This window comes from Nicotiana tomentosiformis, chromosome 2 (assembly GCF_000390325.3).
Source record: "Nicotiana tomentosiformis chromosome 2, ASM39032v3, whole genome shotgun sequence".
Classification (NCBI taxonomy): Eukaryota; Viridiplantae; Streptophyta; class Magnoliopsida; order Solanales; family Solanaceae; genus Nicotiana; species Nicotiana tomentosiformis.
This window is the reverse complement of record NC_090813.1, coordinates 33,856,309-33,928,397: the sequence shown is the minus strand read 5'-3', so window position 1 is coordinate 33,928,397 and position 72,089 is coordinate 33,856,309. Positions and strand designations below refer to the sequence as shown.

General features: G+C 40.9%; 3 protein-coding genes across 3 annotated transcripts; all 3 read right to left on the bottom strand.

Annotated features, from left to right (window-relative positions):
• Positions 1 to 34,197: 34,197 nt before the first annotated feature.
• Positions 34,198 to 34,980, bottom strand: LOC138904600 (uncharacterized). The gene is made up of 2 exons (XM_070193107.1): positions 34,663 to 34,980; positions 34,198 to 34,431 (listed from the first exon to the last, which is right to left on the bottom strand). The coding sequence occupies exons 1-2, from the start codon at positions 34,978 to 34,980 to the stop codon at positions 34,198 to 34,200; spliced, it is 552 nt and encodes a 183-aa protein (XP_070049208.1).
• Positions 34,981 to 60,405: 25,425 nt separating this feature from the next.
• On the bottom strand, positions 60,406 to 61,327 carry LOC138904599 (uncharacterized). Its single transcript, XM_070193106.1, has 2 exons — positions 61,008 to 61,327; positions 60,406 to 60,922 (listed from the first exon to the last, which is right to left on the bottom strand). Exons 1-2 carry the CDS (start codon positions 61,325 to 61,327, stop codon positions 60,406 to 60,408), a joined length of 837 nt encoding a protein of 278 aa, XP_070049207.1.
• A 1,688-nt stretch (positions 61,328 to 63,015) lies between these two features.
• Positions 63,016 to 64,672, bottom strand: LOC138904598 (uncharacterized). The gene is made up of 2 exons (XM_070193105.1): positions 63,224 to 64,672; positions 63,016 to 63,156 (listed from the first exon to the last, which is right to left on the bottom strand). Exons 1-2 carry the CDS (start codon positions 64,670 to 64,672, stop codon positions 63,016 to 63,018), a joined length of 1,590 nt encoding a protein of 529 aa, XP_070049206.1.
• Between the last annotated feature and the right edge of the window lie 7,417 nt (positions 64,673 to 72,089).

Sequence of the window (72,089 nt, the reverse complement as noted above, 5' to 3'; positions counted from 1 at the left end):
CATGGTGGTAGATTCCAGGAGCAGCGGAGGCCCCCATGCCCTAGGTGTGGAAAGATGCACCTAGGAATATGCTACATGGACTTACCCATATGCTACGGATGCGGTTCAGGGGTCACATACAGAGGGATTGTCATTTGTCCCGCCAGGGTGCGGGCAGGGGCGCAGCACAGCCAGCCAGTTCTGTAGCTACTACATCCACATCCCCTCCTCCAGCTCGAGGCACTCCAAAACCCGTAGGGCGTGGTGCAACTAGGGGTCGAGCACAGAGTTCGGAAGGATCTGAACGTTTCTATGCTATGAGGGGTCGTCAGAATTAGGAGGCTTCTCCAGATGTTGATACAAGTATATTGACTGTCCAATCTCATGATGTGTATGCTCTTATTGATATCGGTTCCACTTTGTCATATGTTACTCCTTATCTTGCTATGGAATTTGGGAAAGAACCGAAATAGCTTCATGAGTCGTTCTTTGTATCTACTCCGATTGTTGAGTCTATTTTGGCCACGCGGGTTTATAGGGATTGTGTTGTCACGTTGCGTGGTCGGGACACCATGTCCGATCTCATTGAATTGGAGATGGTAAATGTTGATGTAATAATGGGAATGGACTGGCTTTATTCATGTTTTGCCAAGCCTGACTGCCAAACCAGGACTGTTAGGTTTGAATTTCTAAATGACCCAGTCATTGAGTGGAAGGGGGATGATGTGGTGCCAAAGGGTAGGTTTATTTCTTACCTTAAGGCCGTGAAGATGATCAACAAGGGATATATTTACCATTTGGTCCGGGTGACTGACACTGATGCTGAGGCACCTACATCTTTAGTCTGTGCCTGTTGTGAATGAATTTCTGGGAGTCTTTCCGGATGAGCTCCCTGGGATCCCACCAGATAGGGAGATTGATTTTGGGATTGATGTGATGCCAGACACACAAACTATATCTATTCTGTCTTACAGAATGGCACTAACAGAATTGAACGAGCTAAAGGAACAATTGAGAGATTTGTTAGAGAAAGGTTTCATCCGGCCGGGTGTGTCACCTTGGGGTGCACCGGTCCTTTTTGTAAGGAAAAAAGATGGGTCACTGAGAATGTGTATTGACTATCGGCAGCTCAACAAGGTCACAATAAAAAATAAATACCCACTACCAAGGATAGATGACTTGTTTGATCAATTGCAAGGTGCTAGGTACTTCTCCAAAATTGATTTACAATCCGGGTATCACCAATTAAAAATCAGAGAGTAGGATGTTCCGAAAATAACTTTTAGAACTCGATATGGGCACTTTGAATTTTTGGTGATGTCTCTTAGGCTAACAAATGCCCCGACAGCCTTCATGGATCTTATGAACTGAGTTTTCAAGTCGTTCCTCGATTCCCATAAGCTTGTGGCGGATGCTCTTCGCCGGAAATCTATGGGTAGTTTAGCCCATTTGGAGGCATATCAAAGGCCATTGGCCAAGGAAGTTCACCGATTGGCATGAATGATGGTACACTAAGGTACCAAGGACGACTATGTGTTCCAAACGTGGATGGTCTTTGAGAAAGAATTATGATCGAATCTCACACTTCTAGGTATTCCGTGCACCCGGGTTCTACAAAAATGTATCATGATCTTAAGGAAGTCTATTGGTGGAATTATATGAAGAGGAATGTAGCGGACTTTATGGAAAAGTGTCCAAATTGTCAGTAAGTGAAGGGCGAACACCAAAGGCTCGGTGGGTTGGCGTAGAACATAGAAATTCCAATATGGAAGTGGAAAATGATTAATGTGGACTTTGTGGTAGGATTACATCATACTCATCGTAAGTTTGACTCGATTTGGGTGATTGTGGATCGACTCACGAAATCAGGACACTTCTTGCCGGTTAAGGCTATCGATATGGAGGAACAATATGCTCAGTAGTATATCAAAGAAATAGTCAGGTTGCATGGCACTCCAGTTTCTATCATTTCTGATCGGGGGGCACAGTTTTTGCCTAATTTTTGGATGAAATTTCAGCAAGGTCTGGGTACTCAGGTGAATCTTAGTACAGCCTTTCACCTGCAGACTGACGGGCAGGCAGAGCAGACTATTCAGACGCTTGAGGATATGTTGTGTGCTTATGATATAGACTTCAAAGGTAGCTGGGATGATCATTTGTCACTCATAGAATTTGCCTACAACAATAGTTATCATGCTTGCATTTACATGGCACCGTTCAAGGCTTTATATGGAAGGAGATGTAGATCTCCCATTGGGTGGTTCGATATTGGAGAAGTAGAGTTTATAGTGCCAGACCTCATGCATCAGGCCATGGAAACAATTAAGATCATTAAGGAGAGGTTGAAGACTGCTCAGAGTCATCAGAAGTCTTATTCGGATGTTCGTCGTAGGGATTTGGTGTTCAAAGAAGATGATTGGGTATTATTGAATGTTTCCCCCATGAAAGCTGTAATGCGATTTGGTAAGAAAGGGAAATTGAGCCCGAGTATGTTGGATCGTACAGAATCATTTAGAGGATTGTTGAGGTAGCGTACAAGCTTGAGCTACCAAATGAGATGTCATTAGTGCACCCGGCATTTCAGACAAATGAGATGTTGAAGAAAGTAGTTGGAGACCCGACACTCATTGTTCCGGTTGAGACTGTTGAGGTTAATGAAGAATTGACTTATGTAGAGATTCCAGTTTTTATTATTGATCGGCAGGTCCAAAAGTTGAGAAATAAAGAAATTTCCTCCGTGAAAGTGTTATGGTGAAGGTAGCAGTCTGAAGAGGCCACCTAGGAGGTTGAGGAAAAAATGAACAAGAAGTACCCTTATTTGTTTGAATAACTATGTAATCATTCTATGAAATTGTTCCCGAAAAGAGAAAGAACAAAAAAAAAACAAAAAGAGAAAATGCAAAAAAGATAATAATGGAAGGATTGATGGATTCAAAAAGAGATAATGATCCCTAACATGAGCATCGAGGGAGAAAAAGAATGAAATGCACAAGAAAGATTAATGTTAAGTCTCTCTAGCCCCCTAGAAAAAGAGAATGCCTCTAAGAATTGGTAATTGAGAGCCAAAAAAAGAAAATATGGAGTGCTTAAGGAAATGTGTAACCACTTAACCATATGGTATCCTAGCCCAATCCAAAATCCTTCATTATAACCCGAAATAAGTCCTACTTGATTCTGAACCGAGTAAGCTTACATTAGTGGTGATGTACACCAGGGGCAAGCCTATGGTACTTGAAGTCGCACTTGTGACATTCTGTTGTGAGAGAAGAGTAAACCTTTCATTGATCTAAAGATTGAGTGCTAACCTTTATAGTGAACTTGGTAAATGGAAGGTAGAGGAAGAAAAATTTGGATTCCACCATGATCTACATGATAGAACAAGAGTCCTCGATGAGTAAAGTCAATTCTTGAAGCTCAAATATCACATTAGAACTATAGGTGCATGATATGTGAATGGTCAACTTGATGACCATGCACGAGTATTGTGTGTAATTGCTGGTCCCAACTGAGTATGGATGGCTTACCATTGAATCGCTAAAATGACCTTTCACTCTGAGGACGTGGGAACTAATCTATTTGCTAGTGGATAAGCAAAGACTTAAGTTTGGGGGAGTTGATAAGTGTGGAATTTGACAACTTTTTAGTAACTTCTTGCTTTAGCTTTAGTCTGAAAGTGTTGATTTATGTTCCCAAAACTTATCAAAGTGTGCAAATTGCAGAAATGTTGGAGATTTAAAATCTAATAAAGAAATCCAACTCAAAAAGGAGTGTTCCGGCTCACAAGGAAAGAAGGGGCGCAACAGACCAGAAGTGCGGAAAGTAGAATTCTCTATGCGGCCGTAGATCTTATATAGAATCCCAGAAGTGATTGTAGAGAAGTGTGGCCGCAGAACATGGTTGTACTGACAATAAATCAAAAAGTTCATAGAGTGCGCAAAATGACCAAGAATGAAGAATTGCCAGAAGTGCGGACCACACATGATTTGTGCGGCTGTAGAAGCTGAAGTGCAGCCACAAATCAAATTATGCGGCTGCAGAATCTCTCAACCTGCAAACTTAAGCAATGTGCGGACCACACATGGAATTGTACAGCAGTAGAACCTCCCGAAGGGCATTTTTGTCAGCAAATTTTGGGCCACTACAAATTGACGGGAATCACTTTTTAAGGTCATGTTTTGATGTTTTCCTAGCTGTAGCCATTGTAGTTTACCATTTTGGTCATTTGTGATCATTTATGGACAAAAACATAGTTTATCATTTCAATTTTATATTATGGCTTTAATTAGTGTTTCTTCTTTGTTTTTTTCATTTTCTACTACGAGTAGCTCGATTCTTACTAGGGTTGTGACCCAACCCTAGTGTGTAAACCTTATGGATATTTAATTTAATCCTTGTTTATCATTGGATGTTTGTTATTTAGCCTTGTTCATGCTTTAGTTTTATAATTAATGGTTGCAAACATTGATTAATGCCTTTTTGACTTGCTCTTTACTTGAAAAAGAGGGACCTAGTTTAGGAAAACACGGCTAACAAGAAATTGGGCCAGTTAAGGATTTGACTGGCCTAATTAAAGGGTTTGAATTAGAGATAGGGAAAGCCCGACTTCAGCTCATATCAACTATTTAGCCTGATACCCATTTGAGCTTGAGAAAGCTAAATTGGGGAAAATCACTCTATGTCTGGAAGGTATTGAGCGAGTAACTTAGAGTTGAGAGCTATGATACACCCCAATTACTAAAACAAGTGTTAACATAATTAACCCATTAGGCGAACACCTAGGGGAAAGTTACATCCCTAGGCCTTTTACCTATTTGAAAACAACCAAAAACAATTAGACAATTTCTAGTTTCATTTCTCTAGTTGATCATTGATAGTATAGTTTATAGAAGTAATTAGCAAAACCAACTTGATTGGAAGTGTATTTAAGTTGTTTCATCTCCACGCATCAAGTATAGACTCTAACACCCATTGATAGCTCCCTGAGGAAATCGACCCGTCTCATAATTGCGTACTATTTTTCCAACGACCTCTTCCACTCATTGTTGAGTGTGGATCGGGAGTGGATCATATATAGTCATGTACTTCGCGCGTTTGTTGTTATTGCGCATATGGTTATTGAATTTAGAGCATCATGGCATGAGGTATTCCATATGGACCGGTGTTCAGATTGGGTCATGCATCGCATTAAAGTAGGTTGGAATATGATCCTTTTTCTTATTTCATGTATATTGTTCCTCCTTTGTGTGACGGGTTCATATAATTGCGCCTTGTAGTGGTATTGTTTCAGCTTGCGGGATGGTTCCCTTATTTGTTTTTCTTTCCATTATTGGGTACATTCGAGCTATTGCCTATTTGGTGCACGAGTTGCACTAAATGTGGATCAAAGCGGTGCTGGTGTGGCATGTCGGTCAAGCAGCTTATGCTGGATGATATGAGGTTATTGGAACTTGAATAGGTGCTACCGGATTTGATTATGGTATGTTGGGAATAATAACGTCACTAGCCAGCTTAGAATTTGGCTATGGTTCTTGTCCGGTGAGACAACTCAGAGTTTGAGCCCTTGTCATTCTATTCTCTCACATATGGTGAGGACACAAGCTGGACTTGCTGATGACTTGCCCCCAGAGCCGGTGTTGATAGTGGTCGAGGCAGGGGTAGAGGCCGCAGAGGAGCACGTGCTATAGCTAGAGCGCCTATCAGAGCAGCAATTGAGGAGCTGCGAGTAGCTCCTGTTGGGGGACAAGCACCGGAGGTGCCTGTTGTTGCCCCCGGACTTCAGGAGACCTTAGCACAATTCCTAAGCATGTTTGGTAGATTGGCTCGGGCGGGGTTGATTCTGGTTGCACCCGCTACTTCACAGACCAGGGGAGGAGCTAAAACTCCCGCGGCCCATACCTTAGACCAGCGAGCTCACATTGGTTAGGTTCCAGGTGTAGTGCCGGTACAGCTATGTTTTCCAGTCCAGCCCGTGATTAGGACAGCAACATCTGAGGAAGAACATCTTAGACTTGCAAGGTTCAAGAAGTATTAGCTTCCTACCTTGAGTGGTTTGGCTTCAGAGGATGCACATGGTTTCCTAGAGGAGTGTCAGCATTTTCTCTACACTATGGGTATTGTGGAGATAAGTGGGGTTGTTTTTACTACGTTCCAGCTTAAGGGAGAGGCATATCTGTAGTGGCGAACGTACGCGTTTGGTAGCATGGACGAGGCAACTTCACTCACATGGGATCGATATTCAGAGTTCTTCTTGAGGGAATATGTTCCTCAGATTCTTCGGGATGCCTGGCGTATGGAGTTTGAGCAGCTGCACCATGGCACTATGTTCGTGTCACAGTATGCCGTCAAATTCAGTGATTTTTCCCGACATGCACCTGCTTTGGTTTCTACAGTTAGAGAGCAAGTCCGTAGGTTCATTAAGGGGCTCAACCATGATATCCGGTTTAGCATGGCTCGGGAGTTGGAGTCGGATATTCCATTTCAGTAGGTGATAGAGATCGCTCACCGAGTAAAGGGCATGCGGGACTAGGAGGGAGAGGACATATGGGTTTAGGAGAGAGAGGACAGGGAGGCTAAGAGGCCTTGCAGATCGGGAGGATCTACTAGTCCGTATTTTGGAGGCAAGGTACGCCGTGGTAGAGGTTTTGTTGGTCAGTCTGTTAAGTTTTCACATCAGGCTTTGTGCGGTGCTTCAGATATCCATGGGTCTCAGAGTGCCCGTGCTGGAGAACTTCCACAGCCATACCACCAGAGAGGCTGCTTTGAGTGTGGAGATACTAGCCACATGGTGAGAGATTGTCCTTGACTCCGAACATATGTGTCACGGTGGGGTATCCAGGCTATGCGTGCTACTCTAGTTGCTGATATCCCTACACCGCAAGCTTGGGGTGCAGGTCAGGTGGGCACCCAAGAGTAGGGGCTCGGTTCATTGATGTACTTTCTACGGTAGGGATGAGGCCGCTGCACCGGATGATATCGTACAAGTATGGTTTTGATTTGTTATAGAGGAGCATCATTCATATTTTGTTTTGGTTCTGCTTATCGGGGTGAGCCCTCCTATGCTTCTTCACATATGGGTGAGTTTTGTGATTTTGTACTATGCTTATGTGTTTACCCCTGTTGGGAGATTCTATAGTGGTAGCCCGTGTCTATCGTTTTGTTTTATTAATTAATTAGAGCTATAAGACTAGGAATGACTTTCAGTTACCCATTACTGTAGGTTTTGATATGGTTTCTAGGTGGTTGGTTACAATTTGTGAATTAGATACTTTACCGGTGTGGGAGTTCAGCATGTGTTGTGACCTTGCTAGCAGAAATTAAATTAATGGAAGGTTTCGATTGGTATGATGTGTAATCTACTTGTGATTCAGAGTTGAGGATGGGATCCTCGCATTTCCATGAGGTTTGTTATGTTTGGGCCGGGCTGCGTGCCACAGTGAAGTTATATTAGGATGAGATCCTTGTGAGTTATTCGTATACTTTGATTCTCCCTTGTGGAATTAATTCGTAGTATGCTACCGATAGGGAGTTGTGCTTGTCTGTCTTGTTTGATAGTTCTTTCATGTGTTGCCTCGTATATTCAGTCATATTCATGCAGTGCTTATTGGGGTTTAGCTTGCGAGGTGTGTGCCCAAGTGGTGTTAGGTGTGACTTGTTTATTTGAGTGAATAATCATGGCATCTTTGTGCTTCTTTTATCCTTGTCGGCGTTGTGGAAGTTTGGAACAGGGTTCTAAGCAGATATGAGGTTAATTGTTGGTGCTGGGTTTGAGTATTGATGGCTATTGTGATTAGAAATTTTGTTATGGACATATGTGTAGTGTGTTAAGTCATGTGTTTGTATTTGGTGAGTGTATATATAGGTTATTGCAGCTGGTTGAGGCTGATACCGTGTGTTGATGTAGGAATCATGTCTTGTGGAAATAAACGGATGGTGAGAAATTTGGTTATACGGCCTATTGGTATTGGTGGAAGGAAAAACCTTCAGTTGAGGTGGTGTGATCGGGCTTATGTAGATTTGGGTTAACGTGGGGTCACCCGCGGGTGTATGTATGGATTGTACACTCAGTGATTGAGGACTTCGGAACGATTCTTGGTATGGTCAAGGACGAACGTTTGTTTAAGAGGGGGGAGAAGGTAACGATCCGACCGGTTATTTTGAGAATTAGCATCCCATTCGCCGGCTTAAGGTCTCTAGAAGCTTCGTATTATGTATTATGACTAGCATGTGTGGTGGAGTTTGGATTTTGGATGATTCGGGATCAATTAGGAAGAAGGATTCTTGTTTTAGAAGCGTAAACAGTAAGAGTTGACTGGAGTTTGACTTTTTTATAGACGACTCCGAAATGGCATTTTGGGCTTAGCTGTGCGTCCGGATTTGGATTTGGAGGGCCGTAGGATAATTTGAAGCATTTTGGCAAACATTGGAAAGTTGAAGTTTTGGAAGGTTAAGAGGTTTGACCGAGAGTTGACTCTGCTGTCTCTTTCATTGTGAGCTCATTCGTTCGTTTCTTTGTGTACTGAAGTTCTTGAGTTGATTTATTTGTCGTATTCCTATGTTATTGTTGTTGTTGTTGCTGTTGTACCGAGTATTGTTGAGCCGAGGGCTATGCATGGTTGTGGTATTGAAATTATTTTGAGGAAATGTTGTGGCATATGTGCACATGTTGTAAAGTTATTTTATTATGTTGTTATGTTTTGGCACACGTGGTATTGTTGAGAGGATTGCCGGGGTGTTCGCACATGTGTTGTCCGTGCTATTGTTACTATTTATATTTGCACATGCGGCGTGATAAGGAGGGCTATATATGTGGGTTTGCGCATGTGGCGAGACAAGGTGAGAATATTATTATGTGTTTGTGGCAAGATAGTGTAGGTATTTACTTTATTATTGCGCACGTGGCAAGATAAGGTGGGCTATGTCGGGGAATGATTTGTGATGAGTTGTGATGGCCTGGAGGCATTATTATTGTTGTTATTTGTGTAGTGGTGTGCATACCCTGTGTGAGTTAGACCGTGTACATTTTGTGGTGATCGTTTCTTATGTGCCATTCATTGTCTCTACTCTTGTTTGTTTACTTCAATTGTGGTAGAACACTTATACAACCATACACGTAAATAAATCACCCATATTGGTTTAAGAAGATGAATCCTGATGTTATTGACCATTTACATGTACTCCCGTGTACTTGTCTTCTGTATGAGAGTTATCCTGTTGGCACGTGAGTTATCTGTGCAGTCTGATGGTAGGCTATAATCCCGTATTTTAGTCGCTTATCGCACTCTAATTTACTACACTTCAACTGAGTTTGAGCTTTAATCGCATGTGTTTTGCACTAATTGCGTGTTTTATGCCTAGTAGGAGTGATTTCAAGCTATGTAGATATTATGGAATGAAATCGAGCTATTTGGAGCTTTGAAGTCTGAGAAAAAGCCTAGGGTATTAAGCCGGGATCGCGTTCGGGAGTCGAGAACCACATCCAAATTTCAAAACACAAGGAAAATAATTCACTCTGACAAAAACACACAACCACGGCATGTGGGGTGCTGCGGCTGCCCGAATTCTGCCCCAGTCAATTTTGCACGCTTTCTGACCAATCCCACTACAGCCCCGACTGGTGCGTAGCCCCATGCGCCGTGCCTGTGCAATATTTACAGAGCTGGAATCATATTTCGCGCAGCAAAAGGTTTTTTTGTCTGGGCACGACCCTACTAAGTATAAATACATGTAAAAATATTATTATTAGGACTTTTGACACCTCTTAGACCTAAGGAAGCCGAGGAGGAGGTGGAGAAGCAAAAGCACAAGTATTTCATCATTCAATCCTCACTCAAGACAAGAGTTTGGATCGTTTTATGTTTTCCTTTGATTTAAACATTGTTGTGATGAATTGCTCCATATTTATGGAGTAGTTCTCTTTATGGGTTGATAGATTTGGTGTATTGATGTGGATATTAACTCTAGTTTTTATGTATAGCATCGTTTTGGATGTTTTAATCGTTGCATCTATATTCACTTGTTCATGTAATCGAGAGAGGTATAACTTGTGATATTCTTGCATTCTATCTTGTTGGTTGAATTCATTAATTCTTCTTAGTAATCGAAAGAGGCTAATTGAATTGTTGATTAAACCTAGTTAGGAGGATAATCGAGAGAGGTCCTCCTAAAGACCAATTCACTACTATCTCGTGCATATCTTCACCGATCTTAAATTAGTTTATCTTGTGAGGTTGAGACTTAATCGAGAGAGGAGTTTATACTAAACAATTGAATTAATTAACTAGTGAATTCGAGAGACTCACTTGAACATTAAAAGTGAATTATCTAGAGTTAAATCCCAACATTTGTCTTGCACCTATCTTATCAACCCTATCATCTCTCAATTGATAACCTTCTTTGCTCACTACTTGCGTCGATTGTCATTAGCCAAAAGTTTAGATTCTTAGTTAACTTTAGTTTTAATTACAGAAATCTCAATTGTTAATCATCTTGGATAGCAATCTAGCTATAAACTACAAAAATACTATTTAACTCCAATCCTTGTGGATACGATATTATATTTTACTATATTCATTTATGGAGCATATTTAAGTGTGTATTTTGCGCTCGTCAAATTTAGATGTCGTTGTCGGGGATTGATAATCAATAGTGCTGGAAATAGTTTGTAGTGCTAATTCAGGAATTTTATTTTTATTTTATTTTTCTCTTTTTACGGTTGGTGTTCTTTGACTATGCGCAGGCTACAGGTTAGATTGGTGCACGACTCGATTGTCTGGGAAAGAAGTGCAACCATACGAGCCAGAAATAGCGAGACAATTGCGATAGTTGAGGAAGGAAAGAAATCTCCCTGAGAATATAGAGAAGGTTGTGAAATCCTCAACCAAAGAAAACATGGTCGGAGATGATGATAATGTAGATTTGGTTGCGATGGAGGCAGCCCAATGAAGAGAAAAAGCTGCAAGGGATGTTGAAGATGCTGAAATTGCATATGAAGAAGAGAGGACTCGGAGAATGGCACAGAATCAGCCCTTGGGTGCAAACCAAATCGGAAACATAGCTCGCGACCAAGTGTTATCAAGTGTGAGACCACTCCCAGTTGCAGCTAATAATTTCGAGTTGAAGCAAGGGTTACTTCAAACCCTTCAAATTGTTGTGTCTTCAGAGGAAAGCAGAACGAAGATCCAAACAATCATCTAATGGACTTCGAGGAGATCATGAACACGTTTCAATATAATGGTGTGTCACAAGATGCAGTTTACCTAAGGCCATTCCCCTTCACTCTCAAAGATGATGCAAATCTTTGGCTTCAAAGCTTGCCCCATGGATATATTAGAATACGGGAGGAGATGACCAGAAAATTTCTTGCTAAATATTTCTTCTCAGCTAAGACAGGCAAGTTTAGAAGAGAAATCCATAACTTCTGCCAGAACGAGACTGAAACTGTGTTTGAAGCTTGGGAGAGGTTTAAGGAGATTGTGCGAAAGTGTCAACATAGCAGAGTTGAACTCTGGATGCAACTCCAGGATTTTTGGGATGGATAGACACAGACCTCACGTAGAACATTGAGCAATGCAGTTGGAGGTTCGTTGATGAAAAAGACTCCAGAGGAGATAGTCACAATTCTAGATGAGTTATCCGAAGATGCAAATTAGTGGCTCTCGGAGATTGCTGAAAGAAGAAGATCAACTGGTGTTCACTAGGCTGATACTAAGACATATGTGCACGTACAACTTGATGCCATGGCAAAAGAAATAAGGAATCTTACCTTAGCCTCGATACATAAAGAGCCTCATGCAGCCTGTGATATATGTCGAAGAGGACACCCTACTCATGAGTGTCAAGCTACCATGGAGGAAGTGAATGTTGTGGGTAATTATAATTTCAATGGAATGTGTCAGAAGCACCCCGATGTTTCATGGAGTTCACCTTGGGGTACAGCAAATGCATGGCAACAAAAAAACTCCAGATTTTAGGAGAGGGTGCAAATTCAGTCTCAACAGCCAATTTAGACTGGGCTAGAAGATTTGATGAAGTCTTTATGTCACGCCCCAAAATCGAGGAGCGCAACCAGCGCTCAACCGAGTGAACCCAGTCGAACAAGCCTACGTTACATCAACCTCTCATCATAACTCATGCATGATTTATCAAAATATAATTAGATCATGACTTTCATATTGAATACATTTGGCTCAATGGCCCATAGAATTTTTATTTATTATTATTATTTTTTTTATTTTTCACTCGTGATGGGTACATAGCTTCATAAATATCCGTGAACATAAATACATGACGAAACTCAAAACTTAAGTACATGACCCACAGTGTACATGGAGCTTCTATGACAATAGATATCTAAGTACATAATACCAACTAGACTCGAGTGCCTACTGGAATTATAGCAGGCTCACCATAATCCGATGCACAGAAGATCCCTACCAAAGGTCCATATCATCCTGTAGAAGTATACCTGCATCCATTAAAAGATTCAGTGCCCCCAGAAAAAGGGACGTCAGTACTGTCGAATAGTACTATTATGTATAGCTAAGCACCCTCTCAATTGAACAATTAATATTACAAGGAGGAATAATCACAAAATCAATGAAAGTCTCGAACAATACCAAAACATCAAGTAGGTTGAAATATCAAGCCTTATTATACTTGCATCATTCTGAACTTCTTTTAGGGTCAACTGAGCCATATGATCTATACGCGGAACACATAATATAAATTAATTGAAGCAACATGTACAAACAAGGCCAATGAAAATGGCTCATAATGTCTGCGTTGACAATGCGTCTTACTTGACCGCCCATATCCCTCTCTTATCTTACCCCTATGCATTTCATAGACCGTCCCTAATGTTCACATATCATATTATACACCTATGCATTTCATAGGCCGTTCATAGGATTCCATACACAATACACCTATATATTTCATAGACCGTTCATAGGATTCACATATACCATACGATACACCTGGGCGTTTTATAGACCGTTCACAGAGTTTACTTACACAATACACCTGTGCGTTTCATAGACCGTTCATAGTGTTTACTAACACAATACACATGTGCGTTTCATAGACCGTTCACAGTGTTTACTTACACAATACACATGTGCGTTTCATAGACCGTTCACAGCGTTTACTTACACAATACACCTGTGCGTTTCATAGACCGTTCACAGTGTTTACTTACATAATACACATGTGCATTTCATAGACCGTTCATAGTGTTTACTTACATAATACTGCATAGTACACCGCATAACAGTTATGCGGTCTCATAGTCGACCGCAAAATTACTTCCAATAGACCCAAATAACTGCGTCACTCTGCGACCATTATGCGGTCCGTAGAGTGATTATGCGGTCAACTATGCGACTGCAGAAATGCACAGTTCCGCCAAAATTACTTTCCCGTGCATTGTTTAACCCAAAAGGCACCATGAAACATTATTTTCTTTGCAAATTTTATCGGACTTTACACTTAAGTTCTTCAAAATTTTTTGGGGTGTTACACTTTCATTATTAAGAAAGATGAGAGATTAGATGCTCATGGTACAACTATTAAAGAACTTGGAACATATTTGTGTAACTTGGAGAGACAAGTGCAACAAATTGCAAATATATTGTCTGGAAGAATCCCGGGTACTCTGCCAGCTGATACTGAAAAGAATCCCAAAGAAACGGTAAATGTTGTGACCATTAGAAGCACACAAGTATTGAAAGATCCCACTGCAGTCCAAAAAGAGGTGATACCTGAAAAAGAAAGTGGGGAGGAGATGAAAATTGAAGATGATAAGAAGAAGAAAGGTAAGAAGGGAGTAGAGAAAAAGAAGAAGGAAGAAACTTCAAGAATGGAGGACTCTAATGAAGAGACCAAGCACATGCCTGCTCTACCTTTTCCCTAAAAGCTCTATAGAGAAAAGTTGGACAAGCAGTTTGAGAGCTTTTTAGATATGCTACCCGTCTAGCAACCTACATTACAACCAATTAAAGTCCTACTTGATCATTGACTGAATGAACTTCATTAGTAGAGTAGTACACTACGGGCAAGCTTATGGTTCATCTTTTGTGGCAAATGAATGTTATTTCTGAGAGTGAGCAAATTCTTTCTATCTTGAGTTCGTAATTGTTCTTAAATTTTATTATGATGCCATTAAGGGTGCTTGTAAGCTAAGGTAAGCTTTGGTTTGAGATTTTTCTAATTATTTAAGGTATGTATAACACTCTGTTTCTTGGGCTTAAGCTTATATATGCGTTGGTTAAGTTATTTGGATGAAGAATTACAAGATAGAACTTGAAGTTGTATAAGAAGTTTTTGTCTCTTATTGGACTATTTTGGAGTTGTGTATATGACTTCATATGGCTGGAAATCATGGGGAATGGCGTGGTTATAATGTTCGTATTGTTTTTATGCTGGTAAGTGTTTTTAGTATGTTGATGATGTTTTAAATAGGAGAATAAGCAATAACACAATACCTAGAAGTTGTCCATATTGTTGTAATATGTTGTTTGGTTGCTTGCTGTTGCTTTTATGATGGATATAAGGTTGCAATGTCATGCCAATATATGTTTTTATATTCTAGACTGTTTGAAGGTGTATTAAGTATAGGGGAGATGGTAAAAAAATTTGGGGTTTGGTTCCAATCCAAGCTTACCGCTCGTCGTGTTAAGTAGTAGTTCTGTTGGTGACATTTGTGCACTTGTTGTGTAGGGTGAATTGTGTTGTTTGGATGTTCGGTTTGTTGTGGTGCTGAAAGTATATAGTTGAAGGTCGTATGTGATCTTGTTGTTTTTATGGACTTAGGGAAAGAAAGGAAAACAAGGAAGATGGTGCCCGGTTTAATAATAAATAAGCTTGACATTCATTGTACGATAGTTGTATCTTTCATAGCTTAACGATAGCATTATTATCGTTGTTGTAGTTTAAATTGCGATGAGACGGTTTCAGCGTGTCATTGGATAGACTGTGATAAGGCATGTTAAGGCTATCTCTTCTTTCCTTTTGGCATGATCCATATGATACAAATGAAACGAGCAAACATGCAACTTTCACAAATGACTCTATTCTTAGAAATAATAGGCATGCCTATGTTCTTGATTCCCCCTGTGTCCTGTTATTGTATCGTCTATTCATGGGTATCAGAAAATACATAAGTTGAAAATTTTTATTTCACGATATTAAATGAAGGCATATTTATCTTATGATATTCCGAGATATCTTATTGACTTACTTCATTATTCATTGCATTCAGATATATATGTACATTGACCCATGACTAGATGGCGTTATATACCCGTATATTATATGTATATGTGGTATGAGGAAAGGTTATGGTGTTATATATGCACCAGCCACTTGATAAACTGCCATACATTTATGATTTCGCCCACTGAGGCCGAGATGATATGATGGGATGCCCTCAGAGGCTTGATGATGTTATGTACGCATATACCTCTACATGATGTGACATTTATACCAATATACATGATACTATGAAGATTTCATGATTACTAAGCTATTCAGACTTACAAATTGAGTCTTTTACTCTATGTTTTTTTCACGTCTCTTATATACTTCTTTTCATGCCTTACATACTCAGTACTTTATTAGTACTAAAGTCCCTTTTGCTAGGGGACACTGCGTTTCATGCCCGTAAGTCCCGATAGACAGGTTGACAGTCCTCCTAGTAGGCTATCTGCTCAGTGGAAGGTGTTGGTGCACTCCACTTGCTCCGGAGTTACCTATTTGGTCAGTATGCTCTGGGCATGCATTGATTGGTATGGCGGGGCCCTGTCCCGACCGTTATGATCTTTAAGTACTCTTAGAGGTTTGTAGACATATGTCATGTATGTGGGTACTTGTATGGCCTTGTCGGACTTTGTTTTGAGTGTACAAATGATCATGTCGGCCTTCTAGGTCCTTATGTCACATGTATAAGTTTCTATATCATGCTGGATCATCCTATGTTGAGTATTCCTTTACGTTTTATTCTAGTTATCTCATGATGGCCGTTCTGTCCTATATACCCAAGATGGTGTGATGAGAAAGATACGTTACATTGGTACTCTGTTGAGTAAGGCACAGGGTGCCTATTCGCGGCCCTCTGATTTTGGTTGTGACAACAAGGCCTTCTAAGGAGCCATCTAAATACTTGATAGGTAGATGTTATTGTAGGAGAACTCTGCAAGTAGTAGAAACTGATCCCATGAATCCCCAAAATCCATAACACAAGCACATAGCATATCCTCGAAGATCAGAATGGTGCACTCGGACTGCCCGTTTGTATGGGGTTTGAAATGTTCTACTCAACTCAACTTGTGTGCCTAACTCACGCTGCACAGCTCTCCAAAAATACATTATGAAGAGCATTCCTCGATCGGAGATAATGTACATCGGCATACCATGGAGACGAATAATGTCACGGATATAGATCTGAGTTAGATGCTCTCAAGAATAAGTAGGCATAATCGGAATGAATTTTGCAGACTTGGTCAGTCTATCCACAATATCCCACACTGCGTCAAATTTCTTCAAAGTATGTGGGAGCCCAACAACGAAATCCATGGTAATACATTCACACTTCCACTATGGAATCTCAAGTCTCTGATGCTCGTACGTCTCCTGCTGACAGCTCAAACACCGAGCCACATACTCTACTATATCTTTCTTCATTCTTCTCCTCCTATAGTGATGACTCAGATCCTTATACATCTTGGTGACACTTTGGTGAATGGAATACCACAAAGTGTGAGCCTTCTCAAGGATCGAATCATGAAACCCTTCACAACACCCCATCATCTCTAATATAAACATTCTTGGCATCGCCGTGCTGCATTGTGTCCTTAAGAGCAAGCAAATGGGGTCGTCATACTGATGCGCTCTAATGCGCTCATACAGAGAAGATCGAGAATCCATGCAAGTAAGTGTCACACCCCAAACTCAGGGTGCTCGACCGGCATTCAATCGAGATAACCCGACCGAGAAAGCCTGTACATTACCTTCTACCTTAACATATTCAAGAATAACCGTAAAATCCAATTAATTAATTAAGTGATGAGGAGGATCAAGTAAACAACAACTCAAACTCGTTATCAGTAGTTACATCATTTATAAGTTTCAAAATATATACTCTTCCATAGTTTAATGTGGAACGTGTGATACAATTACAACATTACACATTTGATTATCCTCATACCAACATACCACCCATGCTATGTCTACGGAGCCTCTATTAGATACAAAAGAGTACAATGAAAGTGCCGGCAACAAGGCTCCGGTTATACCTCAAAACATGCTGATAAAATTAATAAAAGATACATGACCCCGAGTGAAGAGGGGCTCACAAAATAAGTTAGGAAAAGAGTGTAGTGCTATCGCTGATCAGTGTTTCCTGCTTTGGAACCACCTGCATCAATTAAAGATACAGTGCCCCCGGCAAAAGGGATGTTAGTACTGGTATATATGACTAAACACTCTCAAAGAAATGAGTAGTAATTCAAGTAAGGAGAGTCATAATATCAGTTAAAGCCTCAAACAATTACCAAATATCAAATTAGAAATAAGATAAGTTTTAAATAAATTTCCAAATTTTAAGTTAGGAAATCTTTGGTACTGGTATACCACTATTCACAATCTCGATTACGATTTCCAACATAGTCACAACCATGTGTACGGCATGGCATCCGATCACAACTCGATCAGCTACGACGTCTCATGTGAGACATCAACAAAATCACAAACCTAGAGCCTTTTTTCTCTCTCCAAATATCAAGTTCTCCCTTCAGAAATGGTCCATATGCGACCGTATAATGCTTCTGTGGTCCGCCAAATGGCCCTCCGAAACTAGGCTGGTCAACCCTATTCTGCGGCCATTATGCGGTCCACAAACCTATTCTGCTGTCGCATAATGCGCCATAGAATCTCCCTCCACAAAATTTCCAAGCTGGTTGTGCGATCAGTGTGTGGCCCGCAAAATCATTTTGCGGTCGCATAATGGGCTGTTAAATGACATCAAAAAAGGCCCAAATGACTGCCTCACTCTATCGCCATTAAGGAGGACACTGCGTTACATGCCCGTAAGTCCCGATAAACAGGTTGACAGTCCTCCTAGCAGGCTATCTGCTCAGTGGAAGGTGTTGGTGCACTCCACTTGCTCCGGAGTTGCCTATTTGGTCAGTATGCTCTGGGCATGGATTGATTGGTATGGCGGGGCCCTGTCCCGACCGTTATGATCTTTATGTACTCTTAGAGGCTTGTAGACAGATGTCATGTATATGGGTACTTGTATGGCCTTGTCGGACTTTGTTTTGAGTGAACAAATGATCATGTCGGCCTTATAGGTCCTTATGTCACATGTATAAGTTTCTATATCATGCTGGATTGTCCTATATTGAGTATTCCTTTACGTTTTATTCTAGTTATCTCATGACGGCTGTTCTGTCCTATTTACCTATGATGGTGTGATAAGAAAGATACGTTACATTGGTACTCGGTTGTGTAAGGCACAGGGTGCCCATTCGCGGCCCTTTGATTTTGGTTGTGACAACAAGGCCTTCTAAGGAGCCATCTAAATACTTGATAGGTAGATGTTATTGTAGGAGAACTCTGCAAGTAGTAGAAACTGATCCCATGAATCCCCAAAATCCATAACACAGGCACATAACATATCATCAAAGATCATAATGGTGCACTCGGACTGCCCGTCTATATGGGGTTTGAAATGTTCTACTCAACTCAACTTGTGTGCCTAATGGTGCACTCGGACTGCCTAGATCTGAGCCAGATGCTCTCAAGAATAGGTAGGCACAACCAGAATGAAGTGTGCAGACATGGTCAGTCTATCAATGTATTAGTACTAAAGTCCCTTTTGCTAGGGGACACTGCGTTACATGCCCGTAAGTCCCGATAAATAGGTGGACAGTCCTACTAGTAGGCTATCTGCTCACACTGCGTCAAATTTCTTCAAAGTCTGTGGGAGCCCAACAATGAAATACATGGTAATACGATCCCACTTACACTATGGAATCTCAATTCTCTGAAGCAAATACCTCGACCTCTGATGCTCGTACTTCACCTGCTGACAGCTCAAATACCGAGCCACATACTCTACTATATGTTTCTTCATTCTTCTCCACCAATAGTGCTGACTCAAATCCTGATACATCTTGGTGACACATGGATGAATGGAATACCATGAAGTGTTAGCCTTCTCAAGGATAAACTCATGAAACCCATCTACATTGGGCACACATATCCGGCCCTACATCCGCAACACCCCATCATCTCTAATAGAAACCTCCTTGGCATCACCGTGCTGCATTGTGTCCTTAAGGGCAAGCAAACAGGGGTCGTCATACTGAAGCACTCTAATGCGCTCATACAGAGAAGACTGAGAAACCACGCAAGAAAGTGTCACACCCCAAACTCAAGGTGCTCGACCGGCATTCAACTGAGATAACCCGACTGAGAAAGCCTGTACATTACCTTCTAACTTAACATATTCAAGAATAACAGTAAAATCCAATTCATTAATTAAGCGGTGAGGAGGATCAGGTAAACAACAACTCAAACTCATTTTCAGTAGTTACATCATTTATAAGTTTCAAGATACATACTCTTTCATAGTTTGATGTGGAACGTTTGATACAATTACAACATTAGCAATTTGACAATCCTCATACCAACATATCACCCACGCTATGTCTACAAAGCCTCTATTAGATACAAAAGAGTACAATGATAATGTCGGCAACAAGGCTCCGGCTATACCTCAAAACATGGTGATAAAATAAACAAAAGATACCTGACCCCGAGTGAAGTGCGGCTCACCAAATCAACTGAGAAAAAAGTGTAGTGCTATCGCTGATCAGTGTTTCCTGCTGTGGAACCACCTGCATCAATTAAAGATGCAGCGCCACCCGGCAAAAGGGACGTTAGTACTGTTGAACAGTACTAGTATATATGACTAAACACTCTCTCAAAGAAACGAGTAGTAATACAAGTAAGGAGAGTCATAATATCAGTTAAAGCCTCAAACAATTACCAAATATCAAATTAGAGATAAGATAAGTTTTAAATAAATTTCCAAATTTTAAGTTGGGAAAACTTTGGTACCAGTGTACCACTATTCACAATCTCGATTACGATTTCCAACACAGTCACCACCATGTGTGTGGCATGGCATCCGATCATGACCCAATCGGCTAGGACGTCTCATGCGAGACATCAACTAAATCACAATTTCAATTACCATTCTAACACAGTCACCGCCATATGTGCGATATGGCATCCAATCACTACCCGATCAGCTAGGCCGTCTCATGCGATACATCAACCAACTCACAATCACGACCTGATCGGGTAGGCCGTCTCATATGAGACATCACCCTAATCTATCAATCACCCTGTTTTATATTTCTTGCATATCTCTTCATTTTATTGGGATTAATGGTCACAACTGTATTATTTCTCTTTGCACATTTGCCGTGTTTCATTTTTCACATTTCATATTTCACATTTTGCATTACGTGATTCGTATTTCATTTTTCGTATTTCGTGCACACCTTTTCACTTTCAACCATCATCATGGACTTTTCCACAATAAGGCATTTCTATTCAAGACATTTAAGCACTCATTTGAGCAAATAGGAGTTTTAGGCACATTACGATTTCTTACACAAGCTTTCATTAGCTTTCCTTTGAAACACAACTTGAGGTCAAGGCATTTAGATATGTAAGCCCTACGTTGAGCACATTCTCAAATAGTAGTACAACATAACAAGAGCATTTTAATTACATATTGATCACGAATGTCTTTTGACCCTAGCTTATCCGGGTAATCGATTCACAATAAGCAACTCGAGAATTACATGGATATTGTGGGGTTAAATTTTAAGAGAACAGTTTAGCCAACATACCTTACTTGAGCTTCCTTAACTCTAAATGATCCAAAAATCTTAGCAACTTTAATCTATTTTAGAAAAGTAGCAAATTGAACAAAAATTAGGAAACTGATCGTGGTTCTAGCTCATTTGAGAATTTTATCAAGCACTAGGTATTAATTAAGGTTTCAAAGTCCTTTTATGGAGGATTCCTTCATCCCGCAACCCATTCTTTACTACTTTAGCTCAACAATCTCCCTATATCCCATGATCAATCATGCATGCAAAATAAGCCACTCCCATACTCATGAATTATCTTACTACTTGCCCATTTATAGTTAAATTTCGAAATTAAGAGATATGGTGTAGAATCTTACCTCTAGGATGAAGACCTAGTGTGTTTCCATTGTTAATTCTTCCAAGATTTTGAGTATGAATTGGGGAATAAATGATTGAGTAACTCTCTCCCTCTCTAGAGCCTTTTCTTTCTCTCCAAATATCAAGTTCTCCATTCAGAAATGGTCCATAGGGTCTAAATAACGAAATGGGGTCGGGTTATAAAAACCAAAAAATGAAGCTACAAAATGGGATATGCGGTCGCATATGCAACCGTATAATGCTTCTATGGTCCGCGAAATGACCCTCCGGAACTGGGCTAGTCTGCCCCACTTTGCGGCCGTTATGCGGTCCACAGACCTGTTCTGCGGTCACATAATGCTCCATAGAACCTCTCTTTGCAAAATTTCCAAGCAGGTTGTGCGATCAGTGTGCGCCCGCGAAATCGTTTTGCGGTCGCATAATGGGCTGCAAAATGACATCCAAAAAAGGCCCAAATGAGTGCCTCACTCTACGGCCATTCTACAGCCTTCAGAGTGATTCTGTGACCGCATAATAGGCCGTAGAAATGCCCATTTCTGCCAAATATATTGCTCCAACTATCATTAACACATACGCCTGCCTCGGCACCACAAAACCTCAAGATTTTTTAGGAAAGGTTTTACGGGGCCTTACTGCAAGAACCCGGCTAGGCTCCGACAAATCTAGTCTCGCAAACTGATTAGCAAAGTATGAACATTCGTGGCTAGTGGTCTCTCTACGGCCACAAAATATGCCAAATTGCCCATACTCTGAGACTTTGTACTCAAGGCATGGACCACCGCATTGGCCTTCTTGGGATGATACAAAATGCTGATCTCATAGTCTTTCAGCAACTTTAACCATCTTCGCTACTCCAAATTAAGGTTCTTCTGCTTGAACAGCTACTGGAGACTCCGATGGTCAGTATAGACCTCACATGGAACATCGTATAGATATTGCCTCCAAATCTTCAATGCGTGAACAATAGATACCACTTCTAAATTATGCACAGGGTAATTCTTCTCATGAACCTTCAAATGTCGAGACGCATAGGCAATCACCCTACCATCTTACATCAACACTGCGCCAAGCCAATACGTAATGTATCACAATACAAAGTGTAATACCCGAAACTTGTAGGCAACACCAGCACTGGGGCCGTAGACAATGCAGTCTTGAGCTTCTGAAAATTCACCTCACAATTGTCGGACCATCTGAAAGGAGCACTCTTCTAGGACAGTCTTGTCAAAGGTGCAGCAATGGATGAGAATCCCTATACAAAACAACGATAATATCCGTCCAAACAAAGGGAACTCCAGATCTCAGTAATTGAAAATGGTATGGGCCAACTCTGAACTGCCTCAATCTTGTTCGGATCTACCTTGATCTTCTCATGAGACACCATGTGACCCAAAAATGCCACTGAATCAAGCCAAAACTCACACTTGGAGAATTTTGCATATAGCTTCTTCTCCCTCAAGGTTTGGAGCACGATCCTCAAGTTTTGCTCATGGTCATCCCGACTGCGAGAATACACCAAAATATCATCAATGAATAGATGATGAAAGAATCAAGACATGGCTGGAACACACTGTTCATTATGTGTATAAATGTTGTTGGGGTATTGGTCTGCCCAAATGACATCACTAGAAACTCGTACGGATCATACTGAGTCCTAAAAGTGGTCCTCGGGAATTCTGATTCACGAGTCTTCAATTGATGATACCCTGACCTCAAATCAATCTTCGAGAACACTCTAGCACCCTGAAGCTGGTCAAATAAGTCAGTTTTGGTTATTTTCGACCAAGGAAATTTCCTAAACTCTCTCAACACCTCTCTAACAGCTCTCCAAGGTTTCAAGTCTAATCCAAGGTGGTTTTACCTAGACCTATCCTCAAAAATTAGCCTACGTGAAGAAAAGAGTCTCTATGGCGTTGTGAGGCCATTAAGGGTGCTTATAAGCTAAGGGAAGCTTTAGTTCAATTTTTTTATGATTATTTAAGGTATGTATAACACTCTATTTCTTGGGCTTAAGCTTATATATGTGTTGGTTAAGTTATTTGGATGAAGAATTACAATATAGAACTTGAAGTTGTATCAGAAGTTGTTGTCTCTTATTGGACTATTTTGGAGTTGTGTATATGACTTCATATGGCTGGAAATCACGGGAAATGGCTTGGTTATAATGTTCATATTATTGTTATGCTGGCAAATTTTTTTAGTATGTTGATGATGTTTTAAATAGGAGAATAAGCAACCACATAATACCTAGAAGTTGTCCATATTGTTTTAATATCTTGTTGGGTTATTTGATGTTACTTTTATGATGGATATAAGGTTGGAATGTCATGCCAATATAAGTTTTTATATTCTAGATGGTTTGAAGGTGTTTTAAGTATAGGGGAGATAGTAAAAAGAGTTGGGTTTTGGTTCCAATCCAAGCTTACCGCTCGTCGTATTAAGTAGTAGTTCTGTTGGTGACATTTGTGCACTTGTTGTTATATAGTGTGAATTGTGTTGTTGGGATGTTCGGTGTGTTGTGGTGCTGAAAGTATATAGTTGAAGGTCGTCTGTGATCTTGTTGTTTTTATAGGCTTGAGGTAATAAAGGAAAACAAGGGAGATGCTGCCCGTTTTAATAATAAATAAGCTTGTCGTTCGTTGTACGATAGTTGCATCTTTCGTAGCTTAATGATAGAATTATTATCGTTGTTGTAGATTAAAGTGTGAGGAGATGATTTCAACGTGGTCATTGGATAGACTGTGATTAGCCATGTTAAGGCTATCTATTCTTTCCTTTTGGCATGATCCATATGATACAAATGAAACGAGCAAACATGCAACTTTCACAAATGACTCTATTCTTAGAAGTAATAGGCATGCCTATGTTCTTGATTCCCCCTATGTCCTGTTATTATACCGTCTGTTCATGGGTCTCAGAAAATACATAAGTTGATAAATTTTATTTCATGATATAAATCAAAGGCATATTTATCTTATGACATTCCGAGAGATCTTATTGACTTATTCACTATGCATTGCATTCATATATACATGTACATTGACCCATGACTAGATGACGTTATATATGCCTATATTATATGTATATGTGATATGGGTAAAGGTTACGGTGTTATATACGCACCAACCACCAGATCTGCTGGCATACATTTATGATTTTGCCCACTAAGACCGTGATGATATGTTGGGATGCCCTCAGAGGCTTGATGATGTTATGTATGCATATACCTATGTATGGTATGGCATTTATACCCATATACATGACACTATGAATATTTCATGATTACTGAGCTATCCAGACTTACAAATTAAGTCCTTTACTCCATGTTTATTTCACGTCTTTTATATATTTCTTCTCATGCCTTACATACTCAGTACTTGTCACTCCCCAAACTCGGGGAGCTCGACCGGTGCTCAACCGAGTGAACCAGGCCGAGCAATCCCATTAGATTTCCTTCTGCCCAAACTCATCCATGAATAAAGAGAAAACTTAATTTCATTAATTAGACAATAAGGTGATCATGTCTACAATACCAATTCATTACCATTAGATACTTCATTAATAAGTCTCAAACACACACACATATACACCTTCATGGTTGAAAGTGGAACAAGTGATATAATCACAACACAACTTGTTAATCATTCCCAATTCCCAAAAGAGTACAATGATAGTGCCGACAACAAGACTCTGGCTATACCTCAAAACACGAAAACACATAGGAAACAAAGATGTACAACCCCGGAATGAGATGGGGTTCACCAAGTCAACAGGGAAGAATGAGCACCGCTATCACTGGTCTATATCCTCCCTTGTGGAACCACCAACATCCATTAAAGATGCAGTGCCCCCGGCAAAAGGGACGTTAGTACATGTCGAATAGTACTAGTATGAAAACCAAACACTAATCTAAGAACTCGTAATTACAATATGAATATGATGAACCAGGGTGACAATAGAATAGCATAGATAGCCGTTTAAAACAAAGCAAGCTTATCAAGAGCTGTCATTAACATTTATAGAATTTCAGATGAGATCCTCTGTAACCATTTTAACACAAAGCGGCCCCGTCGCCTCACCCTAATGTATGCAGGTGGAGGTGTAAGCACAATACCAAAACTCTACTCAAGCGGTCCTGCCGCCTCACCCCAATGTATGCGGGTGGAGGTATAACCATAGTACCAAAAACTTACACAAAGCGGTCATGCCGCCTCACCCCAATATATGCGGGTGGAAATGCATCAACGATACCAATAACTACACAAATCGGTCATGCCTCCTCACCCCAATATATATATATGTGGGTGATGGTGCAAGACCAATAACAACATCATACACAAAGCAGCGTTTCCGCCTAACCTCAATGTATGTGGGTGGAGGTGTAATCCCAATCACAATCTCTACACAATTTGGCATAATAATTTCCACATAAATCACGACTTGGAATCATAACATGTAGATACACAATCCATAGTTTGGATCACATCCTCAATTGATAATACAATATGATAAGATCATTAGAAACACAAATTGAACATATATCTTTGTCACAAAACTTATTCGGAATACTCGATTTGTAATAAATATCTTGGAACTTACAAAGATATTGGGGGTTCTAATTATTAAAGAAGAGTTTAGCCAACATACCTCAACTGAGCTTCCTTAAACTCTAAAATGTTCCTGAATTCTTAGCAACTTTAATCTATTTTAGAAATATAACAAGTTGAACTAAAATTAGGAAGACGATCATGGTTCTAGCTCATTTGGGCATTTTATCAAACACTAGTTGTGCATTAAGGTTTCAAGGTCCTTTTATGGAGGACTCCATCATCCCACTACCCACACTTTACCATTTTTAGCTCACAATCTTCCTACACCCTTTGATAACACATGCATGCAAAATAAACAACTCCTATACCCAAGAATTGTCTTGCTAATTACCCATTCTTAGATAAATTTCGAAACTAAGGGCTAGGGTGTAGAATCTTACCTCTAGGATGAAGTCCTAGTGTGTTTTCCTTCTTAATCTTCAAAGATTTGAGCAACAATCGAAGGACAATTTGTTGAAGATCACATTCCCACTCTACGACACTCTTTCACTCTCAAAATATTTGGGTCTTGCTCAAAAATGGTCCATTGCTCCTATTTAATCGAAGTACGGTCGGGTTTTAAAAAACCAAAATTAAAGCTCCGGAATAGGATCTATGGTCGCATATGCGACCGCATAATGCTTCTGCGGTCCGCAGAATAGGCCGCACAATTGCCCTCCGAAACTGGGCAAAACTAACTCGGTCTGCGGTCATTTTGCATCCCGCAGACCTATTATGCGGTCGCATAATGCACCGCAGAACTGGTCTGCGGTCAAATAATGCACTGTAAACCTGATCTCCAAACTCGCCTCACCTGCTTCACTCTACGACCATTATGCGTTCGGCAGAGTGATTCTGCGGCCACATAGAGGGCCACAAAAATGTATTTTTCTGCCCAAAATTTTCCTTTACTCGCCAGTGCATTGTTCAAACCAAAAAGTCCGAGTCGTGGCGAGCAAGCTCTCCGCGAAGAATTTCTATAATCCCTAAACACGTAGGCCTACTTCGGCACCAAAAAACCTCAGTTTTTAGGAAAGCTTTTACGGGGCCTTACAGTACTTTATTAGTAATGAAGTCCCTTTTGCCTGGGGACGTTGCTTTTCATGCCTGTAGGTCCCAATAGATAGGTTGACAGTCCTCCTAGTAGGCTATCTTCTCAGTGGAAGGTGTTAGTGCACTCCACTTGCTCCGTAGTTGCCTATTTGGTCAGTATGCTCTGGGCATGTATTGATTGGTATGGCGGGTCCCTGTCCCGACCATTATGATTTTTATGTACTCTTAGAGGCTTGTAAACAGATGTCATGTATATGGGTACTTGTATGGCCTTGTCAGCCTATGTTTTGAGTGTACAAATGATCATGTCAGGCTTATAGGCCCTTATGTCACATGTATAAATTGCTATATCATGTTGGATCGTCCAATGTCTAGTATTCCTTTACGTTTTATTCTAGTTATCTCATGACGGCCCTTTTATCCTATTTACCCATGATGTTGTGATAAGAAAGATACGCTGCGTTGGTACTCCGTTGAGTAAGGCAAAGGGTGCCCTTTGCGGCCCTCCAATTTGGGTTGTGACAATAAGGTCTTCTAAGGAGCCATCTAAATACTCGATTGGTTGCTGTTGTTGTGGATGAACTCTGCAAGCAGTAGAAATTGATCCCATGAACCCCCAAAAACCATAACACAGGTACATAGCATATCCTCCAAGATCAGAATGGTGCACTCGGACTCCCCGTCTGTCTGGGGTTTGAAATATTCTACTCAACTCAACTTGTGTGCCTAACTCACGCTGCAACGCTCTCCAAAAGTACAATGTGAAGAGTGTGCCTCGATCAGAGATAATGTACATCGGCACACCATGGGGACAAACAATCTCATGGATATAGATCTGAGTCAGCCGCTCTGAAGAATAGGTAGTCACAAACGGAATGAATTGTGCAGACTTGGTTAGTCTATCCACAATAACCCACACTGCATCAAATTTCTTCAAAGTTTGTGGGAGCCTAACAACTAAATCCATGGTAATACGACCCCACTTCCACTCTGGAATCTCAAGTCTCTGTAGAAAATCGTCGGACCTCTGATGCTAGTACTTCACCTGCTGACAGCTCAAACACCGAGCCACATACTCTAATATATCTTTCTTCATTCTTCTCCACCAATAGTGCAGACTCAAATCCTGATACATCTTTGTGACACCTGGATGAATGGAATACCTCGAAGTGTGGGCCTCCTCAAGGATAGATTCATGAAACCCATCAATATTGGGCACATATATCCGGCCCAACATCTGAAACACCCCATCGTCTCTAATAGAAACCTCCTTGGCATCGTTGTGCTACATTGTGTCCTTAAGGGCAAGCAAATAAGGGTCATTATACTGACACACTCTAATGCGCTCATACAGAGAAGACCGAAAAAACCACGCAAGCATGTGTCACATCCCAAACTCGGGGAGCGCGACCGGCACTCAACCGAGATAACCCGGCCGAGCAAGCCTGTACATTACCTTCTACCCGAACATATTGAAGAATAACAGTAAAATCCAATTCATTAATTAAACGGTGAGGGGGATCAAGTAAACAACAACTCAAACTCGTTATCAGTAGGTACATCATTTATAAGTTTCAAAATACATACTCTTTCATAATTTGATGTGGAACGTGTGATACAAATACACCATTACCAATTTGACTTTCCCCACACCAACATACCACCCATGCTATGTTTACGGAGCCTCTATTAGATACAAAAGAGTAGAATGATAGTGCCAACAACAAGGCTCCAGCTATAACTCATAACACGGTGATAAAATAAACAAAAGATACATGACCCCGAGTGAAGTGGGGCTCACCAAATCAACTTGGAAAAGAGTGTAGTGCTATCGCTGATCAGTGTCGCCTGCTATGGAACCACCTGCATCCATTAAAGATGCAGCGCCCCCGGCAAAAAGAATGTTAGTATTGTCGAATAGTACTAGTATATATGAATAAACACTCTCTCAAAGAAATGAGTAGTAATGCAAGTAAGGAAATTCATCATATCAAATAAAACCCTCAAACAATTGCCAAATATCAAATTAGAGATAAGTTAACTTTTCAATAAATTTCCAAATTTTAAGTTGGGAAAGCTTTGGTACCGGTATACCACTATTCACAATTTCGATAATGATTTTCAGCATAGTCACAACCATGTGTGCGGCATGGCATCCGATCATGACCCGATCGGCTAGGACGTCTCCTGCGATACATCAACCAAAATCATAATTTTAATTACAATTCTAACACAGTCACCGCTATGTGTACGTCATGGCGCCCGATTACAACCTGATCGGCTAGGCCGTCTCATGCGAGATATCAACCAAATCACAATTTTAGTTATAATTCTAACACAGTCACCGCCATGTGTGCGGCATGACGTCCGATCTAGACCTGATCGGCTTGGCCGTCTCATGTGAGATATCACCATTTTCTATCAATCATCCCGTCTTATATTTCTTGCACATCTCTTCATTTCATTAGCACTAATGGTCACAATTGTATTATTTCTCTTGCCACATTTGCCGTGTTTCATATTTCACATTTCGCATTACGTGATTCGTACTTCATGTTTCGTATTTCATGCAAACCTTTTTACTTTCAACAATCATCATGAACTTTCCAACAACAAGGCATTTCTATTCAAGACATTTAAGCAAACATTTGAGCAAATAGGAGTTTTAGGCACGTTACGATTTCTTACACAAGCTTTCATTAACTTTCCTTTGAAACACAACTTGAGGTCAAGGCATTTAGATATGCAAGCCCTACTTTGAACACATTCTTAAATAGTAGTACAACATAACGATAGCATTTGAATTACATATAGATCACGAATGTCTTTTGACACCAGCTTATCCGAGTAATCGATTCTCAATAAGCAACTCGGGACTTACATGGACATTGTGGGGTTAAATTTTAAGAGACCGGTTTAGCCAACATACCTTACTTGAGCTTCCTTAACTCTAAATGTTCCGTAAATCTTAGAAACTTCAATCTATTTTAGAAAAGTAGCAAATTGAACCAAAATTAGGAAGATGATCATGATTATAGTTCATTTGAGCATTTTATCAAGCACTAGGTGTACATTAAGGTTTCAAGGTCCTTTTATAGAGGATTCCTTCATCCTACCACCCATTCTTTACTATTTTAGATCAACAATCTCCCTACATCCCATGATCAATCATGCATGCAAAATAAGCCACTCCCATACCCATGAATTATCCTACTACTTGCCCATTTCTAGTTAAATTTCGAAATTAAGAGATAAGGTGTAGAATCTTACCTCTAAGATGAAGACCTAGTCTGCTTCCCTTGTTAATTCTTCCAAGAATTTGAGTAAGAATTGGAGAATAATTGACTGAGGAACTCTCTCCCTCTCTAGAGCCTTTTCTCTCTCTCCAAATATCAAGTTCTCCCATCAGAAATGGTCCAAAGGGTCTAAATAACGAAATGGGGTCGGGTTATAAAAACCCAAAAATGAGGCTCCGAAATGGGATCTGTGACCGCATAATGCTTCTGCGGTTCGCATAATAGGCTGCAAAATGGCCCTCCGTAACTGGGCAGGTCTACCCACTCTGCGGCCATTATGCGGTCCGCAGACCTATTTTGTAGTCGGATAATGCGCCGCAGAACCTCCCTCCGCAAAATTTTCAAGCTTCTTCTGCGATCAATGTGCGGCCCGCGAAATCGTTTTGCGGTCGCATAATGGGCCGCCAAATGACATCCAAAAATGGCCCAAATGGGCCGCATAAATGCCGAATTCTTCCCAATATTTTCCTCCAACTATCGTTAACACATACGCCTTCCTCGGCACCACGAAACCTCAGGTTTTATTTAGGAAAGATTTTGCGAGGCCTTATAGGAAGAACCCGGTTAGGCTCCGAAAAACCCAGTCTCGCAAACTGATTGGCAAAGCCTGAACATCCATGGATAGGGGCCTCTCTGCTGCCGCAAAATATGCCAAATTGCCCATACTCTGAGCCTTTTTACTCAAGGCATGGACCACGACATTGGCCATCCCGGGAAGATACAAAATGGTGATCTCATAGTCTTTGAGAAACTTTAACCATCTTCGCTACTTAAAATTAAGTTTTTTCCGCTTGAACAGATACTGGAGAATCTGATGGTCGGTATAGACCTCACATGGAACACCGTATAGATATTGCATCCAAATCATCAATGTGTGAACAATATATACCAGTTCTAAGTCATGTACATGGTACTTGCTGAGATGCGTAGGCAATCTCCCTACCGTCTTGCATCAACACTGCGCCAAGGCCAATACTTGATGTATCACAATACAAAGTGTAATACCTGAAACTTGTAGCACCACAAGCACTGGGGCCGTAGTCAATGTAGTCTTGAGCTTTTGAAAATTAACCTCACACTCGTCGGACCATCTAAAAGGAGAACCCTTCTAGGTCAATCTAGACAAAGGTGAAGCAATGAATGAGAAACCATATACGAAATGACGATAATATCCTGCCAAAACAAGGAAACTCCGAATCTCAGTAACTGAAGACGGTCTGGGCCAACTCTGAACTGCCTCAATCTTCTTCGAATTACCTTAATCCCCTCATTAGACACCATGCGACCCAGAAATGCCACCGAATCAAGCCAAAACTCACACTTGGGGAATTTTGCATTTAACCTTTGTAGACAATAAATTGCATCGAGAAAATAAAATCAAGACCGAAAATATCGCAACAATCGTAGTATTTGATTTCAAATAATATGAGTGTACAATCTCTATGAATCCTCTAATTCTTCTTTCCAATAGTAAATAAATCCAGGGGCCTTTGAGCTTAATCTTGAATCTATATTTATTTCCACGAACGATGATCTTGAATTCAACTAGCACGAACTTTGATTTGAACTCGTACTCCTTGAATCTTGACTTGTTCTTCGTTCATGAGCTTGAACTTGATTTCTTGAGCTTAAAGTTCTTCGTTCTTGAGCTTGAACTTGATTTCTTTAACTTGAACTTGATTGCTTGAAGCTTGAAACTTGCGGCGTTTGATCCGCGGGCTCTCTCTTGCTTCTTGTTATAACTTCTGTTCTCTTTTCTGGGTTATGAAGACCGCTATTTACAGTTGTAAGAGGGAAGAGTTATGATAAGACCAAACTCTTTACGACCAATCAAATTGAAGTGTGACAAGGCCGCATTTGATTGGCCAGAACATGTCACTCGCACATGTGGCGCGGTTTCATTGGCCTTTTTTATTTGACTTGGCATGCCTTGTCATTTTGACACATGGCATGATCCCATTGTCTCTTCTGCTTAATTTGGCGTGCCACGTCATTTGACATGTGGCACCAAACTGGGCCTCTAGGAAGATGATGGGCTTAATGAAGTGGGGTCATCACTTTAGCCCAATTAAATGGGCTAGCCAAGTGGATTAAGACTTACTAATTTAATCCATATATATTAGACATATATAATTAATTCAATTATATTAGCCCATAATATTTATTTGGACCAATATATCTTGAATTTTAAAATATAATCCAAATTATTTTATGGATTTAATTTTAATAAAATTTATATGCCTACAAATGCCCCTTACTTCAAGACTTGGCAAAATATACATTTTGATGAATTTGGAAGACGAGTATTGAAGTATTACGGAAACAATATGCAGCTTTCAAGATTAAGGAAACAATTATTGAATCCAAGTACTAGATGGATTCCCTTAGGCAAACTTTACATAAACATCGGTTTTGACTGGCATGAACTTAAGTCCAAGACCAAGTCACGTCAGTCTTGAATTGTTTCTCAAACAATAGTGCAATTTAAGGCACGTGGCTCCATTTAGAATCCAACTTCTTTCAAATGCTTAATTAGAATCCTACTTGAATTATGGAATACGTGTATTACTATCTAAGGAGTTGTCAAATTACTACAACCCAGTTCACGTTAGAAACTACTTGGAGCCGCCTAAACAGGTGATCCCACATAGCCCAACAAATATTTAACGCCACATCTTGACAGTTATATAAACCCGTATGCCTTCCCTTTAGGAACATCAATTTCAGTGTTTGCTAGCTAGTTCAGAGTCTATTTTTGACGACTCAAAAATATTGACGCGAAGGTAATTTCTTCTTTTTTTCTATGCGTTTTCTTTTGCCCTTTTTCTTTGTTTCCTTTTTTTTCTTTAGAGGCCGAGAAGAAGGTGATTTTACGGTGTGAAAGGATTTGTATTCATCCCCGCCCGAATATCGAAGAGATCATCAAAGAGATTACTCTGAAATATGGCCCGACTGTCGGAGAGATTACTCTCAATGTGACCCGACTATTGGAGAGATTACTCTCAATGTGGCTTAACTATCGGATAGATTACTCTCAAAACGACCTGACTATAGGAGAGATTACTCTCAAAACGACTCGACTATCGGAGAGATTACTCTCAATGTGGCCCGACTATCGGAGAGATTACTCTCAGTATGGTTTGACTATCAGAGAGATTACTCTCAATGTGGCCCAACTATCGGAGAGATTACTCTCAAAACGACCTGACTATCAGAGAGATTACTCTCAATGTGGCTTGACTATCGGAGAGATTACTCTGAATGTGCCTCGACTATCGGAGAGATTACTCTCAATGTGCCCCGACTATCGGAGAGATTACTCTCAAGAGACTTACATGTCCTCCTTAAGATTGGAAAATATAGTTTCCTTTTAAGTACAAACCCACAAAGAGACCAACTTAAGGTTCAAAAGGACTTATATGTCCACCTTAAGATTAGAAAGTTATAGTTTCCTTTTAAGGACAAACCCATGAAGAGGCCAACTTAAGGTGAAAATGGATTTATATGTCCACCTTAAGATTGGAAAGTTATAGTTTCCTTTTAAGAACAAACCCACGAAGAGGCCAACTTAAGGTGCAAAGGAACTCAGTCGGGTGCAACACTTCAAGAGGTTGATGAATAAACTTTGCATGGAATTGACAAACCTTGCATCTTCGAATATAGTCCAAGCAATCTTTGACCATCGTTGGCCAATAATATCCCATCCTTTTTATATGGAAGTGGAGTTTTGGTCCAGACTGATGTGACCCACGTACCCCAGAATGTGCCTCTTGCAAAGCTTGGAGTGCTTCTTCTTCCCCTAATTATCGCAAGAGTAGTCCCTCAAATGACCTTCTGTATAGAGTATCTTTGTAGTAAAGGAAGCGATGTGCACGACGACGAATTTCAATCCTTCTTCTCAGATTTTCTGGAAGTATCCCATAGCATAAGTAGTCGATAATAGGTTGTTGCCAGTCTTCTTTCTCAACTTCAGAAACAACGACAAGATGCTTGAGTTCATTTTCTTCACCTTCAGCCTCATTTGGCGGCGGTACTACCCATTTTTTGGCAGACAGTAACTTGTGTTTGATCAAGCACGGTTAACGATGAAGCTATGGCAGCTAAAGCATCAGCCTTCTTATTTTCTTTCATTGGCACATGCTGAATAGTCACATCACCGAGCCACCCCATTAATATTTTAGCGTAATCATGATATGGGCGTAGTTCAGGCTTTTTGACCTCGTAACTACCGAGAAGCTGATTGACCACTAACTGAGAGTCACCAAAGACTTGCAATTACAACCGCTTCATTTCGACAGCCATTTTATGCCCAAGTATTAGTGCTTGATACTCAGCAACGTTGTTAGAGCAGAGTTGCGTCAACGTAAAAGAGTAGGGTAGAACTTCACCTGGAGAAGTGACAAATACTACACCAGCACCAGCTCATCCGCAATGTCCAGCACCATCAAAATACATCTTTCATGGAGATTGAACTTCAATGACCATTGCATCCTCATCGGGCAGATTAATAGTTAGCTCCCAATCATCAGGTACAAGGTGATCTGCCAAGAAGTCTCCTAATGCTTGTCTTTTTACAGCCTTTTGAGGGATGTACAAAATCTCAAATTGTTGAAATTGGAGATACCATCTCGCTAGTCGATCACCAAGAACAGGTTTTGACATCATGAACTTGATGGGATTTGCTTTAGAAACAAGATGAACAACATGAGCTTTAAAGTAGTGCTTCAACTTTTGAATTGATAAGAGTAGCGCGAAACACAACTTTTCAATTGGCGAATAATTCAGCTCGTTTGGTGTCATCATCATGCTCAATTAGTAAAGAGAGTTTTCTTTCCCCTCACTATTTTCTTGGTCTAACATCACTCCAACAGACCTTTTTTGTACTGGAATGTATAGTATAAATGTCTTTCCAAGTATAGGGGCTTCTAAAATCGGAGGCTTCATCAAGTAGGATCTAATGCTCTCAAAGACATTGCTACACGCTTGGTCCCATTTGAAAGGGACACCTTTCTTCATAAGGCGACTGAATGGTTGGCACCTCCCAGCTAGGTTTGAATATCCTAAGGTACGCTAACTTTTATTGCACACTTTTCAATTCGTGAATATCCCGAGGCTCAAGCAGTTTCAAGATTGCATCTACTTTGGCTTGATCAATTTCAATCCCTCGATGTCGGACAATGAAATCAAGGAACATTCCAAAAGTAACTCCAAATGCGCATTTCAGTGGATTCATCCTAAGTTGGCACCTCCAGAGCAACTCAAACACCATTCTCAAGTCTTTCAAGTGGTCGCCCATCTTTCTTGATTTTACCACCAAGTCGTCCACATAGCATTCGACATTATTGTGGAGAAGGTCGTCAAAAATATTCTGCATAGCCCTTTGATAAGTAGCACCAGCGTTCTTCAAGCCAAAAGGAATTACCCTATAGCAATAAATACCTTTGGGGGTGCGGAATGCAGTAAGATCTTCATCTTTTGGTTTCATGCAAATTTAGGTATAGCCTGACGAACCATCCATAAACGACATTGCCTCATACCTAATAGTAGCATCGATCATCAGCTTTGGAATAGGAAGCAAGAATTCATCTTTGGGACACGCATTGTTGAGATCCCTAAAGTCGACGCACACTCGAATCTGTCCATTCTTCTTCCTTACAAGGACAATAGTTGAAACCCATGTTGGGTATTTAACTTCACGAATAAAGCCAGCTTCGATGAGTTTGTTAACTTCGGTTTCAATCAAGGGAACCAAGTCCGGCCTAAAGCGCCTTTGGGCTTATTTAACAGGGCGAGCACCATTCATCACGGCAAGGTGATAGACTGCTACTTTCGGGTCCAAGTCAGGCATCTGTTTGTAGCTCCAAGCAAAGACATCCCTGAACTCCTTGAGTAACTCAATATAAGTGCTTCCCTCATCCACTTCTAGTAAAGAATTTAGGTAGGTGGGTCTTGGTTCTTCATCGGTACCAAGGTAAACTTCTTTCAAGGCATCAACTGTAGTCTTCACTCCTTCTTCAAGTTCAAGTCGACCACCTTTCGCATCTTCATCTTCTTGAGGGTCCCCATCATTGAAGGATATGTGATAACACAATGAAATATCGTCCAATTTCTCGTCATCCTCTATTAGAGATAAAACACCATGCTCGCCTTGTGTAGTAACGTGATATGAAGAACCCACACTTTCTTCGTCTTCATCACGTTATTTAGTGTAGACCACATTGTATGGCTTTACCTTCAGTACCTTATCACACGAAACCATGACTTTTGTTTGTCGCTTCATTCTAGAAGTAACCAAACTTTGGAAATCTTTAGAGATCTTCTGAATTTTGGGCAAAGCGGCTGTTTTTGTATTTTGATAATTTCTCTGGAACTTATTCCCCTTCTTTAATGGAACCAATCTCTCAAAAAGAGAAGTTCTCACAGTTGATTTTCCAAGTCGATCAAGGACAAAAGGCCTGTAAGAAGCGGCAGATTCGTCTTCTACAGTGATATAATTGCTGCTCGCCATTCTTATGGAGATGTGCACTAGTGACGATTGCTTGTATCCCAAACCTTCACATGGTTGCCTCGTCGCATCTTCTGATGGGAGCTTCCCTAAATTTGACGGCTCATTGGGATTGTATCCAGCTTTTGCAAATAGCCTGTAAGCATTAGGATCAAAACCTTCATCTGTTCGCTTTGTAGGGAGTGCCACATTCTGCAAACGATTTTGGGCTACAGACCCTGCAAGTGGATTTAAGGACAACTTTATTGCCTCAATTAATTTTACCAGAAGAATTAACTCCTTTAGCATGTTAGTTTGGAGATTAGATGATTCACCTTCATCTTTCTTTCTTTTAGGGACATATTGGAGTGCATGACTTACTTTCTTGCCATAAGATGCAATATCCCGTCTATGCAATTTATTCACATTGGGTTGTACCTCCTTAGTAACAGCTTTGGCTCTACCAGTAATCACCTCAGCTCTATTAGTTGTGGGCTCGTCATTCTTGATTTTCATGCCATCATCAGCTTTTAGCTCCTTCACAATGCGGTTCTTTAAGTAAAACTTTGCATCGGCGAAGTGTGACTCAGCCTCGGTGAATGGCTCATCATCAGCAACTATCTTCTTCTCGACTTCACCCTCATAGTACTTCAAACATTGATGGTAGGTAGATGGAACCACTTTATTCTCATGTATCCTAGGCCTTTCGAGGAAGACGTTGTATGAAGTCCTTTCATCACATGCTGCCATGCACTTGATTGCATATCTTCAATGGTGATTCCCAACCTGATTGAACCTATGGCTCTTTTCCCCCCTTGGTTGAATCCTTGGATCATCACATGACTTTCTGAGAGTTCGTTCATGGGAATACCAAGTTCTTTCATGGTGCGAATTGGCAAAATGTTCATTGAGGATCCTCCATCAACCAAAAATCGATTTACCCTTTCATCACATATAGCCAACCAGGTACAATGGCGGTTATGAAGAGTGTCACCTAGCAGAAGATCGTCATTTGTGAACGTGACTTTTTCCTCACAAGCATTAACTTCTTGAGGAGTGGACTCGATGAGATTTTTCGAAGATGGTGCCAATGGTGGGTCATCACTCTTTTCTTCCCTTTCGCCAGCATGGCAACAGGAGGCATCAATACCCCCATGGGAAATCTTCATGCATAACCAACTTGGTAAAAACTCCTCCAAGGTCACTGGATGTCGTGGCTTTTGAGGGTGGTGCACCTCCACTTTTGATTTCTTTAAGTGCTTAACTTTGTTGTTCTCCAGTAATTTTTCATCTTTACTTTCTTTTAAACTACATAATTCGTCTGGACTGAATGAGCCAAATGTGATAGATACTTGGTTTGTGCTTGCTTTCTCATCTTCAAGCACGATCTTCTTTTCACGAACCAAGTTCATAACTTTATCCTTGAAGATAGAGCACTTCTCCAGAGGGTAACTCACAAGTCGATGATATTTGTAGTAATTTGGGTCATCAGTTTTCCCAGCTTCATTTGGCCGCTTCATCTCCGGAAGCTCAATGAGATTTAACTCGAGGAGTTCTTCGAAAATGGCTGGCACATCAGAATCCAGAAATGGGTACTCTTTCTCTTGCATTTCTTTTAGAGTCAACTTTCCACTTGGCATATCTTGAAACGAAGTGGATTTCATACTCTGCTTCTTGATCACTTTCGTCGTGAATACCACAGGTGATGCGTTGACATTCATAGCTTCTTTGTTTTCAAATCTTGGTACAAACTTGCTCCATTTTCTAACTTCTTGCTTGTCGTTCCCTTTGCGAGGTTCATAGATGGGCAGCCTTTCATTTCCAGCGGAGGCCATGCTCAATTCTATGTCATGGGCATGAGTTGCAAGTTCTTTAAATGTGCTAGGCTTGATACCTTGCAAGATGTAGCGCAATCCCCAATGCATGCCTTGGATGCACATCTCTATGTCAGAAGCTTCACTAAGCCTGTCTTTACAGTTGAGGCTTGCGTTCCTCCAACGATTGATAAAGTCAATAACTAGTTCACCCTTCCATTGACGAGTATTTGTGAGTTCTACCATGCTCACAGTGCACCTTGTGCTATAAAAGAGATTGAGGAACTCTTGCTCTAGTTGATCCCAGCTATCAATAGATCCCGCCTCGAGGTCTGTATACAAATCAAAAGCATTTCCTTTTAGCGAGTGGACAAACTGTTTGATAAGGTAATCTCTATAAGTCCCAGCATTGTTGCATGTCTCAACGAAGTGCGTCACATGTTGCTTTGGATTGCCTTTACCATCAAACTGTTGAAACTTTAGAGGTCGATAGCCAGCAGGCATCTTCAACATATCGATCCTTGCAATGTACGACTTTGCGTATGTAAGGGAGGACTTGGCAGCAACTTCATATTTATTCTTAATAGTTCCTTCAAATGAGACAGGGATAGCCTTAGCGGATGCTACTCGTATCGGGGGAGAATCAATTTCTGGAACTTATGGGAGCTTGCCATGTGCATGGGTGGATTCTTCTTCCATCAAGATTCCCAACCTATCTGTTAGCTTGTCAATTCTAGCATCTTGATTTTGCATGCACTTCGTCAAGCCAGCGATTGCTTCCGTCAAGTTCGCCAATTGCTCTTCCACAGATGAAGTGTTTATCAACATGGCTCGCATGATTGTTATAGATGATAGGTAGTAGCATGGGTTGTCACACAGATTAATTCTCGAATGGCTCACGCTACGCAGTCTATGTGGGGAGGATCCATAACTTGAAGCATCATCATCTTCCTTCATAGCCGAGTTCTTGGATCCGGAGAGGTCAAGCAGAGCAAGAGTTTTCTTGATCTTTTCAGCAACATCGCTTACTCCTTCGGGTACGTTTGTGGAAGATCTTGCTCCTTTTGAGGATGAAGATCCAAAAACAGGGGTTGATGCGGACGGCACTTGGGGTGCTTGTTGTCCTAACGAGCTTGCTTTGCTCCTCGTAACTGGTAGAAAGCTTCCAAAAGTAACATCGAGGATGCTTTCCACATCAACATAGAACCTGGAATTAGCAGCCTTGGTGGAAGTTGAACTGGAGTTGATTTTCTTCGAAGCCATTTAAATGTTCTTGAACTTTGATGATTGAAAAGTTGTGACGAGATGTAGAGATTGTCCCACTGGGCGTGCCATAATTTGTAGACAATAAATTTCGTCGAGAAAATAAAATCAAGACCGAAAATATTGCAACAATCATAGTATTTGATTTCAAATAATATGAACGTACAATCTCTATGAATCCTTTGATTCTTCTTTCCAATAGTAAATAAATCCAAGGGCCTTTGAGCTTGATCTTGAATCTATATTTATTTTCATGAACGATGGTCTTGAATTCAACTAGCACGAACTTTGATTTGAACTCGTACTCCTTGAATCTTGACTTGTTCTTCGTTCTTGAGCTTGAACTTGATTTCTTGAGCTTAAAGTTCTTCGTTCTTGAGCTTGAACTTGATTTCTTGAGCTTAAAGTTCTTCGTTCTTGAGCTTGAACTTGATTTCTTGAACTTGAACTTGATTGCTTGAAGCCTGAAACTTGTAGATAAATTTGCGGCGTTTGATCCACGAGCTCTCTCTTGCTTCTTGTTATAACTTCTGGTCTCTTTTTTAGGTTATGAAGACCCCTATTTATAGTTGCAAGAGGGAGGAGTTATGATAAGAACAAACTCTTTCCGACCAATCAAATTGAAGTGTGACAAGGTCGCATTTGATTGGCCAGAACATGTCACTCGTACATGTGGCACGATTTCATTGGCCTTTTCATTTGATTTGGCATGCCTTGTCATTTTGACACATGGCATGATCCCATTGGTTCTTCTTCTTGACTTGTCGTGCCACGTCATTTGACATGTGGCACCAAACTGGGACTCTAGGACGATGATGGGCTTAATTAAGTGGGTTCATCACTTTAGCCCAATTAAATGGGCTAGCCCAAAGGATTAAGACTTATTTATTTAATCCATATATATTGGACTTATATAATTAATTAAATTATATTAGCCCATAATATTTATTTTGAACAATATATCTTGAATTTTAAAATATAATCCAAATTCTTTTATGGATTTAATTTTAATAAAATTTATATGCCTACAACTTCTACTCTCTCATTGTTTGGAGCATGATCCTCAAGTTCTGCTCATGGTCCCCCCGACTACAAGAATACACCAAAATATCGTCAATGAACTGATGATGAAAGAATTAAGACATGGCTGGAACACACTGTTCATTATGTGCATAAATGTTGTTGGGCATTAGTCAACCCAAATGACATCTCTAGAAACTTGTACTGACCATACTGAGTCGTGAAAGCAGTCATCGGGAATTCGAATTCATGAATCTTCAACTGATGATACCCTGACCTCAAATCAATCTTCGAGAACACTCTAGCACCCTGAAGCTGGTTAAATAAGTCATGAATGAGTGGCATTGGGTACCTTTTCTTGATTGTAAATTTGTTCAGCTGCCTATAGTCAATACACATCCTCATAGAGACGTCTTTCGTCTTCACAAATAGAACTGGAGCATCCCAAGGCGAGACACTGGGTCGGATTAAACACTTATCAACCTACTCCTGAAGTTGTTCCTTTTACTCATTTAATTCTGTGGGTGTCATATGATATGGTGGAATAGAAATGGGTTGAGTGCCCGGCACCAAGTCAATACCAAATTCAATATCCCTATCGAGCATCATGCCCGATAGGTCTACTGGAACACATATGGGAAATATCTCACCACCAGAACTGACTCAACGGTAGGAGTATTAGTACTGACATCCCACACAAAGGCTAGATATTCTCTACAAATAACTCACGTGTCAATAATTACAATCCACCAAGCGTAGTCACAAGCTCAATATCTCAATCCCCCGGGTATGGTCGCGGGCTATCAGTCCAAATCATATCACACAGAAAAACATATATACAAGATTACATGGTATGGTGTATGTAGGTTCAAAGTGAGCTATGATAACTAAAATTAGCAATTCCATCACAAAAACAACAGTTATCAAGTTGAATCATGAGACTGACCTCTATGTAACATCAAATATGGCTCAATTAGGTCACAACATGGTATAAATATGAGAAACATCACAACATATATGTTGACAATCTATTCAAGGAATTTCATAACCTAAGCACTACCCCTAGCATGGATAAACACCCTAGTGCATGCACATGGGCTCAGCCCCACACATGTGCACCACCCATAGCACATACATATCACAAATAACTCAGGCAACTAGTGCTTCAACCATATTTTGGTAAGATACATACCTCAATCAAGCAGCATCACTCCTCTAACAAGCCCATCCCGCGTGAATCAACCTCTGGACGACCCGAAGCTAGCCAAATTAACTTAATATAATCAATAAAAGCCATAAGAATTGATTCCAAATAATAAAGCTAAGATCTTTAACAAAAATTAAAAAGTCAACCCAAAAAGTCAACCCCAGGCTCGTGCCTCGGAATCCGAAAAAACTCACAAATTCCAAATACCCATTCGGTTAAGAGTCCAACCATACCAAATTCATCAAATTCCAACCACAAATCGTTCCTCAAATCATCAAATCTCACTCTCAAATTACATATTGCAAAAAACCCCAAAATCCCAGCTTAAATTCATGAATATTAGGTGTATTAATCAATCTGAAATCAATATCTATCATCAAAACTGATTAAATTTCAATTAGATCTTCAATTAGGAAAAGCACTCTAGAGATCGCCTTGGTCCGAGCTCCGCAAAAACAAAAAGGAGAAAAACACTCAAACTCTCGATATTATAGAGTCTACTAGAAAAATTGCATCTATGATCCATAACAACGCACCTGCGATATTGTATTTGCGGCCAAAATTACGCACATGTGAACTCCACTTATATCCAGACCTACCACTTCAGTGGACATTCTACCACACCTATGGAGCCCTTCCGCATCTACGGTCTATGCTGCTTCAGCCAAACTCTGCTTCTGTGGACCCCTCCTCGTATAAGCGCATCCACTTCTGCGGAATTCTATGAACCTCCCATGGCAAAGAAAACCTTGCACCTGTGCAACAAAAGTTGAACCTATGTCTCTGCATCTGCAGCAAATCCCACCGCATGTGCGAACGCACCAGAAGTCAAAAGCTTCAACAATAACACCAAGTCCCAAAATGGCCCGAGCTCTATCTAAAATACCCCCGAGGCCGCCACGAACCTGTCCAAACATACAAATCAATCCTAAAACATAACAAGAATCTTCTCGAGGCCTCAAATAAAATAAAACAACATCAAAACCTCAAATCACACCTCAGTTTAAGCCCAATGAACTTTCATCTTTTAAAACTCATGCCAAACCATATCAAATGAACTCTGAAGGACCTCAAATTTTACATGCAGGTCCCAAATGACACAGCAGACATATCCCAACTCTCGAAACCAAGATACGAACCTGATATCATCAATTTCAACTCTCGATCAAAACTATTAACCTTCCAAACATTTCATTTTCCAACTTTCGCCAAACGACACCAAATCAACCTACGGACCTCCAAATCAATATCCGGACATAGGACTGAGTCCAAAATTACCATATGAAACTATTGGAACCATCAAAGCCCCATTTCGGATTTATCTACGTAGAGGTCAAATGCTGGTAAACTCTTTCAACTTAAGCTTCCAAGCTTGGGACTAAGTGTTCCAATTCACTGCAAAACATCACCGAAGCCAAACCAACAGCCTAGCATGTCACAAAACCTAAAAAACACAGACGTAAAGTACCAAATAGGGGAACCTATACTAAAGTACTCAAAATAACAGCCCATGTCATTATATTCTCCTACTCTTAAACAAGCGTTCATCCTCAAACGAGTCTAGCATCATACCTGGAGTCTCAAAAAGGTGAGTATATCTACTATGCCTCTCCTGTTTAGTCTCCTAAGTAGCCTCCTACACTAGCTGACCTCTCTAATACACCTTCACTGATGCTATGTTCTTTGACATAAACTTCTGAAATGCCGATCCAAAATAGCCACCAGCTCCAAATCGTAAGTCAAATCTCTATCGAACTGCACTGTAGTGAAGTCCAAAATATGTGACGCATCACCCTAAAACTTTCGGAGCATCGAAACATGAAATATTGAGTGAACCCCTCATAGATTAGGTGTCAAGGCAGGTCTATAGGCCACCTCTCCCACTCTCTCAAGAACCTTTAAAGGTCCAATATACCTAGGGCTAAACTTGTCCTTATTCCCGGACCTCATCACACCCTTCATGGGTGAAACTTTAAGCAGAACCTTCTCCCCCACCATATATGCAACATTACAAGCCTTCATGTCATCATAACTCTTCTTCCTGTATTTAGCTATACGAAGCCATTCCTAAATCAACTTCACCTTCTCCGAAGCATCATGAATCAGGTCAATTCCTTACAGCCTAGCCTTCCCAGGCTCAAACGAAAGTTGTTGTTAGGCCTCCTTTATTAGGCCTTATAAGGAGCCATCTGGATACGCGACTGATAGTTGTTGTGGTAGGTGAACTCTATTAACAGAAGAAACTGATCCCATGAACTCCAAAGTTAATGACACAAGCACGTAACATGTCCTCCAAGATCTGAATAGTGTGCTCAGACTACCCGTCTGTCTAGAGATGAAATGCTATGCTTAACACGTTAAGTTCAGATCCTTTTGCTTGAACAAGTGATGTAGACTCATGTGATATGTGAACACGTTATAAGACATGCCATAAAGATAGTGCCTCAAAATCTTCAATACGTGAACAATAGCTGCGAACTCCAAATCATGTATAGGGTAGTTCTTCTCATGGGGCTTCAACTAACGTGAAGCATATGCAATAACTCTACCATCGTACATCAATACACATCCAATGCTAATCCGCAAAACATCACAATAAACCATAGAAGAACCCGATGATGAAGGGATTTACCCCTAAATAACTCCTACACCGGCACATGTAGTTTTAGGGTTAGGTTGTGTCAACCTACCCTTCCTCGGTGACTAACGATACTCCCAAAACCATTTTTGTCTTGCATACATAGAAAACAGAAATACAAATATATTCACCTCATAACCTTTCATACCATATATAGATTCATTAGTACTTTCAACTATTCACAACATCATTATTTCATTAGCTCTCTTGGCCACACATATAATTCTTCATTCATGGCACGGTGGTCGTATCTCGTATTCCACATTTTCATTTCTTTAGTGGAGCAAAATGACTAGCAGTTGAAGCACGAGTTAAAATCATAAATGAATGTTACACCACTTATTCTTGAAATACTTTTTCCCAAAAGGGCAATGCACAATTTTAACTTATGAGTATGTAAGAACTCAAATCATATTGGAGATGCTTATAAAAGAGAGCATGGTAATTTATGACTAAAACAGTGGTTCAAATCATAGGTATTAGTTGAAACAACCATCTTTTAACACGATATGAGTACATAAGACTTTAGGCAATTATATTTTCAGAGTGAATTTGGAATAGTTGATTCAAGGCTTATTTCAAAATCTTTCACACATCATTTCATCTCATTGGCACCATTGGCCACAAGTATAACTTTCATTATTGGCACGGTGGCCACACTTTATATCCCCAACTCACTTTTTTCCCTTTCAAGCATCTTTATAGTTTATCAACAATGAGAGCATTTGAAATCAAGTCCTTAAGTATAAATATGAGCATTTGGGGTATTAGGCGCATTGAGTATTCTTTCCAAGTTAAGCATAATGGACTTTCATTTGAAACATAAATTGAAGTTATAATGCTTTAACACATAAACCATACTTGAACACATTCCCTAAGGAGATCATGATGAGATAGGAGTAATTGGTACATGTTTTGAGTAAACACATCTTTTGACACGTTGATTACTCAGGATAATCAAATTTATTAGGAACACCTCGAAACATAGGAATTAGAAACCTGGGACAACCATACTTGAAACTTACGGAAACATCATGGAATTCAATTCTAAGAGAGATGTTTTAGCCAACATACCTTTCTAGAGCTTTTCTTAAGTTACTACAACATCCCAACACCTCTAGAAATATAAATCTATAGGAAGATAGCTAAAATCGGATAATAATTAGAAGGATTCTCATGACATCAGGCCGTGGTTGTGGTTCAGCCCAAGGTCAGGCCAGTTGCGTCAGAGGAGGAGAAGAAGAGGTTAGAGATGCTCTAGAAGTATCATCCTCCTCATTGCATCAATGGGCCTTCTGAGAATGCATAGGGTTTCTTAGACTAGTGTCACTATATTCTATACATTATTGCTTAGTGGAGTTGATTGGGGTCGACCTTACTACTTTCCAGCTGACGGGGCCGTCATATTGATGGTGGAAAAGTTTTGAGGAGAGTAGTCCATTTGGAGATGCACTACTCACTTGGGCTCAGTTCATTTATCTCATTTTGAGGGACTTCATTCTACAAACCCTCAGGTATGCGTTGCGCACCCAGTTCGAGCAGTTTCACCAGGGAAGTATGACCGTGACCGAGTATGCTATGAGGTTTACCGAGTTATCTCGTCATGCACATGCTTTGGTTTTCACTGTTAGAGAGAGAGTCTGCAGATTTATTGAGGGACTCGATTATAACCTCAAATTTGGGATAGAACGGGAGCTAGAGACTAGGACTCTATTCCACCAGTTTTGGAGATTAGTAGGAGGTTGAAGCATATCAATGGGTAGAAGAGTGGAGCGAGAGAGGCCAAGAGGCTTCAGGGTTTTGGAGGATTTAGCGGTTCCCATTGTTAAGCTACAAATTATTATTGAAGAGGCTTTATCAATCGACCAGTTCAGTCTTCACTTTAGGTTACATGTAGTGCTCTAGCTAGTAACGCACCTTAAGGTACTCATTTTGGACAGCCATCCTCTAGTGCACCTTTTGCACCGGGTTCCTATAGCAGTTATTTTATTCGTCCGAGGCAGACTCAATACCTGCGGCCATGCCTGCAAAGGAGTTGTTTCGAGTATCGTTATACAAGGCATATGGTGAGGGATTGTCTCAGACATCGAAGGGGTGGACCTCTCAGGGTAATCAGGCTATGGTAGAGGTAGAGAACATGTGGGTAGAGAACATCTTAGAGGGGGAGGTCAGGTCCATTTTTATGCTTTCCCTAATAGGACTGAGGTTGTTGCATTAGATGTTGTCAACCATTAGTTTTATTTGCTCCGAGTTCCATTTATTTGTATGTGTCATCCTATTTTGATTCATATTTTGGGTGTCTCGTGATTCTTTGAGTACACTTATTTATGTGTCTATACCTGTTGGGGTTTCTATTATGGTATACCGTACATATCGCTCTTGTCTGGTCACTATCGGGCTATAAGAGGATTGACCTTCTGTTACTCAATATGGTAGATTTTGATGTGATTTTGGGTATGGATTGATTGTCACCAAATCACACTATTCTTTATTGTCACACTAATACCGTGACGTTAGCTATGCCGGGGTTGCCGAGGATGGAGTTGAGAGGTGCATTGGGTCATGTACCTAGTAGTGTAGTATCTTTTTCTAAAGGCACAGCAGATGGTGGAAAAGGGGTGCCTGGAATACTTAGCCTTTGCGAGGGATGTTAGTGCTGATACTCCTACCGTTGAGTCAGTTGTGGTAGTGAGCGAGTTTCAAGATATATTTCTAGTAGACCTATCGGGCATGCCACCCGAAAGGGATATTGGTTTTTGTATTGACCTTGTGTTGGGCACTCAGCCCATCTCTATTCCACTTTATCGCATGGCACCAATGGAGTTGAAGGAATAGAAGGACCAACTTCAATAGAATAAACTTGATAAGGATTTCATAAAACCGAGTGTATGACCTTGGGGTGCCCCAGTTTTATTTGTGAAGAAGAAAGGCGGCTCTCTGAGGATGTGTATTGACTATAGGCGGCTGAACAAGGTTTTGGTTAAGAATAAGTACCTACCACCACGTGTTGATGATTTATTTGATTAACTTCACAGTGCTAGGGTATTCTCAAAGATTGATTTGAGATCGGGGTACCATCAATTGACGATCCGAACGTCGGATATATCGAATACGGCTTCCAAGGCCTGCTATGGTCACTAGGAGTTCTTTGTGATGTCTTTCGGGCTGACCAATGCCCCCAACAACTTTTATGCACTCGATGAAAAAAGTGTTCCACTCGTATCTCGATTCTTTCATCATTGTATTTATTGATGATATACTGTTGTATTCCCTCATCCGAGAGGAGCATGAGTAACGCTTAAGGATCGTGCTCCAGACTTTGAGGGAGAAGAAGCTATATTCCAAATTATACAAGTTCGAGGTTTGGCTAGATTGGGTGGAGATCTTGGGTCACGTGGTATCTAGTGTGGGGATTAAGGTGGATATGAAGAAGATTAAGGCAGTTCAAAGTTGGCTCAGACTATCTACTTCTCCAAATTTTTCTAGGTTTTGCTAGGTATTATTGTTGTTTCGTGGAAGGGTTTTCATCCATTGCAGCTCCTTTGACCAGATTGACTCAGAATGGGGCCCTATTCAGGTGGTGAGACGAGAGTGAGGAGAGCTTTCAGAAGCTCAAGACTACTCAAACTACAGCTCCAGTTCTGGTTTTACCTTCAGCATTGGGTTCTTATGCAATATATTACGAGTTTAAGCCTTACGAGAATAACTACTGGATGCACGATTTTGAGTTAGCATCCATTGTTCACGCACTTATGATTTGGAGGCACTATCTTTACGGTGTGTCATTTAGGGTGTTCACGGATCACAGGATACTATATCACTTATTCAAATAAAAAGGATCTGAACCTGACGCAACAGAGGTGGTTATAGCTACTAAAGGACTATGATATCACCATTCTTTATCATCCCTAAAAGGCTAATTTGGTGGCTGATGCTTTGAGTAGGAAGGCTGAGAGCATGGGGAGTCTTGCTTTTATTCCAGTTAGGGAGTGATCGTTAGCTTTGGATATTAGATCTTTGGCCAATAGATTCGTGAGGTTTGATATTTTAGAGCCTAGACGTGTTCTTGCTTGTGTTGTGTCATGATCGTTTTTGTTTGAGTGTTTTAAGGCACGTTAGTATGATGATCCCTAGTTGCTTGTCCTTAAGGACACGATGCAACACGATGATGCTAAGGAGGTGACTATTAGTGATGATTTGGTATTGAGACTTCAAGGCCGAATTTGTATGCCCAATGTGGATGGGTTGCCGGAGCGGATTCTAGTAGAGGCCCATAGTTCGCGATAATCCATTCATCTAGGTGCGATGAAGATTTAGCATGATTTGAAGCAGCACTACTGGTGTAGAAGAATGAAGAAAGATGTTGTGGAGTATGTGGCTTGCGGTTTGAACTGTCAGCAGGTTAAGTACCAACATCAGAGACCAGATGGTTTACTTTAGAGGATATTACGGAGTGGAAGTGGGAGTGTATCACTATAGATTTTGTGGTTTGACTTTCGCATACCTTGAGGAAATTTGATGAAGGTGAGTATGACATTTCATACCTAGATGCATCGATGGCTCATGGGACCAGTTCATACCGCTAGCAGAGTTCGCCTACAACAACTATCAATCGAGCATCTAGATGGCTCCGTACGAGGTCTAATATGGGAGGCGATGTGGTTCTTTGTTATGTTTGTTTGAGCCTGGGGAGGCTAGGTTGATGGGCACTGATTTGGTCCGTGATGCTTTGGAGAAGGTGAAGTTGGTTCAAAAGCGGCATCATATATCGTAGTCTAAGAAAAAGAGTTATATCGATATGAGGGCTCGTGATGTATCATTCATGGTGGGTAAGAAGTTTCTACTCAGAGTTTCTCCCATAGAAGGTTTGATGAGGTTCGGTAAGAAGGGCAACTTGAGCCCTCGGTATATTGGTCCTTTTGAGATACTTGAGAGAGTGGGTAAGGTGGCCTACAGACTTGCATTACCACCCGGTTTATCGAGAGTTCACCTGGTTTTCTGTGTTTCCATGCTCCGGAAGTACTATGGAGATCCGTCACATGTGTTAAATTTTAGCTCAGTCCAACTAGTCAAGGATTTGACCTATGTTGAGGAGCCAGTGGACCTATGAAGGTTCAATTGAGAGGTCAACCGGTCGAGAAGGCGACTTGGGAGACCGACCATGATATTTGTTTTTGTTATCCTCATTTTTTGGCGTTTCAAGTATGTCTCTATACTTGTTGGAGGATGAACGTTTGTTTAAAAGGGGGAGAATGTAATGACTCGACCGACTGTTTTGTGTATTTGATCCCGTTTTTCCTTTTTGAAGCTTCCCGTATATGTATTTGTGGTTTCATGACTTGTAGGGATAGTTGATCGGGTTTTGCAAAGGTTTTGGGTTGATTTGGAATGCTTGGTTCTTAGTTTGGAGCCTTAGGTTAAGAGTGTTGACCGAGGTTTGACTGTTGTGAAAATGACCACGTAATGGTATTTTGATGGTTCCAGTAGGTTCTTATGGTGATTTTGGACTTAGGCACATGCTCAGAATTGGATTTGGAGGTTCCTATGTTGAATTGGCTCTTCTTGCCGAAAGTTAGCAATTTGTAAGCTTAGAAATTTCATATGTTTGACTATAGGTTGACTTTTGGCTATCGGGTTTGGATTTTACTTTCGATACATGGATTATGTCCGTTTTGGTATTTTGAACTTGTGTGTAATGTTTGGTGCCATTCAGAGTTGGTTTGATAGGAATCGGATGCTTGGCTGTGATTTTAGCGATTCTTGATTTTCATCTTGAATTCAATATGTTTTGTTGTCCGACTCGTGGTTTTGGATGTTATTTTGGTGTTTTGAGTTTGCGATAAGATTATGAGAAGGATCGTATGATGTTTCTAGACTTGTGTGGATGTTTGGTGTGGAGCCCCGGGGGCTCGGGTAAGTTTCAAACATGTTTCAGATTGGTTTGGACTTGATTCATGATTGCTTGTATGCTAGTGCTGCAGTTATAGCAAATGCGAGCACCAGTTCGCATTTTCAAATACCCCATTTGCAAAGTAACAATCGCATTTGCGAAGGGGGCAGTGGATGGAATGCTTTGCATTTGCAAAGCAAGCCTCGCAAATGTGAAGTGGGTGGGGCTGGGAGCAGGTCGCTTTTGCGAAGGTGTATTTCATCGCATATGCTAAGTGAGTGTCACTTTTGCAACATTCTCTGGAATTTTGGGGATTTTGTATTATGTTTTGAAAAATAAAAATTTGAGATTTGTGGGTCGAATTAGACTCGGATTTGAAAACAAAACACATATATGGACTTTTGGTATTATGGGTAGTCGAGATAATGTTAATGTGCATTCCGTTGTTAATGGTATTCCATTATGACTAGATTTGGCATTCCATTGTTAATGTGCATACGGCCACATAAGAGTTGCTTGTGGGTGATAGTTATGAGATATATCGCGGGTGATTCTTGTTATTGTTTATATGTTGGAACCGAGGGTTGATGTTTTGATCAAATTCTTGTTTTTATTAAATGACTTTCCCTTGTGTTTTATGAGTCATTGGTGGATTCCAATATGTTATCACATGCCCTGGTCCCATTGATATGTTGTTGTCAAAGGCGTATTTTCTTACATTGACTTGTTGTTAAACATTCGTCGAGGTGGTTAATATTTGTTTTGTTATATTTTTCATTGTCAGTTTTACTTTGATATCTTGCACATGTTATTTTTACTAGTGAGTGTCTTTACTTTAACCGAGGTTAGTCTTGACACTTACTGGGTATAGATTGTGGTGTACTCATACTACGCTTCTGCATATATTTGTGCAGATACATGTATATCGAATCATGCTTGACACTAGAGAGTCGAGCCAGAGCTGCAGAGACTTCAAGGTATACATGTTGTTCCGCTCACAGGCATCGAAGTAACCTTCTGTTGATTCATTACTACTTTTTATTGTATCCCAAACAATGTTGTATTTTGAGACTTCTTGTACACTCTTTGTAAGGCTTATGCCTCAGTATTAGTGTGTTTTGGAATTTGACTATTGTCTTTCTGTTTTTGGTTATGTTATGGTACTTTTTCAGCTTTCATTAATATTTGAGTTGCTATTAATTTGTTGATCTTGTTATGTGATAGGCTTACCTAGTCTTATGAACTAGGTGCCATCATGACCCTTAAGGTGGGATTTTTGGGTCGTGAGAGCGTAACGACCCGGCCGCTCGTTTTGAGTGTATTAGCCCCGATCCCCTATTTACTGCTTTCCCCGTATCTTTTTCTGCTTATGTGACTTGCTGGGATGTCTTATTTTTGGTTTCTGAGTGTTTTGGGACACTTAGTCCCTAAAACGAAAGCTTAAGTCTTATGATTTTGACTGTAGTTAGAACTGTGTGAAGACGACTCTGGAATGGAGTTCCGTCAGTTTCGTTAGCTCCGTTGGGTATTTTGGACTTAGGAGCGTGTCCGGACTATGAATTTAGGTGCCAAAATGGTCCAAAAGTGGGCTGATTAGGACCTTCTTCAAAGGATGTCTCTTGGGATCCAATACTCCTCTTCTTGGACATAAATTTGGGCCATAAAACAATTGTAACACCTAGACAATTCATATCCTTTATCCCTGAGCTCCTTCTCCCAATTAACAACTTCTTTATTTGCACTTGGAGTCTAATGACCTTGTTTTACAACTCTATAGCTTGACATCTTGTTAAAGGCCCTCTTTGAGATTCCTGAGCTTTATCCTTGTCCTTAAATACATTTGAGCTTCCTAGGAAGCTATCATCATACCTTTGCCGCCCGCACATCAGAGTAGCGAGTATGTGTTGATCAGGTTCCGAGAGTTATGCTAGCACAACTTGTTAATTAGGTTTAGCATGAGCTCAGGCTAGAGGTATCTGAGGAGGAGCAACTAAGACTTGAGATGTTCAAGAATATCACCCTCTTACTTACGATGGTGCACTTACTAAGGATGCACATGGTTTTCAAGACAAGTGCCATCGTATTCTGCACATCATGGGTGTTGTGGAGATGAGCGGAGTCGCGTTTACTATATTTTAGCTATTAGGAGTAGCATATAGGTGGTGGAAGGCTTACGAGGAGGGTAGTCCAACTGACGCAACCCCACTCAATTGGGCTCAATTTCTAGAGATGTTTTTTAGAGAGTTTGTTCCCTGGGCCCTTCGGGATGCATGGCGCACAGTGTTTGAGCAGCTGCGTTAGGGGACTGTGTCAGTGTCAGAGTATTCCCTTAGATTCAGTGAGTTGTCCCAATATGCGCCTACTTTGGTTGCTACAATCAGAGATCGATTTTGCAGATTCAATAAAGGACTCAGTTATGGTATTAGATTTTGCATGACTCGGGAGTTGGAGACAGATACTCTATTTCAGCAGGTTGTGGAGAACGCTTGAAGGTTTGAGGGTATGCGAGGCCAAGAGAGGGAGGACATGGAGTCTAAGAGGTCTTGTGGACCAAGAGGATCTACTGATCCATATTTTGGAGGCAGGGTGCATCATGGTAGAGGTTTTGTGGGTCAGCCAGTTCAATCTGCACTTCAGGTTTGACGTGGTGCTATAGATATCCATAGTTCTCGGAGTACCCGTTTAGGACAGCCTCCACAGCCATGTAAGGGGAGAGGTTGCTTTAAGTGTGGGGATACTAGGCACATGGTGAGGTATTGTCCCATACTCCAGGCTGGTGCACCACAATAGAGTATTCAAGCTATGGGCTCTACTCCAGTTACTGCTATACCTTCTTCGCCAGCTAGATTTTGAGGTCAGACGGGTAAAGATCGTCCTAGAGGGGGAGGCCAGGCCCATTGTTATGTTTTTCCTGGTTGGACTGAGGGTGGTGTACTAGATGATGTCGTTACATGTATTGTTTCGGTTGGTTATAGAGACGAATTAGTATTCTTCGGTCTGCTTCCATCTATTGGTAAGATGCATCCTACCTTGCTTCATATATAGATGTGTTTCGTGATTCTATAGCGGTAGCTGATCTGTGCCAAACCTACACCACAATTGAGTAGCGAGGCGGTCGATGCAATAATAAACCCAACAAAGGTCGGGATCGAATCCACAGGAGTTAGAATATGGGATTAGGCGTATATCTAAGTTAATTGCATGTTTTGGCTTTAATTGCACTTCCACAAACTTGATTGGTTTTTCTATTTCTAACTTTACTCTAAAGATTGCAATAATTGAAATTAAGGACAATATTTTTGTTGTTGTTTTTCAAATGTTTAAAGAGACTAGGGTAGTGACTTCTACCTAGTGGGATATCTAATGGGTAGCAAAATCCAGGGCAAGCTTGATTAGTTGGGATTGTAATATAGCTATCACACCCAGATACTCACTCTATACCTCTCCGTAGTTTGAGTGATTTTACCCAATTTGGCTTTCCCAAGTCTAAATGGGTATTCATGCAAATCAGGTGATATTGGCTCAAGTTGGGTATTACTAACTCTAGGTTTAACCTTTTAATTGGGGCTATCAATTTCTTGAGTTCACCCCAATTCCTTGTTAACCTAGTTTTCCTAGACTTAGTCCCTCTTTCTCAAGTAGAGTCTAAGTCATAAAGGCATGAATCAATGTTGGCAACCATTAATTCTTGAGTTCTAGCAAGAACTAGGCTAAATATCACTAACCTATTCACATTCAAGCCTAAAATCAAATACCCATTAAATACCCACTTAGATACTCATGGAAATAACAAAAATTAAAGATGAAATGAAGATAAAATCCATAATATTAATTTGTGGACTGAAAATCTAATGTTAAAAAGTGAGTCTCATACAAAAACTCCAAAAATAGAAAACTCAGCCGTATACAAAACATAACATAACCTAAAAATGACAAAAAGTTCTATTTATACTAAGCTGAAAATATCTGACAAAAATGCCGCTGCATAATTCTGATGCGGTCCGCGTTCTTCTCTTTGGGATCTGGGTTGAGTTGAACTTTCGCGGACCGCATAATTCTAAGTGCGGCCACGCTCCAGATTATGCGACCGTATAAAAGTGGAGCGGTACGCACTTGCTTGAGTTTTGCTTGAAATCAACTCTCTGGTTCTTCATTTCGCGGACCGCCTAATTTCGATCGCGACTGCACAAGGGATTCCGCGGCCGCACAATTCTGGTGCGGTCCACACTTCTCTTTTTTGCTCAAGTTGTCAAATCTCTAAATCTCAGTCATCGCGGTCTGCGTAATTTCAATCGCGGCCGCATAGGGACTTTCGCGGCTGCACATTTCTGGTGCGGTCTGCGCTCATCATTTAGCCCAAAAATCACTCTCTGGATCTCCCTCTCGCGGACCACATAATTTTGACCGTGACCGCATCATGGCTTTCGCGGCCACACAATATTTGTCCGGTTCGCGTTTCAGACCTCTTTGCTCAGCCTTGGTTTTTGTTCAACGTTTGACTCCTTTGTGAGTTGATTTTGATTCCTTTGGCTCATTTTGAACAATTCCTGCAAGCAAGCATATTTCATTAGTTTCCGGGAATACCTCCAAGCATTTTTGGCCTAAAACACAAGTAAAAGAGAGAAAATGATAGGTTAAAATCCCTTCTTATCAACTCCCCCAAACTTAAGCTTTTGCTTGTCCTCAAGCAAATAAGGTAATTCCCGCCTCCACTAGAAACAAAAGGGTATTTCAGCTGGCCTAAGGTGAATCAATCATGCATCGATTGGGACTAACAATTACCCTAAACACAAATGAGTTATCAACAACACCATGTTTTGACCTTTTAAGGACCATAGTTCTAATGTGACACTAGAGCATCAAGGGTTGACTTAATTCACCAAGGAAGCTCGCTCTATCACATTGGTAATTGTGGAACCCAAACTCCTCCTCCTCTAGTCTCCATGAGCAAATCTCACTTTAGAATGTAACACTCAAAACAAGGATTGTGAAGAAGTGCGGTCATCTCTCTCAAAAGAAATGTCACAAGTTCGGCTCTAAGTATCATAAGCTTGCCCCTTATGTAAATCACCACTAATGTAAGCTCACTCAACTTGAAATCATATAGGGATTTTGCGGGAATTTAATGAAGGCTTTTGGATCAAGGTAGGACTTATCGGCATATGATGGTTTCATCTTTCCTTAAGCACTCCATTTCCTCTTTTTGTCTCATACATTCTTGACTCTTTGAGTCATTTTCTTCTTCCTTAGGGAAACTAGAGAGACGTAATGTCACTCTTTGTTGCTCATGAAAATCATTTTTCTCCTCTAATCACTCCATGCCTTTCATCATAGCTTTTTTGAATCACTTCAACTTTCTACTTTATTCCCCGTCTTTCACTCCACGCCTTTCATCATTGCTTACTTTGAATACATTTCATCTTTGTACATTTTATCACTTTCACATTCCTCGTCTCTCCCCCAAACTTATGCTTTTTCCAATTGTATCAAGAATGCTAAGGAAAGATCGGGTGCCAAGAAAGAGTCATTATAAAACGGATAAAGGCTTGTAACATGGCTATTGAATAAAAAAGGCTTCGGCTCAAAAGGGTTGACTAGGGATGTCACATTGGTAGGCTATGGAATCTTTCAAGTTTCCAATTGGATCAAGTAGAGCCTACAATCATTTCTCAAGTCGAACTACACTTAGAAGTTTGCCTAGAAAAACATTCAGGACAAGTTCTAGACTTATTGGCACGGAACTTGGACTTGCAATTCAATACCTCACCTCTCAAGCTGCTGGATTGTTAAAGAGAACAGAGTCGAGGGCCCACAACAACCCTAACTAAGATTGAAAATCACAAATGGCTCAAAGAAACTACTCGATGATTGTTTTAGTCAACACAAAAGTCTAAAGATCACAACTGGAGCTATTCTTTGCCAATCAACTTGTTTCTAACCATAAGGTCGAAGGTAAATGTGCTAGTACCAAGTAAAGCCTGCTTGAGACACTTTTATTCATTACTACTATATATACAAAAACATAAATAAAATTTACTCAATCCATTAAGATGGTTGTCACGCCATCCATCGTTGGGAAGAGCCATCCGGTTCACACAACATCCACTTTTGGAAATGACCATGGCATTAAGAAAACCAAAGGCTTATTGTTCACACAAAACATAAAAAGAAGCAAACAACTTAAAAAGAAGCTACTAAAGTAAATAATAAGCTATGCTACTAAGGAAAAATGACGAAAGAAGTTATGAAGTAAACTACGGAAAGTAGACTGAATATGTACAAAATGAAGTAAAGTGAATATATACATAATGGAAATCAATATATACATACCAAAAGTGAAAATAAAGATAAATAAAGATAAAGAAAAATAGTATAATGGTTATTACATACCAAATTTCATAAAATCCAAATGGACCACCCCCCGAAAGAAAAATAGCATTGTCCTCAATGCTCATAACAAATAAGAACAGGGAGAAAGGGTAGAGAGTAGAGAAAACTCCCTATGTGGTTTCTGTCTGCATCGGGTCATCATCATGGACGGGGTCATCAGCACCCTCTATATCCTCTAACTAGATCTCCACATCCTCTGATTGGGTGACTACGGGGTTGCTGAGCATCTAAATCAGCTCTTCAACAATGCATAAAGTGGCAGCCGGATCCTCAGCCTGGCTGGCTGCTGCCTTTGATACCTCGAGCACTGCTTTATGTGCTACTGGGGTTGTCTCCTCCATGAGCAGGTCCAGTGGAATATCACCAGCATAAGCAATCTTTTGAACCTCTTTGCTCAACTTCTCCACCGACTCCTTAGATGCTTGAGTCTTCGCATCTTCTTCACCTGTTTCCCCAAATCCTTGATAATCCTCCCCTGCGTATTAAGAGTCTCCCGAATCTTTTTCTGGTCATCCAAAATCTTCCTCTGGTTGTCCAGAATCTTCTTCAAAGAGTCCTCCACTGATGGAGGTACCTGAATCTCTGATGGGGCTGAAGACTGTGCTGCCACTACACTGGATATGGCAGTCAGCTTTGTGGTAGCTGCCTGTATCCAGTTGTTGAGACTGGATAGTGTATGTAAAACCCACAGTGCAGTCTGAGGGTAGGTAGAAGATATGGGCACTGACAGTGGCACTGAGAGGGATGGTCCGGAGGAAGGAGGAGGCATGGCTGCTGCTCCGGCAGAAGTACCGACTGATGTGGAGGGCTCGGCAACTAACCCGGTGGCCATTACCCCTGGCTCTTCAGACTGGCCGGTGGAGGTAGTGGCTTTACCCTTGAATTTAGGGTTGTTCGCTCCTTGGATGTGGTGCCATGAGAAAGGCTTTTTATCCTTCACCTGCGCATCAAAATGTCTCAGCTCTACCCCTTGGTCTTGGAAATACTCTGTGAGGAAGTTGGGGTAGGGATATGATCTTTCTTCTTTCTGGACTGCATTGGAGATATTGTAGGACATCAAGTTTCCTACATTAATAGGATAGCCTACCATGATTGAAGCTATCAATACTGCCCGGTGGAGTGGAATGATATTCTCATGTTGGCACAGGTCAAGACGGCTGCACACGAATGTTGCCCACCCTTTTGCTTCAAAGTTAAGGGTGGCTCTGACAATTTGAACTCCTACTGTGAGCCATGCAGGTGTTGTTCCTGGAAAAGCAAGTATCTCAGCTAGCCATAGGCGAACTGCATCACCCAAGGCTAGCTTCTCCAGGTATTGCACTGCCTCGACATCCTCAAACCCTACATATGTGTTTAGTGAGTGTCCATCAAACCGGATTTTCAAGTTCCGAACTTTCGTTACCTTTGTACCCTTTTTGATGTGAGCAACATTGGCATAAAATTCCTTGAAAAGGTATTCATTTGCATCATGCATCCGGCAGGTGAACCATTTCCATCATTTTCTCTCTGTAAATTGTTTTAGGACATTCAGATTGTGATGGCTTAGGTTTTTGGTTATGAATTGTCGCTCAAGAGTGAGGGACCTTTGGGGCCACCATTCCCGAAATTTTCCATACGCCTTCTCACTTGCAAACCTATCAGCCCACACCTCCGGCTTCTTTGATCTAGCCAGGCCTCCCACAATTGTGTCACCCCCTCTCCCGTCATCCGGAACCTCAACATCATCATCTAAAATAATTGGAGTAGCTGTCGTGGAAGGTGTTGTAGCAGGTGGGGAAGATGGTGAAGATGCCTGACTACCTCCCTTTGAGCCATCAGAAGAACTAGAGGAGGAGGTAGGTTCATCGACTAAACGGAGCCTATCGGGGAATTGTTGTGATTGTGCCCCCGGTTGTGGTTGTATAGAATCCCCCTCAGACGTTTCCCGGGATGGGAGGTATTCACTGGTGTCTGAGGATTCCGGAGGTGGTCTACTGAGAGTAATCATTTTTCCCAAGACGTTCTGGATTGATAGTGGCATGTTAGGTTTTACTCTACCCCGCCCTCGGGAGGATTCTGCCTTCCTTTTGGAAGTATCACCTCGACCACGTGAACGCACCATTGTCTGCAACAAACAAGTAGTGAAAGTCAGTTAGAATTGGGGTTCAACATGTGTTATTGAATTACAGTTGGAAAGAAAGACACTGCTTCTCCAAACAGGGCAGCGTGGACTGCACAAAATTGAGTGCGGCCGTGGACTGCACATAAATGAGAGCGGCCGCGACAGCCCATCACGGACCGCACAAAATTGAGAGCGATCGCTGAGATCCCGGGTTCAAACTACTGATTCTCTTAAGTTACCTCAGTACGGACCGTATACTTTTGAGTGCGGCCACGAAAAATTATTGCGGACCGCACAAAATTGAGTGCGGCCGCATAATCGATTTGTTGGGTCTCTGAAGTTTAATTATGCGGACCGCACAAAATTGAGTGCGGCCGCGAAAACCAACCACGGACCGCACAAAATTGAGTGCGGCTGCACAAAATTAGCAATGACAAGTGCCTTCAACCTAGGGTATCGCGGACCACACAATTTTGTATGCCGCCGCATACCCTAGCGCAGGCCGCACAAAAATGTATGCGGCCACGAAATTCAAATCAGAGCGGCACTAAGTACGATTAATACTAGGGTTTTCTCTAATTAGGAATGATTTGTGGCAATTAAACAATAAAAGCTACTAACCCCAGACCCCATTATGCATTCAAACACAACCCAGATGCTTCTAATCAAGAAACTAAGCATCAATTCGACATTTTTGGCATGAATATAACCCTAGATAAAAAGAAAACTACAACAAAGAGAAAAGAAAACAAAACAAAATGAAATTAATTCATTGAAATTAACATACCAGTAATGAAATGTAGTAGGAAATCAACAATTGATGAATATGGGATGAGATTGAAAACAAGAAATAGTGCACTGCTTTAGTCTAGTTTGAGACGTCAGAGTGTGTAAAGTGTGAATAGTCTCAAAAAGTCCTATTTATACTCGACCATGTTCGCCCACCGACTTACCTGAGTGCGGCGGCATAATTTTGGTGCGGTCCGCACTCTTTACCTTTTCTAACTCAGCAGCGGATTCAGTAGCGCGGGCCGCATAAAAAGGGCCGCGACCGCACAATCAGTGCAGTCCGCAAAATTTTGATCACGGCCGCGAATCCTTAAGGAATTTTGTTAGGCCAAACTTCAGAGAGTTGGCATTTTCCATCTTCAAGCCGTGCGACTACACATAAAATTGTGCGGCCACGAAGGGCTTGTGCGGCCGCATAATTCTGGCACGGTCCACACAATTTCACCACTTGGCCAATTTTTGTCTTGTAAAAATTTTACACTGCACACCCAATTCCTGCATACACTTCACAACCAGTTAGTCCAAAACAATTCCTAATCTAACAAGAAGATCAGAAGAAAACAAACACATGGGTTTCCTCACAGGAAGCGCTTGGTTTAACGTCGTGACACGACGCATGTTATCATCATTCAATTGAAATGGAACAATGCCAGAACATGGGCATCATCAACCTTACCAAGGTGGTGCTTCACCTGGTGCCCATTGACTCTAAAGATCTCACCATTCTTATTTTTCAAAACAAGAGCACCAAGAGGAGTCACATGTACCACTTCAAAAGGACCACTCCACTTTGATTTAAGCTTTCCCGGAAACATACGTAGCTGAGAGTTGAATAAAATAACAAGGTCACCTTCTTTGAATTCTTTATTTCGGATATACTTATCATATAGGTACTTCATCTTTTCCTTATACAAGGATGAACTAGAGTAAGAATGGAAACGGAACTCATCAAGTTCTTCCAATTGCTCCACCCGAAGATTGGCAGCTACATCCCACTCAAGGTTCAATTTCTTCAACGCCCACATGGCCTTATGCTCTAATTCTACCGGGAGGTGACATGCTTTCCCAAACACCAACCGATATGGATACATACCAATTGGAGTCTTGTAAGTTGTTCTATAGGCCCAAAGAGCATCGTCAAGTTTCCTTGACCAATCAGTCCGATTGCATTGACAGTCTTGGATAGAATACTCTTGATCTCCCTGTTGGAGACTTCAACCTGTCCACTTGCCTGGGGGTGATAGGGGTTGACACTTTGTGAGTGACACCATACATAGAGAGTAAAGTGTCAAAGGCTTTATTGCAAAAATATGAAGGGCCATCACTAATGATGGCCCTTGGAGTACCAAACCTTGTGAATATGTTCTTCTTCAAGAAAGCTAACACACTCCGAGCTTCATTATTGGGAAAAGCCACGGCTTCAACCCATTTGGACACGTAATCCCCAGCTACCAATATATAGGTGTTTTCACATGAGCTCACAAATGGACCCATAAAGTCAATGCCCCAAACATCAAAAATATCAATCTCCAGGATGGCGATGAGAGGCATCTCATATTTCTTGGAGATCCCACCGGCCCTTTGACAATCATCACAATGCTTAACGAGCTCGCTACCTTTATAGTAGTTCTCGCCCCACCATGGTGACCACCATAGGGCGAAGAGTAGCAACCTTAAAGAATACCCAATTGTTCTTCTTTAGGTACACATCTTCAGATAACACCATCAGTACAAATTTTGAAGAGATATGGCTCATCCCAATAGTAGTCCAGGCAGTCCCGTTTGAGCTTCTTCCTTTGCTTTGAGGAGAACTCATTCGGAATAATGCCACTCACAAGATAGTTGGCCACATCGGCAAACCATGGCATCCCAGTCATAGAAATGGAAAGTAGTTGTTCCTCAGGAAATGAATCATTGATCTCAAGGCCATCATGTGGCCTCTCCTCCTCCTCCTATCGGGACAAGTGGTCTGCCACTTGATTTTCACTACACTTTCGATCTTGAATCTCTACATCAAACTCTTGCAATAGAAGCACCCACCACATCAACCTTGCCTTAGAGTCTTTCTTCCTCAGCAAATAATGAAGTGCCGTATGGTCGGTGTGAACAATCACCTTTGTACCCATTAGGAACGGGCGTAACTTCTCTATAGCAAAGAAAATGGCTAGGAGTTCTTTCTTGGTCACCGTATAGTTGAATTGGGCCCCGTTCATGGTCTTGCTAGCATAGTAGACAGGATGAAAGATCTTATTAATTCATTGCCCCAATACCGCACCAACTGCTGCATCGCTTGCATCACACATGAGCTGAAATGGTAAGCTCCAATTTGGCGCGGTAATAATAGGAGTGGTAGTCAACTTATACTTGAGTATTTCAAATGCCTTCATACAATCTTCATTGAAAAGGAACTTGGCATCTTTCTCCAAGAGTTTGCACAAGGGGTTTACCACCTTAGAAAAGTCCTTGATGAATCGGCGGTAAAACCCCGCATGACCTAGAAAACTTCTCACTCCCTTTATGGAAGTAGGGGGAGGTAGTTTTAATATCACTTCAATTTTTGCTCTATCAACCTCAATGCCATTCTTGGAAATCATGTGACTGAGGACAATGCCCTCATTTCCCATAAAGTGACATTTCTCCCAATTCAGCACTAAGTTAGTTTCTTCACTACGTGACAATACCTTATCCAAGTTATCCAAGCACTCTTTAAAAGAATCCCCCACAACAGAAAAATCATCCATGAAAACCTCGAGAAAGTCCTCCACCATATCGGTGAAGATAGACATTATACACTGCTGAATAGTTGCATGTGCATTGCACAACCTGAATGGCATCCGCGAGAATGCAAAAGTTCCCTATGGACAAGTGAAGGTGTTCTTCTCTTAGTCTTCAGGTGCAATAAGAATCTGGTTATATCCGGAATATCCATCAAAGAAGTGATAATAAGCTCGTCCGACTAACCTATCCAACATTTGATCAAGAAATGGAAGCGGAAAATGGTCTTTCCGTGTATCTTTGTTGAGCTTTCTATAGTCCATGCACACTCTCCACCCGGTGACAGTTCTTATGAGGATCAATTCATTTTTGTCATTTGTGATCACAGTCATGCCCCCTTTCTTTGGGACACATTGCACCGGCGAGGTCCACGAACTATCGGAAATGGGATAAACCACCCCGGCATCCAACCACTTGATGATCTCTTTATTTACTACCTCTTACATGGCCTCATTCAATTGGCTTTAATGTTCCACGGAGGGTTTGGCATCCTCCTCTAAAATGATTTTGTGCATGCAAAAGGCGGGGCTTATACCCCGAATATCCGCCAATTTCCAACCTATTGCTTTCTTCCTTCTTTGAAGCACCGCAAGGGTGGCATCTACCTGTATGTTAGTTAAGCATGAGGAACGAATAACTGGTAAAGTGGAACAAGGGCCTAGAAACTCATACCTGAGGTGTGAAGGAAAAGGCTTTAACTCCAAGGTGGGAGGCTCCTCGATTGAGGGCTTTGTTGGGAGTCTTCCGGTTTTCGAGATCCAAGGAAAGTTTTCGGGGCTTATAAGTATATGATCCAATTCCTTGCACAACATTGACACATTCTACAAAGCCTTCCTTCTCATCCTCGTCATGATTCAACAACACAATTTCCAAGGTATCTTCCACATTTATCACAGCACTTGTGTCATCAACAATTACTTCGGTCACATGATCCACGAACGAACAGACTTCGCTGCTATTTGGTTGCCTCATTGATTTACAACCATGGAATACCACATTTTCATCGCCCACTCGGAAGGTGAGCTCTCCAGCTTCCACATGAACTAAGGCCTTCCATGTAGCAAGGAAAGGTCTCCCCATAATGATTGGCACCTCGTAGTCAACCTCACAGTCAAGTATCACAAAATATGAGGGAAGGATGAACCTGTCGACCCTAACTAACACATCATCAATTATCCCCAATGGCTTTTTCATTGTCAGATCTGCCATTTGCAACCTCATGGATATGGGTCTTGGTTGGCCAATCCCCAACGTTTTGAACACAGAATAGGGCATCAAGTTAATGCTTGCCCCCAAATCACATAAAGCTTTGGCGAAATAGACACTCCCAATAGTGTACGGGATTGTGAAAGCACCCGGGTCTTCCAACTTTGGAGCCATGGAGTGCACCATAGCACTCACTTGATTTGCCATTTTGATCGTTTCATAGTTCATTGATCTCTTCTTTGTTACCAAATCCTTCATGAACTTGGCATATCCCGGTATTTGTTCTAAGGCTTCCACCAACAGCACATTTATTGACAAACTTTTCATCATATCAATGAATTTCTTGAATTGATCCTCATTGTTTTTCTTTGCAAGTCTTTGAGGGTATGGAGGAGGAGGCCTTGGCATTGGTACCTTAGCCTTTGGCACTACCGGTTCTGACATGTTAGTCACGTGCACCCTAGACGGGTTCACATCTTCTTGCGTCTCCTCCACATTTTTATCAATATCAATCCTCGCTTCTTCATTAGCTTGAACATCATTTCTTGGATCATCATCATCTTGCACCAACACATCATCGCCCACATGTTTTCTTTCATTTGAGGTACTAGCAACTCCACCTCTCCCACTTCTTGTTGTCATGGCCATTGCATACCCCGTATTCCCACCTTTCGGGTTCACCACCGTATCACTAGGTAGTGCCCACTTTTGGCGAGTATTTAAAGCTTGATAAATTTGTCCAAGTTGAACCTCCAAGTTGCGGATACAAGTGTTGTGGGAGGCTAATTGGGTATCGAAGTCGGCATTTTTCTCCATCATTTGCTTAAACATGTTTTCAATCCATCCCATTTCACTATTGGAAGAACTAGGATCTTGTGACGGATATGGAGGCGCGTTGTTTGGTTGTTGATACATCGGGGTCCTCTGAAAGCCCGACCCCCAATTTCATTGATTGTTATTGTTCCAACCCCCTTGATTATTGTTGTTCCTCCAATTGCTTTGATTGTTGCCACCCCAATTACCTTGATTATTTCCTCCCCAATTGCCTTGATTACCCCAATTGCTTTGATTATTGTTGTTTCCAGCACTCCAATTTCCTTGGTGGCCTTGGTTGTTCCAGTTTCCTTAGTTTCCTTGTGATCTCCATTGTTGTTGATTTGGAGCATTGCTTCTTTGACCTTGATAATTGTTGACATATTGAACCTCTTCATCTTGCTCATCATATGAATCATTTTGGTTATACCCACTATTACTTTGCTCAAATTATTCCGGATGGTTTTATACTTGTTGACCTCGTTGCCGTCTCTTGTTTACCATCATGTTCACCCCTTCCATAGCATTCACCCATCTCGACCCTTGAACCTGTTGAAGCCGAGCCTTGGACAATTGGTTCATGGTGGTTGTCAACTCCGGAATAGGTTGCCCATGATCATGTAGCTCCTTGTGTAGGTGAATAACATTTGGGTCACCCTGAGGAACATTGGCTTTACTTTGCCACGCCGAAGAGGTGTCCGCCATCTTATCCAAGATTTAACAAGCTTCAGAATAAGGCGTGTTCATGAAGTTACCCCCAGCGAGTTGATTTACCACACACTGATTTGTTGTGTTGATCCCCCTATGGAAGGTCTGTTGTATCATGGCCTCGGTCATATCATTGTTCGGGCATTCTTTGTCCATGGTGCGATATCTTTCCCAAATCTCGTGCAATGTCTCATTGGGCTCTTGTTTGAAAGCTAAAATTTCATCCCTTAGTGTAGCCATGTGCCTCGGAGAGAAGAATATGGCAATGAACTTCTCGGCCAACTCATCCCAAGTGTGGATGGAATGATTGGGCAATCTCTCTAACTGGTCCAAAGCCTTTCCCCGTAGAGAAAAGGGAAACAGCCTTAACCGTAGTGCATCCTCGGTGAGATGTGTTTTCTTGCTCCCCCAACAAGTATCAACGAACCCTTTGAGGTGCTTGTAGGCATTTTGGTATGGAGCTCCGGTGAAGAAACCCCACTGCTCAAGCAGTGTAAGCATCACGTTGGTAATTTGGAAGTTGCCCGCCCTAATCCGGGGCAGGACTATTGCACATGCATAGCCCTCATTCGGCAACACCTGGTGCACTGCTCTTTGTGGAGGCGGTCGGCCCCACCTGTTTACTTGAGGCTCGGGATGAACCTCATCCACTTGATCGTCATCTACCTCCTCCCCGAATGGTAAATTTCTGAGGGGCTCATTGTTAAGGGCCATTTTGTACCTAAAAGCAATTGACAAACAAAATTAGTGAATCGGAATGAAAGAAAGAAAAAAACATACAAATACCTAGATATATAGCTAAATCCATTTAACTCCCCAGCAACGGCGCCAAAAATTGATCTGTGCCAAACCTACACCACAATTGAGTAGCGAGGCGGTCGATGCAATAATAAACCCAACAAAGGTCGTGATCGAATCCACAGGGAGTTAGAATATGGGATTAGGTGTATATCTAAGTTAATTGCAAGTTTTGTCTTTAATTGCACTTCCACAAACTTGATTCATTCTTCTATTTCTAACTTTACTTTAAAGATTGCAATAATTGAAACTAAGGAAAATATTTTTATTGTTGTTTTTCAAATGTTTAAAGAGACTAGGGTAGTGACTTCTACCTAGGTGGATATCTAACGGGCAGCAAAATCTAGGGCAAGCTTGATTAGTTGGGATTGTAATATAGCTATCACACCCAGATACTCACTCTATACCTCTCGGTAGTTTAAGTGATTTTACCCAATTTGGCTTTCTCATGTCTAAATGGGTGTTCATGCAAATCAAGTGATATTGGCTCAAGTTGGGTATTACTATCTCTAGGTTTAACCCTTTAATTGGGGCTATCAATTTCTTGAGTTCACCCCAATTTCTTGTTAGCCTAGTTTTCCTAGACTTAGTCCCTCTTTCTCAAGTAGAGTCTAAGTCATAAAGGCATGAATCAATATTTGCAACCATTAATTCTTGAGTTCTAGCAAGAACTAGGCTAAATATCACTAACCTATTCACATTCAAGGCCTAAAATCAAATAGTCATTAAATAACCACACTAGGGTTGGGTCACAACCCTAGATATGGGTTTAGCTACTCATGGAAATAACAAAAATTAAAGATGAAATGAAGATAAAATCCATAATATTAATTTCTGGAATGAAAATCTAATGTTAAAAAGTTACTCCTTTGTGAGTTGATTTAGATTCCTTTGGGTCATTTTGAATAATTCCTGCAAGCAAGCATATTTCCTTAGTTTCCGGGAATACCTCCAAGCATTTTTGGCCTAAAAGACAAGTAAAAGAGTGAAAATAATAGGTTAAAATCCCTACCTATCAGTAGCCCATGTCTGTAATTTTAGATTGCCCACTATTGAGATCTAAAAGAGTAGGATGAACTTTCTGTTACTTAATATGGTAGGTTTTGATGTGATTTTTGGATGGTTTGGCTACGACTTGTGATTTACGTGCCCTACAAGAATGGGGAGTCAGTTACGTATTGTGATTTTGTTCCACCGAATTTAGGGTGAAAGGTTTCAGCTAGTGTGATGTGTATTCTTCTTGTGATATAGAGCTGAGGATGGGATCCTCGTGTTTTTGTGTGGGTCGGTATGTTTGAACTGGGATAACTGTCGCAGTGGAGTTATGTTAGGATGAAGATCCTTTGTGATTAGTTAGTATGTTTTGTTTCTCCCTTGGGGAATGGATCCGTAGTATGGTACTGATAGGGAGTTGTACCTGTCAGATTTTTTGGTAGCTCTCACATGTGTCTCTCTTTCCATCTGTAGTTGTATTAGAGTTGTGACGGTTCTGTACGGATTGCATTGAATGTGTCTAGGCGGCGTGTGGTGTCTATAACGACCCGACCGGTCATTTTGAGTATTGCAGCCTCGTTTCCCCATTTACAGCTTATTCTGTGTTCAATTATAATTATGTCACTTCTCGGGGAGGTTTTAGAATGAATTGGAACACTTAGTACCAATATTTAAAGCTTAAGTTGAAATAATTGACGGAATGATGAATTATGTGTTAACGACACCGTAATTGAATTTTGATGGTCCGAATAGCTCTGTACGGTGAATTAGGACTTAGGAGGGTGTCCGGATATTTAGTCAGAAGTCTGTAGTCAAATTTGGCTTGAAATGGCAAAAATAGGAAATTTAAGTTTGGAAGTTTGACCGGGGAGTTGACTATCACACCCCAATCTCGGGGAGCGCGACTGGCGCTCAACCGAGTGAACCTGGCCGATCAAGTCTGTTAGATTTCCTTCTACCCAAACTTATCCATGAATAAAGAGGGGATGTACTCCATTAATCAAGTACTAAAAAGATTTCATTAACAACTCCCATTTCATTTCCATTAGCAGCTTCAGCTTCATTCATAATTTCAAAATTATTACAAGTTTATAGATATAATGAAAAACATTTTTGCCAAATACCAACATTTCTAGTTCAATTCCATATATCAACCACAACCCACAACCTGTCTACGGAGCCTCTAAGTACAACAGAAGAGTAGTATGGAAGTGCCGGCAACAAGGTCGCAGCTATACCTTAAAGGACAATGTACAACTCAAATGACATCAGGCCCGGAATAGAGTAGGGATCACCAAAACCTGCTGAATAGAGAGTGACTGCTAACGAAGACCAAAGCTGCCCGCTGATGAACCACATGCATCCATTGAAGATGTCGCGCCCCCATCAAAAGGGACGTTAGTACATATAGAATAGTACTAGTATGTAAAGCTAACTGTCCTCTTTCAAAATAGAATGCCAACATAAAAGGGAAAACCATGGAAACAACAATCAACAATCAATGATATCCAATTTCCAAGTTAAAACATATTAATTTTCAAAATACGAAGATAATATTATTTTTGGTTGGGAGATCTTTAGCACCGATATACCAATGTTCATTATATCACCGTTCAGAATACCAATGTTCACAATACCAATATTCACAATACCAATACAATCGTACTTTTAGCACGCAGTCCGATCATGACCCGATCCGCTAGGCCATCTCATTAGAGACATCAACCACCATCACTCTCAATACCAATAGCACTGTACTTTTAGCATGGAGTCCAATCACGACCCGATCAGCTAGGCTATCTCATTAGAGACATCAACTACAATCACAATTTAAATTATAATTTCCTGCACAATCACCACCATGTGTGTGACATGGTGTCCGATCACGACCAGATCGGCTGGGCCATCTCACCACAATGCCGTGTGGATCGACATCATCCTTTTCTATCAATCATCTCATCTCAATTAAGGGGAATAATATTATCACATCAATCTCATCCCAAATAAGGGGAATAATTATATCACATCAATCTCATCCCAAATAAGGGGAATGATCACAATCCACTCCTATACCGGCAAGGGTAGTTTCGGGGTTAGGTTATTTCAATTTACCCTTCCTCGGTGACCATCGATTCTCCCAAAAACATTTTTTTTGATTTGCATACAAAGGAAACAAAAATACAAATGCATTTACCTCATAACATTTCACACCATTTATAGCCTCATTGGCATTTTCATCATCTTACAACATCATTATCTCATTGGCTTTAATGGCCATATTTCATATTCCACACCTTCATTTCTATCCTTTCATTGATCGTCATCATAAATATCAACATATATAATATTCCGAAAATCACAACTTTAAGTTCATTAAAAATGAAGAATTTAAGCACAATAGATTTCTTTCCAATAAATGGAGTAAAATGATTGACAATCGAAGCACAAGTTAAAACCATAAAACAAGTAACACACCATTTATCCTTGTATTACTTTTCCCCAAAAAGGGCAATACACATTTTCCACTCAAGAATATGTAAGAACGCAAAACATATTAAAAATACTCATAAATAGCATTAGTTAAAACAGTCACATTTGGGCATGACTTGAGTACATAAGCTTTTAGGCAAATCTATCTTCGAAGTCAATTTGGAATAGTTGAATCAATACTCATTTCATGACCTTTCTCACATCATTTTATTTCATTGGCACAGTGGCCACACTTTATATCTTCAACTCACTTCTTTCACTTTGAAGAATCTTTATAGATTATCAACAACAAGGGATTTCCAATGAAGACATCAAGTACACTTATGAGTAATTATAAGTCTTAAGCATATTGAGTTTTTCTCACACAAATTGGCATTATAACTTTCATTTGAAACACGACTCAAAGCCATAACATTTTAATACACATATCCTTCTTGAAAACATTCCCGAAGGATAACATAATGTGATAGGAACATTCGGAACACATTTTGAATACATAATTCTTGACACTTTGCTTATTCGAGTCAATCAAATTTATTGGGAACATCTCAGAATATAGAATAAGGAACTTGAGACAACCATAGTTGAAACTTACGGGAACCTCATGGAATTCAATTCTAAGAGAGTAGGTTAGCCAACATACCTCACTTTGAGCTTTCCTTAAATTACTACAACATTCCGGAAACTCTAGCAACCCCAATCTATTTTGAGACATAACAAAATTGAACACAAATTAGGAAGATATTCATGGTTTCAGCTCATTTGAGAATTTTATCAAACACTAGGTGTGCAAATTTGGCTACAAGGTCCTTCTACAAGATTTCCTTCACTCCTCAACCCAATGTTTACTTATTTTAGCTCAACAATCTTCCCACAAACCTTATTGGTACAAGCATGTATAATTAATACTCTTACACCCAAGAATCATACTCCCAATCACCCATCTTTTACCCAAACTCAAAATTGAAGACTAGGGGTTTGAATCGTACCTCTTGACTGAACAAGATCTCTCTACAACACTCTCACTTCTCTCTAAAATATCAGGTTTTAGCTCAAGAAATGACTTAAACCTTCTCTCTAGCTAGCCTTGTGGTTATTTAATGGGCTCCTACGTGTGCGACCGCGCACCTGGGCAAGTGGCCGCGCACACAAGGCAGAAACTCCCAAATATGCGTGGTCGCGCATCTAGGTGCACTTATGACATAGGTCCTTTAAAATGGCCATCACTTTCTGTAGAAATATCCAAATTACAAACAGCTTGATGTGTTGGAAACTAGATTCAAAGAGCTTTATTTTGATAGGTCGATCACCACCTAAGTCATTATATTGAGGTAGTTCTGTTCATTTGAAGTTGGGTCGTGTGCCAATTGAAACACCCTTTCCACTTAATGTATCCAACTTATTCCACACAAGTTCTTGCCATTCACAAAACTCCTTAGTGTAACAACCCGGTCGGTCGTTTTGAGAGTAATATCACCGATCTCCTATTTTCTGTTTTCCCCATATCTGTTTCTGCTTATGTGGATTGCTGAGAGGTTTTTTTTCTGGTTTCGGAGTGTTTTGTGACACGTAGTCCCTAAAATGGAAGCTTAAGTCTTAGGATTTTGACCGTAGTCAGAACTATGTGAAGATGACTCCAAAATAGAGTTATGTTGGTTCTGTTAGCTTCTTTGGGTGATTCTGGACTTAGGAGCGTGTCCCGGATTGTGATTTGAAGGTCGGGAGTAGAATTAGGCTTGAAATGGCGGAAGTTGAATTTTTGCGAAGTTTGACGGGGGGGAGGGGGAGGGGAGGGGTTGACTTTTTGATATCGGGGTCGGATTGGAATTCCGGAAGTTGGAGTAGGTTTGTGGTGTTATTTATGACTTGTGTGAAAAAGATTGAGGTCAATCGGACGTGATTTGATAGGTTTTGACGTCGTTTGTAGAATTTGAAAATTATAAAGTTCATTAGGCTTGAATCCTTGTGTAATTTGTGTTTTTGGTGTTGTCTGAAGTGATTAGAGGATTTGACTAAGTTCGTAGTAGGTTATCAGACTTATTGGTATATTTGGTTGAGGTTTCTGGGTCCTCGGGTCGATTTCGGGTGGTTAACGGATCAAAGTTTGATGTTGAAGGATAGCTGAAGTGTTGTTCCTACTGGTGTAATCGCACCTGCGAGTGGGGAACCGCAAGTGCGAACACACAGAAGCGAAGAAGAGGCTGTAGATGCGAGCAAGGCCGAGAAGGGTAGGGGCACAGGTGCAAGAAAAGAAAGCACATTTGCGAGTCCGCATATGCGAGGATGGACCGCAGATGCAAAAAAGGAAAGTTTGGGCATTTCCGCAGAAGCGGACGAAGGGCCGCAGGAGCGACTCCGCAGGTGCGAGACATGGAGCGCAGGTGCAAGCCCAGTGTTTTTAGTGGGTTCCATAGGTGCGGATATTTTTGCACATGAGCGGTTCCGCAGGTACGGAAATAAGGCCGCAGGTGCGAAAAGCCTTGGCAGAACATATAAAAAGCAAGGGTTCGCGAATTGGCTTCATTTCAAC

Coding starts and splice junctions, on each gene's coding strand:
- LOC138904598 (XM_070193105.1), bottom strand. CDS start 64,672: ATGTATCAACAACCAAACAACGCGCCTCCATATCCGTCACAAGATCCT. Junction 63,157..63,223: donor CCTTTTCCTTCACACCTCAG/GTATGAGTTTCT, acceptor ACTAACATACAG/GTAGATGCCACCCTTGCGGT.
- LOC138904600 (XM_070193107.1), bottom strand. CDS start 34,980: ATGACACCAAACGAGCTGAATTATTCGCCAATTGAAAAGTTGTGTTTC. Junction 34,432..34,662: donor TGCCCGATGAGGATGCAATG/GTCATTGAAGTT, acceptor GGTGACTCTCAG/TTAGTGGTCAATCAGCTTCT.
- LOC138904599 (XM_070193106.1), bottom strand. CDS start 61,327: ATGCCTCTCATCGCCATCCTGGAGATTGATATTTTTGATGTTTGGGGC. Junction 60,923..61,007: donor TCAACCCCTATCACCCCCAG/GCAAGTGGACAG, acceptor TGATTGGTCAAG/GAAACTTGACGATGCTCTTT.